The 72,089-nt window shown below is 34.6% G+C and overlaps 4 protein-coding genes across 15 annotated transcripts; all 4 read right to left on the reverse strand.

Annotated features, from left to right (window-relative positions):
* Window positions 1-14,570: 14,570 nt before the first annotated feature.
* Window positions 14,571-25,415, reverse strand: LOC141711923 (serine/threonine-protein phosphatase 7 long form homolog). 10 transcript variants are annotated; one of them, XM_074514645.1, is made up of 9 exons: window positions 25,261-25,415; window positions 24,614-24,887; window positions 24,465-24,539; window positions 17,267-17,334; window positions 16,785-17,200; window positions 16,055-16,699; window positions 15,675-15,851; window positions 15,234-15,605; window positions 14,571-15,155 (listed from the first exon to the last, which is right to left on the reverse strand). In XM_074514645.1, the coding sequence occupies exons 2-9, from the start codon at window positions 24,709-24,711 to the stop codon at window positions 14,988-14,990; spliced, it is 2,019 nt and encodes a 672-aa protein (XP_074370746.1). In that variant the 5' UTR covers window positions 24,712-24,887; window positions 25,261-25,415; the 3' UTR covers window positions 14,571-14,987. The 10 variants fall into 10 exon arrangements, with proteins under 10 accessions (XP_074370746.1, XP_074370745.1, XP_074370744.1 ...); XM_074514644.1 differs by having other exon boundaries at window positions 14,571-14,952; window positions 15,048-15,155; window positions 15,252-15,851; XM_074514643.1 differs by having other exon boundaries at window positions 14,571-14,952; window positions 15,048-15,155; window positions 15,234-15,851.
* Window positions 25,416-26,858: 1,443 nt separating this feature from the next.
* Window positions 26,859-28,842, reverse strand: LOC141711924 (strigolactones hydrolase CXE15). Its single transcript, XM_074514649.1, has 2 exons — window positions 28,143-28,842; window positions 26,859-27,350 (listed from the first exon to the last, which is right to left on the reverse strand). The coding sequence occupies exons 1-2, from the start codon at window positions 28,808-28,810 to the stop codon at window positions 27,050-27,052; spliced, it is 969 nt and encodes a 322-aa protein (XP_074370750.1). The 5' UTR covers window positions 28,811-28,842; the 3' UTR covers window positions 26,859-27,049.
* An 8,795-nt stretch (window positions 28,843-37,637) lies between these two features.
* On the reverse strand, window positions 37,638-39,020 carry LOC141713964 (protein FAR1-RELATED SEQUENCE 5-like). The gene has a single exon (XM_074517518.1). It carries the CDS (start codon window positions 39,018-39,020, stop codon window positions 37,638-37,640), a length of 1,383 nt encoding a protein of 460 aa, XP_074373619.1.
* A 2,277-nt stretch (window positions 39,021-41,297) lies between these two features.
* Window positions 41,298-52,589, reverse strand: LOC141711925 (D-lactate dehydrogenase [cytochrome], mitochondrial). Of its 3 annotated transcripts, XM_074514650.1 has the most exons (18): window positions 52,157-52,583; window positions 51,922-52,024; window positions 51,733-51,833; window positions 51,216-51,264; window positions 50,936-51,028; window positions 50,302-50,416; window positions 49,536-49,596; window positions 48,840-48,876; window positions 48,690-48,751; window positions 48,278-48,374; window positions 46,744-46,818; window positions 46,228-46,336; window positions 45,167-45,276; window positions 44,896-44,958; window positions 43,148-43,227; window positions 42,833-42,963; window positions 42,279-42,322; window positions 41,298-41,715 (listed from the first exon to the last, which is right to left on the reverse strand). In XM_074514650.1, the coding sequence occupies exons 1-18, from the start codon at window positions 52,408-52,410 to the stop codon at window positions 41,596-41,598; spliced, it is 1,704 nt and encodes a 567-aa protein (XP_074370751.1). In that variant the 5' UTR covers window positions 52,411-52,583; the 3' UTR covers window positions 41,298-41,595. The 3 variants fall into 3 exon arrangements, 2 of the variants coding, with proteins under 2 accessions (XP_074370751.1, XP_074370752.1); XM_074514651.1 differs by lacking the exon at window positions 42,833-42,963 and having other exon boundaries at window positions 41,578-41,715; window positions 52,157-52,588; XR_012571483.1 differs by lacking the exons at window positions 41,298-41,715; window positions 42,279-42,322 and adding an exon at window positions 44,237-44,336 and having other exon boundaries at window positions 42,933-42,963; window positions 52,157-52,589.
* Between the last annotated feature and the right edge of the window lie 19,500 nt (window positions 52,590-72,089).

The raw sequence follows: 72,089 nt of genomic DNA on the forward strand, positions 1-72,089 counted from the left end.
ATATGCATAAAATAAGCACAAAATAGTTGAGGTGCACTCATGCATGAACTCATTCTATAGTAGACTTCAGACTAATGATATATTTTGAGCAAAGTTCTTAGTTATGCCTTATTTCTAAGATGTACTGGAGTGAATCAAACTTTACTCTTTGTCTGATATTTAGCTTAAAGCATACACTTACACTCCATATGAATGATGAAAATAACTGTGGTGATCAATGTTGTTGTAGATGAACATTTTAAGTGTTAGTTGCATAAATTCTGAGGACAAGTTCTGATGGAAGTTCTGATGATTAAGTTCTGAGGAAACTATATCAGTATTTGTGTGAAGAATTACAGAGATAAACATTCACTTTTTGAGTTTAGATTCCATATTCTGATGACATTTAAATTCCGATAATTATCAAGTTCTGACGCTTACGTGGCAGTATTTATTTACTTGATTTATTTTTGGTCAATACTTGAACGGTTCTACTTTATCGGAATATTGGTTTAAGTGAGATAAAGACAGTCATAATTTCTTGTTTAGTGGGAACAGTTTTTTTTTTTGAAAAACTGCATGTGCATAGTAATCATTACTTATTTCTCGTGCCCATTAACTAGTTGTCTTAATCACTGCATGGCTGACAGGTTTAAAAACTGTTCAACTTCGTAATAACTGCTGTCAAGCGGAGTGTATAAGTAAAAGAGATAAAAGATTTTAAAATCTTTTATTTACATTTCTTTCTATTCTCTCTCTCTTTTCTCTTAATCTCTCTATATTCTCTGACGATTTTCTATACAGACATTTTATCAAACACCTTTCAGGCACTCTTATTTCTCACTTCTTTTTCAATGGCACCCACGGATTTAATCTTTAATGGAGCTAAGTTTGTACCAAACAACTACGCTGCCATTCTTACTAAGAGTGAAGCTCCTTCAGAACTTCATTTTATTTAGGATTTCTTATTTCATAGTGAAATTGGGTTCGCTTTGACACAGCCAACAACTTTTTCTGGAACTCAAGTTCTAACGTTCTGGCGAACTGGCTTGTATGATGATGGTGGTAAAGCTGGGTCACCAAGCATTGTGTTTACAACAGGGGAGGTTGAGTACGTTGTTACTCCATCAATAGTTCAAAAAGCGTTACATCTACCTGAAAAATGCGAGTTTAGTTCTGTTGTTGAAGAGCCCCTGCTACAGCAAATGATGGCTAATCTAGGGTATGAAAAGAGTTTGACTAAGATGGGTCAACTCAAACGCTCATATATTCGAAGGGAATGGAGCTTCTTCTTCGATTGCATCACGAAGACGTTTGCCAACAAGTGCTCAAATTTTGATGCCATTCATATTCTGACACAACAAATTGGGTATGCACTCCTAAACCAGTCTCATTTTGATTATGCAAAGACTGTGTTATGTTTTATAGGAGATAGGATGAAAGAGGACAGGAATGTAGTTTACTTTGCTAGGTTCTGTCAGTTAATTTACAGTTATTGTACATCAGATGAACCACAACTAGCAAGTGACCATATAGAACCATTTAGATTAGCTAAGAGTGCTTTTACTGATCTCTTAACTACTGACAACAAGAAGGAAGTTCTGAGACCCCTTAGAATTCCTTTATCAGTAAAGCAAGCTCTGGTAAATGCTGATTCTGATACCTATTCATTGTTATATCCTGATGTCCAACCCACCAACACACAACAACCATCAGAATCTACCACTACACAAACACAGCAACCACAACCATCAGCACATACCAATCAACCATCTGCACCTACTGTGAAGCCTTCTTCTTCTAGAGCAAAGAGGACAAAGACTGTACCTCAGACATAACAAAAGAGAAGGAAGATGATTTTGAGAGATGAATCAGAAGATGAAGCTCAGGTTCAACAATCAGAACCTGTTGCTCAAGCAGCTGAGGAAGTCTCTCCTCGGAAATCAAAGGAAATTGGGAGTTCTAGGCCCCTCAAAAGGCTTAGAAAGATAAATTCTGATGACAAAGCTCCCAAAGTCTCTCCACCAGCAAAGAGACTAAAGAAGCAAAGAGCAAGGAGGGCTGTAGAAGAGTCTATCTTTGAAGGAGTGGAAGTAGAAGCTGAGGAAGGGGGTCAGGAATCTCTGATCCGAAAAGAACCAGTTGTGATTGAATCTCTTCCCAGTGCTGAACCATAATTTACTGAAGCTCCACAATCTCCAATTCAAGAGCCAGAGACTGCTACATCACCAATGCCTACACCTCCTGTGTCTCATATTCACTCTCCAGTACATGTTGACAACCCAGGCACAAGTGCTGAAATTGATATCAACAACTTGGTTGTGCCTATGGTTTTATATCTGGAAGCTCCACCTACTTCACAAGTTCCTCACCAAACTCCACCAACAACTCCACTGCTTGATGTTGATGACCATACAGATGAATCTTCTATTGCTTCACATACAATCATTCTATCCAAAGATACTGATGCTGGAGACTCTGCAAGTTCTGTTGAAGCAAATGCTGAAAATACTGGTGAAGCTGCTACAAATATAAATGTTGATGCAGCTGGTCCTTCAGGACATGCATCTCCACAAACAGTTGCTAAAGCTGATTTGATTAAGAAGTTTGTGAGAGAGGATGCACCAGTACCTTGGGAGGAAACTCTAAGAGGAGAGGAGTGGACCAAGAAGTGGAATGACTCAGAATTCACATCAAATTCCTACATTCTTTCTGAGCACATTTCAAAGGTTGGTGAGTTACTAACAAGTGCTGATTTCAAAACTCAACTCCGAGTTACAACACTCAGTACAAGGAACCTTCAAGGTCACCATTCACATACTCAAGCCAAAGTTGACAAGCTTCAAGACTTAATTACTCAACAGGATATGAACTTTAAACTGGATAAGAAATGATTTTTCAAGCCTGCCTTTAACAGGGTTGAGGCTATTGAGAAAGTTCAAGAGAAACAACAAGCTCAGATTTCTGAAGTTCTAAAGAATCAAGCTTCTCAACAAGTTCAACTAAATGAAATCCAATCTTCAGTGGAACTACTTCTCTCTCTCCTACTACCTGATGATGCCAAAAAGGGGGAGAAGGTGGTTAAGTCCAAATGCTCTACTGATTTAGCACTGAAGAAAAAGGATGATGGAAATGATGACCAGGAAAACTCTGAAAAGGGTAGAGGTCATGGTCAAGGCAAAGACTCTTCATCTAGGAAAGCAAGAACTTCTACACAGAGATCAAGCTCTGATGCTGATAAAAGAATAAGTTCTGATAAACAAGTTTTGACTAAGCATGATGTTCTAATATAAGGTGAAAGTCAAGAATCACAGAAGTTTATGCAGACACTGAAGCTCAAGGGGAAGGAAACAACAGTCTACTATTAAGACCCCAAGATACAGAAGCTGGATGAAGAAATTTCAAAAAGACTATTTCTCAAAGACAATCCAGGAATGGACTTTGAAAGTCTGAAGGAAGAAGAAGCCAGACTTAAAGCAGAAAATGTCAAATCCAAGTCTAAAGCTTCTATTACTGCAAAGAAACCTCCAAAGCCTAAGGGCATTGTGATTAAAGAGAAGACAAACTCTGAGGCAACTAAATCCACATCCAAAGCCAAACCACAAGTGGAGATAAATCCAAGGTTCAAGGGCAAAGCTAAAGTTGATGATTCTGTAAAAATCTATCTGCCAATCATGGATGAACAAGTAAATGCTGATGAAGATACTAGTCTGATTTTGAAGAAGAAGAAGAATATTCAAACAACCTCTGACAGAGCTCATGTTGTTCAAGATCAGGACTTAGTAAATTCTGATATTACAATGAAGCAAGCAACCTCTGACAGAGCTCAAGTTGTCTTGATATCAGAAGATAAAGAAGAATTAACCTTTGACATTGCTCATGTTAAACCATCAACAGTTCTGCTACCTGGGTTCACTAAAGCTCAACAATCTACTCAACCTTTGAAGACTACATCAAGTGGTTTTGAAGCAAGAGTTATTCTAGGAAAGGAAGCTAAAGACAAATCAGGATTGGGTAGTTCTGATAAAAGAAGAATACACAACACTACCAATGATCCAACTTCCTTAAGTGCACCAGGAGTATGAACAACTCTTGAAAGATTGAATCAATTGGAGTCTGTACAAATGGTCTACCACTCTGTGCTAAATTAAGATATCATACTATACTTCATGACATATGGGGGGTATTCCAGATAAGAAAGGATGCTATTCATTTGAAGTACTTTGAAGAATTGCAACAAGTGTTTTTTCTACTTCAAGTGAAGAATAGATCAACAGATGGTGCTGTCAGATACATAAGGTCTGATATTGAAAGTCAGAAGAAATTATACTCTGTAAAGTCTGACATGCCATACTATACTAAGAACAGAGCTCACAATGGAGAACTAGTTGAGATGAAGCCCAATACCGCCAAAATCACTACATTTTTGCGTATTAAGGGTGTTAAATTTAATCTGGAGTCTGACAAAGCTTATTTGATCAGATTAGATCAACAGATAAGGAAAGCAAAGATTAATGATCTCAGGGCTGCTATCTTTCAGACAAGAGAAGATACAGCTGAGCTTAAGGAAGCAAAAAAGAGGATGCAGAATGAACTTGAATATGCTGAGATGAGTTTGTTAAAGAACTATTTCAGAACAACTCCTGATATTCGAGAGATCACACACTGAAGCCAATTCAAGGACTACAACTGTTAAATATTGAAAGATATACAGGCTAAAACTGATATCAGACTTTAAGGATGGTAAAGGTACAAGGACTGTGAGTTGTAGTTATCTATTCAAATTCTCATATGCATTTGTACTTAATGTTTTTGACATCATCAAATATCTATTGAACTTGTATATTATGCTAATTTACAAGTTGGGGGAGATTGTTCGATATATTTGTGATGTCATGTCTAATAATGATTTGTGTTTAGTTTTCAGATCTTGACTAACAGGAAAAATCAGGACTTAACTGGAAATCAGTACTTATACTGAAGTCAGAACTTAAGTTATCAGAACTTAAGTTATCAGAAGATATTTATCTGAAGATAATATCAGGACTTAAGAAGAAATTCAGATTAGGAAGGCGGCTGATTGAAAGGAAAGAAGATCAAGACTAAAACAAGAAGAGATATGCATGGAAAAGAATTCTATGAAGAATAGAAGACTTTGAGGAAAAGATAACTAATTGATATATTTTAGGATACAAAATTATATTCGATATCAATTAGAGATTATCTTGTAACTGTTTACTATATAAACACAGATATAGGGTTTACACTAGAGGTGTTATCATTATCGAAAATATTATTCATTGTAACCCTAGCAGCTCTTAGTGATATTGTTCATCACTGAGAGAGAACAGTTCCATTGCAATATTGTTTTATTAATAAGATTATTCTTTATTTCATACTTGTGTTCTTAATTCGATTTGATTGTATTATACACTGTATTCAACCCCCTTCTACAGTGTGTGTGACCTAACATTCTACACAGAAGAATACAAGTTCTGAAGTTGTGAATGCTCAAACTCTGATAGCAAGTTCTGATAATCAAACTCTGATATCAAGTTCTGATATTCTGATTCAGTCTGGAAGTCAAGACTCTCAGAAGTTTTTACAAACTCTGAAGCTTAAGGGAAGGGAGACTATTGTCTACTATAAGGATCCCAAGATTCAGACTCTTGATGAAGAAATTGCTAAAAGATTGTTTCTCAAGGATAATCCTGGAATGGATTTGGAGACTCTAAAGGAGGAAGAAGCTAGATTTGCAGCTGAGAAGACAAATCCTAAGTCTAAAACTTCTAATGCAAAGAAACCTCCAAGGCCTAAGGAAAAAGGCATTGTGATCAAGGAAAGGTCAACTTCTGAGGCTTCAAAGCCCAAGACAAGATCACAAGTTGAAATTGATCCAAAAGCAAAAGGGAAAGAAAAGATTGATGAATCAACAAAGAAGCATAAAATGATTATTCCTCAAATACTGATGGATCCTGTGTATAAAATGGTTCAGGTTTTTGATGATGCTGCTCCTGAAGATGAAGCTGTTGAAATTCTGAAGAGAAGAAAGGTGACAGAAGAATCTAAGACAACCTCTGACATAGCTCAAGTTGTTCAGAGTGAAGATAGTTCAAAACAGCAAGCTACAGAAGAATCTACAAATCCTGAACAAGTCATCAAGACATCAACCTCTGACAGAGCTCAAGTTGATTTGAGCAAGATGACAGTTACTGATAAGAAGAAACTCCTATAGAAAAATGTTAAACCATCAGATCCTAAGAAAAGTCAACTGCTATCTGATTTCTTGACCGTTGGATTGAATGCCAGAGAAGCAAGAGACAGATCTGGGTTAGGATCAAGTGAAGCCAAGCTGAAAACAGGAGTTGAAGTAACTATCAAAGATCCTTTATTATTAATGTGTTAAGTATCACTTTGGTCACTGAAGTGAGTGGCATGTATCAAAAGGTTCACTATAGTAATCGGGGTATCAGTTGTACCACTATAGTGGATAGTAATGACAGTCCGTCATAGTTGACCTGTTGACTTGACGGAAATAGTGGCATGGGCCTCTTACGTGTATTGTAACGGATAGTTGTAGGTTACGTGGCATTCATAACGGCTATATAGTATTGTAATTACAGACTTACAGTCTCTCTATATATATATTAGGGTTTTTCCCCCAAATTGAGAAAAGAGTTTGTAGAATTCAATTATTTATACATATAGCATCTCAACATGGCGACAATTGAAAGTCCCATAGCCAAAAGTAGTGGTAGTTCTTCTTGCGATTCTGTTAAAAATTGGGAGCACAGAAGTTGTCATTGTGGGATAAGAGCTCGAATTTATACCTCTTGGTCTTTGAATAATCCTGGGAGGCGTTTTTTTACGTGTTCCAAATCGAAGGTAAAATTTGTGTTCAATTTATTTTCATTTAGCTATGTATGGGTTGATTTTCATTAAGGAAATATTCAAAAAAATGAACTAATATTCTTCAATATAGGCGTCCGGAGGTTGTGAAATTTTCAAATGGTATGATGCAGACTTTACTGGAAGAGCCAAATCTGTGATTACGGAGTTGAATCATAGAAGAATATTTTTGAAGGAGAAGATGAGACTTGTTGAAGAAGATCTTGGTAAAAAGACAGAGGAAAAGAGTGGTTTGCAATTTGAGAATAATGATTTGCTTGAGTTAACTGTTGTTGGTCAAGATCAAATGAAGAAGATGTCAAAAAAGTTGAAGATATTAATGTTTGTGATTGTTGTATTGTTGGCTTTGTTCTTCTGTGAGACTGCTTGAATGTAATGAATGTAGTGGATGTTATGTAAGGTTTATGGTTGTTAGATTTAATGAATGTAACTGAGTGTTTTTAACTTGTAATGATAAAGTCTCCTCAGCTGAATTTTACCAAAAAAAAGACAGACAAAAGTTGATGATTTAGAACATTAAACAAAAGTCTAACAAAAGTACCAAAAGTTTCAACAACCATAACAAATGTTTCAACCACCGGAACTTAACAAAAGTACTACAATGATCCACATAGCAAAAGCAAATTAGTTAGAACATAACACAAAAGTCTAAAACATAGAAAGTATAAACATAGTAGCTTCTAATCCTCCCCTAAAAAGACATGTTCATCTTCAGAATTTTTGAAGTTGAATTTTCCTTTCATCAGCATCCTTGCACTCCTCCTTGGTGGTGCTTCAGATGGTGCAGAAGACTTTGAAGTCTGAGAAGAGGTTGCTGGTGCTTGAGATGTGATTACAGCACTTGCAAAAGTTCTTGACCCAACTGGCATGAAAGGAGTGTGAGGGGGTATTGGTTCAAAGATAGCAACATTACCCAGTGGACCTCTAACAGCATCTTCAAGGCCTCTTGACTGATTTCCCCTCAAGCACATATCCTTACCATCTTCACTGTTGTCTAAAACCAAAGGTAGTTTCTTTCTTGGCACTCTGAATGCTAGCTTGTCAACATGTTTCGTAAGTGCTTTTTTACAAGTCTAGGCCTCCTAAACATCAACTTCTGTCTCCTTAATTATTTTCCCCTCTTTTGAGATTCCCCAATAATAATACTAGGCTTCCTTGACACTGAAGTTGATTGTTATTGTGTTTCTTCAATGACAGGGGTGCCTCCTTTCTTATAGCTTCATCTCTAACAGGTGGTCCCATGACAGGTTCTTCCCTCAAAGGGGGTTCCATGACTGGCTCTTCAAAAATTTGGTCTGTTTCTTCCCTCAAAGTTGGTTCCACAACAGGTGGTTGAGATTTACTGGGACATTTGTTCTTTCTATGCCCTTCACTACCACATACACTACATTGCATTACCCTCATGTTACTAAATCTTTGGATGCCCCTTACATTTTCACTTGCTTGACTTCTGGAACCCCCTTCCCAAGCTTCTCTCCTCCTCATTTTTTTAGGACTCCCTCTGAGCTTCTTGGGAATGTCTGGAGGAAGTACCTCCTCACATGATTGCATTGTCCAGAATTCCTCCCCTTTCATTGCTTGTATGGAGAAATTGTAACTAGAAAGGTATGTTTCCCTTTTGTAATAATCAGAGACATAATCAATAGGATTATGTCTTCTATCATGTATGCTAGCAATTGCATGTGCACAAGGAATACCTGTGAGGTCATATACTCTGAAATCACAACACCTATTGTCCAAATCCACAGTCACTGCCCTGGTCCCCTGTTTGACTTGGTATTTCTTATCTTCATCCCATGCTGCTGTCCACCCTCTTGACTCAGTGACTAGTTTATCCGGTTTTCTTTTAATAACTGGGCACACCTGGACATCACTATTTCTCATATCATCCCTCTTAACTCTAAGTTTTGTCATTAGCTTGAAATGCAATTCTTGCAGCATAGTAAGAACTGGTTGATACCTGGATAGCATAGTATGACAGTAATGTGTTATAATGGATGATAGAAAGTGCATACAAAAATATGAAATTTCTGATAAAGTGTACCTCTCATTAATGATCCAAGCATTAAAGCATTCACTCGTATTATTGTCAACATTATCAGCTTGTGAATGTGTAGAGAAGAAAGCCTTTGTCCAGACTTTTGGATCCAATTTGCTTAGAAATTCATGAGCAGATTTTGAAAGTCTCTCAATAGACTTCATTGCCCTCATATGTGCCACAGGGTGGGTAGCACATGCTGCAGTCCAGAATAGCCTCTTCAACATATCAGTACTGTGCCTACACAAGTAAGATTGTACATTAGTGATTCACCAAATACACAGACATACATACATATACTATTAGAAAAGAAATAGAGAGAAATTTACCTCTTTCTGAAATTACTGTAAAGATGGCGAACACAAAATCTATGTTCCACTCTTGGCAAAAGCAATTTCAGTGCATTTTCCAAACCCTTCTGTTGGTCACTAATGCTTGTGATTCCATAGCCATTTCCAAGATCAAGGTCATCCTTTAACAATTCTGTGAACCATGTCCAGCTCTCTGTGTTTTCACTTTCCACTATGGCATATGCAATTGGGAATATTTGATTGTTCCCATCACGACCAACAGCTGATAAAAGTTGGCCTCCACAGACTGTTTTGAGGAAACAGCCATCTAGCCCTATGACTGGTCTGCATCCTGATTTTCATCCTTCCTTGAGTGCATGGTAGCATACATAAAGCCTTCTGAATTTAGGTGGATCTGTTTCATTTAACCTGGTGGTTGAGATCTTCACTGTATTTCTAGGATTAATTTGAAACAATTCATGTCCAAAGTCCCTTAACCTAGAATATTGTGCTTTCAAAGCATCATGAACTCCTTCTAATGCCATTCTCCTCACTCTGATTATTTTAATTCCGGAAACATCTATTTCCAAATCCTTTTTTATGGTCTCAACCATCTCTTTTATCCTCCACCGTGGGTTCTGCCTCACTCTGTCTCCATATATCTCACAGAGCTTCTTAACTGAAGCTAATTTGTTAGTGTAGGGTTTAGTACAGAGGTGTTAGGGATTAAGGGTCTTCAAGGTGCAATTTTTAGAATCTTTGTCCTTACTACACCACATGTAAAAAGGACATTCATCCTGACACGACACTTGACACCTGAGTTTTCATCCTCATTACTAGAAGATTCAGACCTAAGAGAATCAGAATTAAAATCTGATTCATCATTGTTAATCATTAGAAGTTTAACCAGATTATTCAAGTTCTTCTTAAAGTCCTTCTTCTTAACCCTCATACTTTTCAGTTCTTCATCTTCATCACTATCAAGATATAAACTACCATTATCCGACTCATCGCTATCAGATTCACTTTCAGTTTCAGCATCATATTCAGGATCATCCTCACTAGATCCATTACCCTCATTTTCCAAATTACTCTCAGGTTGTTTGTTATTAAGTTCTGTAGGGGTTGTAGGCATGTCAACCAGATTATCAAGCTCAAAATGGTCTACAAACAATGAGATTTTACCATATGGTTTGTGCAATTATACCATTTCCCTCATAGTATCATCAGCATATAATAGACTAACACCATTCCTAAAACTAGACCCATCAGACTTAAAATAAACTAATGCAGAAGGATCATAATCGTATTTCACGGCAAAATCATCCAAATCACGGAACGAAAACACATCAGTATCAACATTATGGAGGATTTCTACTTTTCCCCCTATATAGCTAACATTAGGAGGAGAGGTCAAATCCCCATGGTGATGCAGATAAATAGTCACGAAAGAAGACATACTGAAACACAAATCACAACAAAACAAGTATTCCAAATTCAATCAAATAATACACAAAACATTCATGTTGAATCAAAATGAAATTAAAGTTCAATTAAACTTATTCATGTACAATATCATCGAAATGAAATTAGGGTTTCATACCTCACAGTCGTGCTTCGTTTACATCAGTCGACCTTGGATTAAAATTCACCTCTTCAAGAAATTAGGATTTTTCGCCCCTTCCCCAATTCGCTACCCACCCGTGTTAAAATGAGGGATTTGACCCGATATTTTCATATATATCAGTATAAATCTATTAAACAAATATAATTTCCCTATTTTTTCAACAAATACAACTTCTGTGTGTCCACATATGTCCACGTGTGTCCACGTATGCTTCCATGACGCAACCGTTACATTTTTCGTCAAGTCAACAGGTCAACTATGACGGACTGTCATTACTATCCACTATAGTGGTACAACCGATACCCCGATTATTATAGTGAACCTTTTGATACATGCCACTCACTTCAGTGACCAAAGTGATACTTAACCCTATTATTAACTGACAAACCACTTGAGGAAGTTACACAAAAACATCTTGACAAGGTTATATTTGTTCAAGTGGTACTGGATACTCATGATAAGAGTAATGGCAAAGACAAGCTGATTCTATTTCTTAAAGATGGAAGAACATACAGAATGTCAGAATCAGATGTGCTGAACAAATCTCTGAAAGAACTTCAATTCTTTCATTATCTTTTGGAGATAAAGTCTGAGATTACCAGAAGATGGTCAAATTTCATAATGAAGACCATAAGGGATAAAGCCAAAATCTCTGGATCAAGGGTTACAGAATTTATTCCAAAGATAGTTGAAGATGATGGAAGTGAAATTCCAATGAAGACGAATTCTGTTAAACTTGAAGTTGTTTTGAAAGAGATATGTCTATGCTACAATGAAGACTCCTCTTACCCAAGGGTAATCAGACTTGGTGATGGATTAGAAAGAAATCACATTTCAGTACTTAGGACTTCAATCTACCAGATTGGAAGTCAAGATGAAGAAATGAAGCAAGTCAAGGCTACATTATCTCAAGTCCTGAGAATTGCAGAAGATAAGCTGATATCAAACTTTGTCAAGAATCACTTTGGATTTAGATTGATTCAGTAAAGAATGGTAAAAGCTGCAAGTACTGTAAGTTGTAGTTAGTTGTCTAAATAAACTCTCATTGCATTTATACTTAAATGTTTTTGACATCATCAAATCTATTAACTTGTATATTTTTCATAATTTACAAGTTGAGGGAGATTGTTAGATATATTTGTGATGTCATGACTAATCTGATGTGTTTAGTTTCAGAACTTAATATCAGGGACTTACTGGAAATCAGAACTTACTGAAGTCAGAACTTAATATCAGGACTTAAGGCCGTCGTCAGAATTTATATCAGGACTTAAGTGCGGGTACTTTAGATAAGGAATGCAACTGATTTCTAGGAGAGGATCTGGACTAAAACAAAGGAAGATATGCTTTAAGGAGTTGGATGACTAGAAGACTTGTAAAAAGATAATATATGATTGATATATTTAAGGAGACGGAATTATATTCTATATCAATTAGAAGATATCTTGTAACTGTGTACTATATAAACACAGCTTAGGGTTTACACTATATGTGTTATCATTCACGAGAAAGATTATTCATTGTAACATAGCAGCTCTTAGTGATATTGTTCATTACTGAGAGAGTAGTTTCACCCACTTTGTGACAGAGCTTAATATATTGAATAAACTTGATTACATTTACATACTTTGTGTTCTAAATCGATTTGATTGTATAAACACTATATTCAAGATTCAACCCTCTTCTATAGTGTTGTATGACCTAACATGACAGATAAATTGTGACTGAGGGGTAATTTTAAAGTCATTAATATTAATTAATTTAAAAATTAATTTAGTTATTATTTTAATATTTTTTGTTCATTAATTTAAATTTTTTATTAAATAATTACATTTTCTCTCATGCTCACCTCCCTTACAACTCATATCTTGGAGATACATGAATGGGTTTGGAGAAATAAAATCTTAAACCAAATTTAAATGAATGAAACTTGTATCTATATCAAAACCTGATGAACTCATACCAGATATCAAAAACTCATAATAAAGAATCTCTCGTCTCGAATTAAACGACCCCATAATGAGCTAGTTAATGACTATGACCTAATTCATGGTTCAGTTCCGGAATTAATAATTGGATATTTGTTAACTATTTCTTTGATTTTAGTTTAATTTTTAAAATTTTAACTTAAAATATTTAACTTATAATTTTATTAATTTACAATTATTTCTTCAACTAAATAATTGAGTTTCTTATAATATTTTAAAAATCATATCAATTTAAAAATGTATTTAATTTATTAATCAATTTATTTAATAAAATGACTAATTTAAACTTTACATCCCAACATTTTGGCTGAATCTCAATTCAGATTTAATATTTTAAATTTAAACGGTTTGCGCCCCAAAATTTGAAAACGCTGTCAATCAGCATCTCATCGATGTTTTTATCGTTAAGTCAGACGTTAAATTTAAGTGTCAATAGGTATTTTTGGTAATATATCTTTTTAAAAATTATATACACGATAAATTATAATTTGCATCCCAAAATTTATCTCAAATTTTATTTTAAACTCTATAATTTTAATATGTAACAGTTTGCATCTCACCATTATTTTGTGTATAATAAATGAATTTATCTAAAATAATTCAATTCATTTTTACCAACTTTGGATAACTTGAAATCAAGTCTAATAAGTCTAATATTATGTTAAGATAAAGATTAAATAATTATTAGCTAAATAAATAAGTGTAATATGGATAAATAAGGATAGTCAGATTATGTTTGAAAATAGATTTAAACGAGCTTATATAATAATATGTAATATTTACCTATACAATACTTAAAATATAGAAATGATCTTATACTTTTGTGATTTGTAGATTTTTTTTATGGAGTAAAATCTTATTATAAAATATTTCATCATTTTCTCTCTCAATTTTCTTTCTGATTCTCGTTAAATTATAAATTGTGAAATCATCACGGAAATAATTAATTATTTTGTAAGGTTCGTGTGAACCATAAATTTTATTAATTAAACTTTTAGAATTTAAGATACAACCAAAATAGTAAAGATTACTCGTGAAAAATTTATATACACTAAACCAAATTAGCTAATAGTCCGGTTTTTGAATTCTAACGTGAACATAAAAAATAATTGAACTCTATTACTTTTTGATATTGAAAATAGCAATTTTTTTAAAAATATATGAAATACAAAATTATAGGATACGAAGTGAGATTTGAGCAAGATCTAGGATATAAACTGAAATATAGATATGTTACCAGATATAACCTTTTGACAATTAACGTTAACGTCTAACTTAACGTTAAAATTGTCAAAAGAATGCAAAAAAAATCACTGTTTTTTAAATTTAGGGTACAAAATATTAAGATTAAAAATAATTAGACTAAAATAAAATTCAGCCAAAATTTTGAAATACTACATATCAGTCTACCTAAATTTGTAACCTTTTTATAAAGATTACATAAATTCATGCAAAATATACAGCTTCGAATAACAAGGATTCTGTTTTGTGATTTATAATCCTCAGTGGTCTGACTTTTTATTGAAGTTAGTAGAAAGTAATAAGGGAGGAAAATGGAATAGTAATTTAAAGTTAAGGGGGTTGTATTTTGTGTTTAGTTTTTCAACTATTATTATTTAAGATATATAATGTATAAAAGAACAGATATAAAAAGTTGATCCTAAAAATAAAAAATTCTAAAAATTTCTTCGAACGTGTCGATTTTCGTAGGAGCTCTGCTGACTAATAAACAAGAAAAGAAGGAAAAGGGACAACTGGTACAAAACATTGACATATATCTTGATAATTGTTACTAGCTATGAATGCTACATAACTGCTAAAACTACAAAACAAAGTAAAATGTAAATGAATCCTACTTATGTTTGAGGAACTATTGATTCTGATGCATAAGCCTATGTTTCACTAGTGAAGCTATTCACTGAATTCAGCCATCTTCCGGCCCCTCTTAACAAATCAAGACTGGAGGTCTGGAATGCTTAAAGGAGAAAGAGAAGACTTGAATGGACCAAATGGTTCCAAGGCCTTCGCCACCTTTCAGCAAATCAAAGATTTCCTCTCTTTAGCGCCAGTTCTAACCATGCCTGACCCCGAAGAGGCTCAGAATCCTCCTCTAGCTCGAGACTGGAATGTAACACAAAAAAAATAGCCATCCTATTCTAGGAGAAATAATTATCACAAAATAGGAAAGTAAATGCAAAGAATGATTGAAATCTAACCAACTCATGTCGAAGCTTTGCCAACTTCTCTTCAGCAGCATCACGATCCTCTTTCAATTTCTTATATTCAGATTGATTGATAAGGATCAAGTCCGGTCGGTGCTTTGCCTAGAAAAACAAGATAATAGGCTGAGAAAAATCATTCAAACATGACTTAAGATAACGAGTTTCTATATTAGAACCCACTCTCCAGTCGTCCAAGACCTTTCTCGCAGTGTCAAGTCCACCAAGATATGGGTTCACATTAAGAATTCTCCCAACTGAAGCAGTTGTAAACCACGAGGCGTATTCCATTCTCTCATTGACGAGATTTTCAGCAGATGTCCCATTCCATACATATTTATTCTTAACACGATCTTCCCACGTTCCGTACATCATCTGTGGAGGATCAAGGGGAACTCGACAGGGGAAACCTAACTGCCGTAGACACCTCTCCCCGAGATAGTACTCCCAAGTGTCGATGCTCTGAAATGCAATCCTTTTCTTCGCAAGGTTGATTGTGGACTTCATAGAACGGGAGCTATATTCTGCACTGGCCAAGTAAGGTTGCCAGGTCACCTGAAAATAGAAAGTAAATATAGAGAAGCAAAACTGAAAATACAAGTGAAACACCAGATGATCACCAACTTGGGACTCTTCAACACATGCCAATTGACAGCGGGAAGCAATAAAGTTTGGACTAAATAACTGTGAAGAGTCGTTGTCGCTAGGACGTTTTAAACAAATCCAGCGATTTGCCCTCGGAAAGACATTATTTGCAGGGTCCTTCGGGCGATTTATATCCAGGTACTCAAAAGCCCAGAACTGAAACAAGAAAAGACAATGAAATTGACATCAAACATTAAAGACAACCAAACCTTCCAAACATCCCAAAACAAAGGAGATAAGAAAACTATTACGCTCTTCTTTCCATAGATATTCTCAACGTTTTTTATAAAAGTGGACAATATCTTATCTTTGAACAGGGAGAAATAAACAAAAAACTACAGGGCAAAGACAACATGTACCGGAAGAAACTGCCAGAATGCTGTTAATGCCCCTATCTCTGCAGTAACCTTTCTTCTCATTCCAGCGAGGAAAGCTGCAAATGTCATTGCCCCCCAATCATAATTTCTCACTTTATCTATTCTTTCCAGACACTCCACGAGCTTATGACTAATTACGGAACGGTTGTTGTTAAAGAAACAACTACCGATAACATAAAGGAACAATCGGCGAAAAACTTTTTCCTTCACTTCACCAGTAGCTGGTTCATCCTCCAACTCTTTTTCTGAAGGAATAATTTTACTCAAGCCAATCTTATTGTCCACAATAGCTTCTTTGCCAAATCCAAGAAGTTCTAGAGCCCTATCCATACTGATGGGCTTGACTCCTATGCTTCGACCTCCAAAAGGCACACCAGTCACCATTGTCCAGTCAACAGGAGTTGGACCAATCTCACAGCTTGATAAGTGAAGGGTATTTGTCTTACCGAACCATCTCTCCAACAAGGCCAAACTGTATGCTACTGGAACCTCCACTGGTTCGATCTGAAGAAAATCCCCAAAACCAGCGGTTATAAAAAGTTCTTTGTATTGATCATTTGCCTTGCGATACAATTTTACTGCATTACACCAAGCACCTCGACAGTAAAGATTTTGTGTAGGGGGGCCCTGCACGTTGCAACAAAATTAATTATGTTTCTACTTCAGAAAGGCAAAGTAGTTCCAAGAAGGAACATATAGCGATATGCCTTACCCGTCCCACTCTAGCATAGGCCGAGAGGTGATACCCTAAATCACTGAGAAGTGGTGTGTCAGGGATGGCTCTCTCTGCGGGTGTCAGGTCTAATTCAAAAACCTTTTTTCTCCTTTGCCCCTTGGGCATAGCATTCTCCGCAGCTGTGCCATGCTCCCCATCAGCTGTAGCAAGTCTCCTCCGATTTCCACGCCTAGTATTTCCCCGTCTTGTATCAGGTTGTACAGTAGGGAGTGTCAACTGCTTTCTACCCCTGGCATTTCCCTCAGTAGTATTCTGTTCTACAACTGCTGCAGGGACTGTCCTCCTTTGCTTGGTAGGCCTATTATCACCTGCACCGGTATCTACATGGGATGTAGGCGAGCTAATTTTAATACGCGGCTGTCTTTGAGTCCCTCGTGGTCTTCCTGTAGTTTCTATAGGTTTGGTATTACTTAAAATTAAGGAAAAAAAGTTGGCAAAAAAAGGAAAACAAGAAGTACCAGTAGAAGTTTGCTGAACACAATTACCACGCTCGCAGTCATTTAAAATGGTTGCAGAAGACATGATTCTATGACAGTAGAGAAGTTCAAGATCAATTAAACATAATCCAAGAGAAATCACAGCACCCCAATTATTGATCTAACTGAAAATACATTTATACCTACATAACTATATATACATAGGGTCTTATTCCACTTAAAACAAAATTAAACTAGAAACTGGAATCAAAATTCTGTTCACTATTTTATACCGCAGACATCACTCATTTATACAATGTCGATCACTAGTTACTACTAAAAATCATCAAAATTTGTTTTCATTAGGAAATTTGCCTATGGTAACTATTGATGGTTGATTGTTGATGGTCAATGGTGGTGGCTGCAAGTGATGGGAGGAGGGCGGTGATGGTGACAAGTGGTTGATAATAGCGCCAATGGTGGCCATGATGGTAGCAGGAGGTTCATCATTGCAATAAGGGCAGATGATGACATTAAACAAGTTTTCGATTTCTATACGGAATTTCCCACTCATTATGTAATGAAAACCTTTTTTTATGAAAGCAATAAATAAGGCTTAAAAAGTAGATCAATTGGGACATAGTTTAGCTATTTATTCTATATTAACGTACTCTATGGAAATAAGAGTTCTACTTTTTCTAGTGGCCTTTGGCACGGCGCCATCGCCCTTTCGCTTTATGGGGGGCCAAGGAACGAAACATGCCTGGGTCTCAATCATCACAAATATAACTCTACTTCAATTGTTATTAACTTCTTGTCACAAACAAGAATATTGCATCTTCACTCACTTAGACATAACTTTATTGGATATTAAATCTCAGTAAAAGGGGTTTTACATAAATCATAGCATATCTTATTGTCAGAAAGGGTTTTTCAAAACAATTATGTCAAAACGACAGTATTGAGAAAAGATATAAGTACACACAGATCTAGATCTAGGGTTCTGGATTATTGAATAGATATTTAATTTCTACTAAAAGCAGATTGTAACAAGGAACAAATTCAATGCTACATTGATCTTGAACAAAGATTTGACAAAATAATCACCATATAGACATAAAATTCACATAAGGTATAGTTTTAAAGCTAGATCTGATGCAAAAGATGCAGAGGAAGTGAAAATTACCTTTGAAGTTCTAAAACAAACAATGGTAATAGGATTTTTCGAATTCACTGCCGGCTCGGTTCAAGTTGCGGCTTCCGCTTTACTGCAATCCTTGTTGTCCTCAGCCTGATAGGTTCCTCCGACAATCTATAAAAGACTTATGAAAACCCTCTCAATATATCTTAGACACGGTGTTTATAGAATGACATAATGTTACCCCCGGTCCTACACTACTCTACTAAAAAAAGAGCAAAAAATTAGTATCACAACACTCCTTTTTGGTTAATACGAAAGAATAAAAATGAAATTAATTCCTAAATTCTTAAGCTCAATAAGCTAACCATTGTAAACCGGGTATAATTTGATTTTTTGCAATACATGCCTTAGATACCGTTGTGTATGTGTACTTTCTTGTGATACAAAATAAAAGTAAATACATAACTGAAAAATATAGGAAAAATTTTATATTTATGTATTTTTTACAAGTATATATTGAACATACATACATACATATATAGAGTGAGTGCTATTCCACTAGAATTATTCTTATAATGAAAACTAAAAATTAAAATAATTTTTCTAAATCATGTCGAAATATAGCACATATGGTATGCAAATTGATCGTTGGGAGATGGAGAAAAATACAGTGAAGTCAGATTTTAAAAAATAATTACCACTTGATGGGAAAAATCAGATTAAAAACGGAGGGGAAAAGTTGAGATTGTGTGTGGGAGGGTGTAAATTAATTCTGTGTGGTGCCCATAGGGGAGCCATTAGATTAGATTGATCTAGTGGCTTAGATTAGTTTCAAGTTTTCATTTTAAGGTTTATCTCTATTTGAACAAATGCCTATATATATATTATAGATATAATCTGGTGAGAACTTTTTAAAATGAGAACCGTGAGAATCGGCGATTTCTATAGTTGAAATTGGTGAATTTTTTAAAAGTTCAAATTTTGAATTCGATAAATTGGTTATTTTGTGCAAACCAAAAATTTTAAATTTTAAAAAAAATCACCAATTTTAACCTTGAAAATCACAAGTTCTCGCAATTCTCATTTTACGAAGTTCTCAGTTGAGCAAAAACCTATATATATATGCAACTGATCAAATAAAAACTAAACTTACAATAAAAATTAGAATATAATCTAAGTCATTAGATCAATCTAATCTAAAGGCCCCCCTAAAAGCACCACACCCAACTAATCTGCACTCTCCACACACAATTTCAGCTTTTTCCCTTTGTTTTTAATTTAATTTTTCTCGTCAAACGACAAGTTTTTTAATCCGACTTCACTGTATTTTTCTCCATCTCTCAGCGATCAATTTGCATACCATATGTGTTATATTTCGAAGTAATTTAAAAAAAAATTGGTTTCTAATTTCTATTCTAAAATTGGTTCCTATAAGAGTAGCCCCCTATATATATTTATCATTTTGGAAAAAATATTATCATTAGAAAATAATAATTTATTTCGTGCACTGTCATGTCATGTACCCAAAGAGTAAACTCAAACACAAACACTAAATGAAATCTGAGTTAGAAATAACATTAGTAATTATTTATAGAAAAAAAAGGAATCTAAAGTTGCCTTTAGATAATTTCCCTAAAGTTAAGTATGTAGTTCATATACCAGCAGCGTTCTTAACTTCAGAGGATGTTAAGGAAAGCTGGAATAGACCAGTGGGGGAAAAAGTTAAAATAAACGTTGATGCAACCTTGTTAACAGATCCAGATAGGTATGCATTTGCTTGTGTCGCAAGAGATGCAGAAGGTGCGGTTTTGGAGGTGATTTCTTGTTGTCGACCAGAGAATGTTGCTCCAGAGATGGCTGAAGGGACGGGGGGTGAGGGAGACCTTGAGCTGGGTGAAGAAGAAATTATGGAAAAAGGTGGTTGTGGAATCTGATAGTCTTACAATGGTGTGCAATCCATTCGAAGTTCCTTTTCTATGCTATCATACTTCGGTAGCATTATAAATGAATGTAAGATTATATTGGAAGACATGCATGATGCTTCGGTATTGTTTATTAAACAGTATGCTAATAGGGGTGCTCATTTCCTTATGAGAGCATCCTATTTTGTCGCTGATCGTGTTATTAGGAAGGAGGATATCTCCTCTGAAATTCTTGATGTAATATTGAATGATTGTCGTTAATAAAAGTTTTGGAGTTTCAAAAAAAAGTATATTAAACAGTGTCTTTTGATCTTTTAATAAATCATCCAGACTTATATATTACATTCGTGTAATCATTTATCATGTTTAAGGTTAACTTTTATCTTGAAGTTTTTAAGGTGCCATGCACATGGTACATACAGTACAGGGGTAGATTTGTGAGGTTTGAATTTAAATGCTAACCGAAAGCAAAATAGCAGAGTATAACGTAGTTAACTTTAGAATATTACCTAAAGATAACTTTAGGTTCCTTTTACCCTTTTTAATAATATTAAGCTTAATTTTATGATTATCAATTTGTTTAGCAATTACATGTGCATTTTCAAAATTTGATTAATGTGCATTTTAACATGGATTTAAAATTTAAATTATGTGTTTAGTTAATTTTCACTATATATTATATAATAATAGAAAATTCCTAATCATTATCGCATTTAAGCGCAAGGTTATATGGTTAGGCACCAACAAGTAAGTTGGCTATGTATATAACAAAGGTTGATACTTAAATTAAATAAATAATCGCTACGTTAAATAAGAAAAAGAAAAGAAAAGGATGAGACATTCCCTGAATAATAGCCAAACATTCATTTCAATACTAAACTAATTATTAAGAGATACTTACATGTATTTTTAGATTTAAATATCTATAAAAATATAGGAAAAAGAAACTATATGTACTAATATTCAGGGGGAGACTTTAGCTTGTCCTATATTTATCTAGATTGGCCAACATACAAAGTAGTATTAAAATATTCAACTATGAAACTGGAAATTACGTGTATATCGGTAAGGTGCTGTTAAAATTGGGAGGAAAATTTAGTAAACACATTTTTTTGCAAAAAGTACAAATGGTAAAGTAAATTTTTTGAGAAGTACAGACCTCGTTACAAAGTTTTACCAGCCATATCTTTATATATTCTTTTTAGTGGATATAGCTTGTCATGGATTTAAAATATATAATATTTTCGTTACATTAAAATCAATAAGTGGGAGAAATAATATGTATTAGATAATTTCATACTTTTGTAACTAAACTCTTGGATGGGTGATGTCCTTATATCGTAGTTGGTATATTTGGCACAAATAAGATGTATATCATAATGAATATAAAAGTTCATTTTCAAGCTATACATGTTATAAGATATTTGATTAAGGAGTGTGATTCGGTATTTTGATGTAAAGATTTTAGTTGTTGAGTTTACCGTTAATAGCTTATACTTGTAGGAAAATTTTTGAATTTCGGTTGCCCTCCTAGCTAGAAATTTGAACCCAAGTAATCATCAGGCACAAACCTGGGCAATCAAAATTCATTTTTCAAACCCAGAATTTTGAGTCCATGTAATCACATCACTGGGCCCAAACCCAGGAGGCAACCTTTATTTATACTTGAAACCAAAAATTTGTGTCCAGATAATCGCCGAGCCCGGGAGCAACCATAATTCAAAAATTCCAAACCCAGGAATTAAGCTCATGTAATCACTAGTCCCAGAATGTAATCACTAGTCCCAGACATGGGGCAACCAAAATTCAAATTTCAAACCTAAAAATTTGAGTCTATGTTATTAGTGGACCAAACCCAAAGGCAACCAAAATTCAACCAATCAGACCAGATATAAAGAACTCTGTCAGAGACTACTCCTGCATCCCCCTTAGAGATAATGAAGGAGTTGAGGGCAACTGATAGTATAAATACTAAGTTGGACCCGATATAACTAGGCCCAATATAAACCCAATACAGATAAAGGCCTAGGAATAAATAAGAGTCCAAATGTTGACGGGTGGCGGCACATCATGGGATGTATCATTCACTAAAATCCAACCCCGTACTAACGATTAAGCAACAATTTCGCCGACATGCTCCCTAACAACTCCTCCAGGCGAGCGAGAAGCCGACATAAGGCAAATACCACCCCCTCCAAAATCTAATTCTTGGTCAATGTATATGACGAGGAAAGGGGGAAAGAGGATCAGAAAATTTGTACACACACTAACACTTAGAAACTGTATGTATAATTTTGATGTTACAGTAGTTTACGCAATAGTGATGATAATCCGACGCATCATTCTATTTTTTTAATTAAATAATAGTTTATATTATTATATTATATCTTTTTGAGTAACTTAAAGTTGATCTCTCAAATATCTTTTAAATAAAAAATATTATTGTTGCAATTTGAAAGCACTAGACATAAAAAATTTAACAATTTTCTTTACTAATAAATTAATAAAAAAATAACGTGTACTATTGAATTTTTAACATGAGTGTGTGTTACTTTTTTTTATAATAAATATATGAAAAATCATAGTTTTAAATTAAAGTTGATCTTAATTATTTAAAAAAATAAAGCAATTTTCTATAAAAAAAAATGAATACAATTTATTTTATATAATTCTATCAATAAAAATCTTTGTTCATTTTTTTTTCAAATTTAACAAAAAAAATTAGATCCAAAAGATTTTATTATACCAACTTTAACTCACACAAAAAACTAAAAAATAAAATTAAACAATAATATAAATAAATAATCAAAATAAAATAATCATATAAAATAATCATATAAATAAATAAACAAACAAAATAAAAAAATACTAAAATAAGTAAAATGTTGAGTCACGTGATCAGCACAAACCAGCCTTAATCCTAAGTACTGAGAAAAATTTCCGCGATATGTACACGTGCCATGGAAACTTTCTTTGGTACGCACTTAATTTTGTTCTAACCCTAGCCCTCCATCCAACAGTTCGGAGTCATATTTTGCATAAGAAGTCCCTCACAAATGATTGTCGGGGACCTAACCCCTTAAGTTATATAGATCATTATTATTTTGTGTTATAAGAGCAAATGCAAGTAGAAGTTTGATTGAGCTGAAGCAAAGCTTTGCCTAGATGAAGTAAATATACATACTTTTAACCTTATGGGAAGGCCCAATTATATTACGAATACACGTAATATAACAAGGTCATATTTTGTTATGTTGAAATATCTATTGGACCAAGAAGTGGATACACAGTATACGTATGCAACTATTCGCAGATTTACAAGGATTATAATATATTTAGCACGTGATAAGGAAAGTTTTGAATTTTGTGATTTATACATGTTAGTTTATTACAAGTAAGAAAGATAATTCTTGTTTCATTGGTAGTATAGAGAGTGGGAGCTACAAAATTCAAATTCTTGTACCCAAAATGTAACACGAACATTAAATTCGTGTCATGTACGAAATTACCAGGTCAAATACATAAATACAAGAACGAACACACACCTTTCTATGAATCTAGCCTAGAAATGAACCATGGTTCCTTGAAAGGTCTCATCAATTATTAATCAGATGCTCACAAAGGGGCTTCCTATCGGTATAATAGCACATGAACTTTCTTATGAACATGTTTGTAACTTGAAAAGCTGAGTGCTTTTATTGGACAAATTTTAGCTTATTTATAGAAGCAAATAGTGTTTACTGTCTTATACTATTCCTAAATTTTGTCTTCCTAGGGTACCAGATTACTAAGATGATCGATCATATTCGAAATATTTTGTTTAAATTTTGTTTCATTCACATGGTCTACTATTGATATTTAACTTAGGAAGTTAACACTGCTATAAATTATACGAAGCAGCCTGTGTAAATACCACAGTTTTTAACTAACATAAAACAAAAGCAATGCTAAGTAGTATCCCCGTATTGTTCGACAAAATTATTGTAACTTTCAACTTTGACATACTCAATAATATCTTAATGTTACAAGGGTACAAAGATGAAGTACCAAATGTTACCAATCCTAAACTTCAGTTTCTTGGAATAAGTCCAAATCAAGAAGCAAGCATCTGACTACTAATTAAATTTTATTATTCCCGAAGAAATACTAACATGTAAGCAACACCATGGTCACTTACCCCAACAATGACATTGCCAGGCCCTCTGGCGTTGTGTCCCAAGCCTTCCAAGTTATCATTCTCTGTGGGTCGGACCTGCAGAAAGAATACGATTTTACAGAGAGCACTCGAGCAAATCCGAAATCAGCAGATGAATTAAAAAAACATACCACAGCAAATCTATAATGACTAGAGCTCCAGCATCCATGGTAATGAGCCCTTCCAGTTTCTCTATCTGTTCACTGGATATAATGACCTCACTATACATCCGTGCAAACAGATAGTCTTCTTATTAATAAGGGGCTCAAGTGGAAGATAGTTAAAAATCTGTTTAAACGGCTCCCATCCACAAATTCAGTCATTTTCGCGCTGAAAGTCCATTTCATAGCAGTAATAAGTAATGTAGCTGATCCTTGGGCCATCACCAAATGACAGCATATTTAACTTCAGAAAAAAATAACCGAATAAAATAGTTATATAAATTATAATTAGAATAGTTTGACAAAGCTACAAATAATTTCTTACTACTATAAATGAGACACGAATATGACTGCCTATAACCCCGAGTTTTCGGAAAATAACCTAATACTTGTTGCAAGAAATAAAAGGGAAAGAGTGTAGGCTAGTAGCACTAAGTTGTAAATTGAACTACACAACAGTCCACACATCCAGATAATATGTGTTATTATCATCAAAACACCAATCATAGTAGGCATACAATTTCTACACATATTTGAAATATAATTTTAAAAGGGGGGTTATTATAGTGAGGAACAGGATATATATACATGAACAAGTAGAGAATCAATACACATACCCTGAAGAGAAAGCTCTCCCAATCTTGTTCTATGAACAACAAATGATGCGACTACATCTATGAAATACATACATGCGGATTGATATTATATAATATCGCCTGTTTATTCAGTTGTAGAAGTGCGCAAAACGAGTTGGGTACTCTGAAACCTGGACTTAAGAGGGAACAATTAACAGATTAGGTAGTTTTCAAAAAAATAATTAACAGATTAGGTAATTTATGTCGAGGATTTATAATTTATTAAATTTAATCACTATATCCTAAAATGGATTAGTTATTGATAGAGTTATTTCCTTTGAATTCATATATGCTTTATAAGTAATATATAGCTTAAAATATTGTAAAATATATTATTTTTAGACAAATATTACTATTTTATTGAAAATGTTGTAGATTGCGTATATTTTATAAGCAGGACATTGCAAAATATATTATTTTACAAAATAAATTTAGTTTGCTAAAACATAAATGTTTATGTTGCAGAACATACATATTGTATATGTAAATATATGAGATTTGCATAATTTTGTTGAAATAATGATGATATTTGTGAAATATATTTTGTAAGATAACACATTTTACAAGTTATTTTATTTGTGATGAACTCTAAGAACTCAAATAAAAAAAGGTGAATTTCATAGAAATTTACTCTATTTATTGAATTATAAATGGCTGTAAAATTAAGAGGGTATCTGGTTCATGGTTAATGAATCCGGTTAACGGAAATCGAAACCTCAATCCCTTATATTAGTATTTGGATTAATAAGTCGCTCATTGAGAATGGAAATTTCATCCACATTAAATGGGTAAATCTTTCCCTACTTATCACTTGGGATCATATGTCATTTCCTTTGTCATTAACTCTCATTTTCTTAGTTCTCATTCTTATTCCTGATTTCAACTAACCATCCAAACCCCGTAAAAACTCCTAAATCATACGAGATTATTTGATTATTTATAAAATTATTTATAAAGCAGTGGTGCCTATACGGAATCCCAAAAAAAAAATAACTATTATGACAATTGTCATATTTTAATTTGGAAAGCATATATATGAATTGAGATGTATCATTTTATTATAATAGAAGTTATCAATTTTCAGGTTACACATTATTATTTGAAATAAAATAACTTCATGAATTCAAGATACTTAACATTTTTCTTATTTAAACAAGAGTTTGAAAATCCTAAAATTAACTTAAGATAATTATTTAAAGTTTAGTGAGCTTGGAATACAAAATTAAGGTGTTATCTTTGTAAATATTTGGCCTCAATTCTTACAAAAATGTCATTTAATTTTTAAATGCAAAATTTTAAATTCTAATAATTTTAAAATTAACTTTAGGAAACTTTTTTTAAAAAATATAAAAATACACGAAACATAACGTCAAACAATAAATTTAGTTATATTTAAGATTTTATACTATACCAAAATTGTATAAAACAATAAATTTAGTTATATTTAAGATTTTATATCAAAATATATTAAAAAAATTAAGTAATAATGTGATGATCTTTGACATCTAAATATTTATTTTTTTGTTGTGGGTATTAAAGTGCTATAATGATATATGTATAATATTTTGTATAACTAGCTTTCTTGACGGAAAAAAAGAAAGTTCACTAGCTTCAAACGCTATATCACTCTCCATAATCGACTAAAACATACATGCAGTGCATCACAGCATAAACTTATAAAAACATATAAAAATTCAACTTGATCGAAGACACAAAAACCATCAAGCACACTAAAACTAAACAAAAGGGCTACTTGGTTTTAAATTAAGGACTAATTGTCATGCATAAACTTGGTAATGAGTTGCAGAAATTGATTAGAGACGTCCGAGTAGGGGTCATTAGTGAAGAAGCCGTGTTGCTTTCCAGCAAACTCTACATAATCAACATTCTTTCCCAGCCCCTTTAATCTCATTGCATAATCCTTAATTCTGTCTTTCATCAGTTCCTTGCCTCCAGCCATTACTAGTATTGGATCAAGCTTCACTGTTTCCAGATTCGGGCTCGCAGGCCCGAATGGATTTGCAAATGGATGGTCTGCTTTTTTCCCCGCTGGCAATGATAGCCTCCAGAACCTGATCATCAAATATATATCAAGTATTAGTACTAATCTCAATTTATGTTTATATCTCTATCAGGAAAAAGATATGCATGCATGTCCACCTTTTCGAAAACTTGAAAAGGGGAATGATATAAGAGGATGCAAAAGTTTAGGCAGTAAGATGTGGTTTATAAGGAGTTTGAAGATATTAATGATCGGTAGGGATCATGAAGGGTCGGTACTCAGTAGCTGTACCAAAATTAATGTTGAACCACCAGAAAATCCAAGTTCTGAACATGATGGTTTGTTTGTTTCTAAGCCTCTGCTGTCGATGTCTGGTTCGATAGCTGCCTCTTTTGAACTATACCCCTCCAACTTTACAATTATCACATCAGCACATGCATTAGTTCAGTGCATGCGTGTGGTCGAAAATCATACCAGATGCCTTGCCCCTTCTTCCGTTCCATGACCAAATAGTTTCGGATCCCAGATTTTTATTTATTTGTCGAGTTCAAAAAATACATTATCTCTCCTATATTGGGACCGGGAAGAATATACCAATTTATCAAAGTTATGTTAGAACTCTTTTATGATCAGAAAACGGAATATTAATTTATTTTTTTGTTAATTAATTACACGTGCACATACCAGGAGTCGAACTCTTGACCTTCCGCAAGGGGGACAAGAGCTCGACCACTGCACCAACCTTTTGTTGGTGAGTTTGATTGGATCATGTAACCTGGGAGTGATCCTCAAATCATTCCAGGTTTCCAATCAAAATGTGAAGAATGCAGTGGCATGATTTTCGTGGATAGTAAATTGTTACCTATCAAGAGTCTCTAAGGTCAAGACTGGCTCTGGCTCGCCCTCTGCCTCCGACTTTGTCCTCTCAGTCCCTCCGAAAAATGGAGCCAACAGAACATACCCGCGCACACGAACAGGACTCAACTCAATCGAACCAGGTCCAAACTGAACTGCTAAATGATGTGCCATGTTGCCCCCAGAGGAGTCACCGAGGACAAAAACCCGATTAAAGTCAGCGCAGTCAAGGAAGGATTTATCGAGACTCTTACACTGAGCTTGATCCCTGAGCCACTCCAGGCCCGTCACAGAATCATCAATTGCAGCTGGAAGCCTGTATTCAGGAGCCAGCCGGTAGTCAGGTGCTACAACCACTGCCTGAAGAGCTGCAGAGAGGCGTAGGCAGCCGTTATGGCAGTTATTCCACGTGCGAGACCCTAAACAAAAACCACCACCATGGAGGTAGTATACAATAGGAAGTTTGGATGTGGCTGTGGCAGACACGGGCTTATAGAGGCGAAGAGACAGCCCGTGTGTTTTGTCGAACACGGAGTCTTGCCAGATGACAGAGCCATCATCTTGGACAGCAATGTTGAGGTTTATAAGGCTATCATCTAACCGGAAAATGAAACCATCGCTATAGACTTGGATAAAACCGTGACAATCTTCTACTACACGAGGAAGAGAGCCCATTTTCTTTGTTTTTTAAGTTGTACGTAAAACTACGAGTTGCCTCCTCTATTTATACACAAAAGAGTTCATACCTACTCTTCTTTTACCGTTTAGCGTTTACTTTACATATATTTACTACTGACTCATTAACAGTTGTTTCCAAAAATAATATTTATAAATAAGAGAAGAGAACAGAAATTTGTGATGAAAAAAAACCACCGAGCGTTATAACAACTCCATAACGACTTGAATATTCGTGAGGGGAAAACCCCTATTAACAAAGTTTTAGTTTATGATTTAAGAATACGGATTATATTCTCAAACTGTTTAAAAATTGAATTTATCTTAGTTCGAAGTGATTAGTTATTCACATAATTATCGTTGTTTTCTGAATTTTTTAACTCAACTTCCCAGGTTACTAAATTAGATGGAATTATTGGGAACTAGTCTCGAACTGTTTGTATTCAATTGTGGATCCATTTAGGCTGCGAGAACTATAGAGCTAGTTATCCCTTTCTACGGACTCAGTGGTTTAACTTAGTTAGCATAAAGTTGAAAGATAAGTCCGTCAATTTCATCAAAAAGGGGAATCGACAGGACTTTGGTACACACAAAGATTTACATAGCTCATAGCTGCAATCTGAAAATAGGAGTTTGTAGTTTTTGGAGGCAGAATATCTATCATTGTTGAGGACTGCAGCAGCAGAGAACGTACAACTTTTTACAATGTTGCTTCGTAATATTACACCTTCAAACACCCCTTATAATAGATACTGGCTGGCCCCTGAGCAAGCAAAGTGACAAAATAAGATAGAAAAAATTGACAGAATTTTGGTGAATACATAGACGTGAACCCAAAGTACAAGGATAACTCTTATCGACAAATTCGGATAGGACAAATACATTATAACTTTAACCTACAACTGTTCACCTTTCTGCTTAGCCCACTATCTATGTGTCTTAATCGTTATCTTTACATCCAAAAGTAAGATTCATTGTTTTATATTGACTCCCACCATATCATAAAGGGGTCCTTCCCATTTCATGTCAGCCCCCATCATTTATTTTCTCGGTCAGGACGGAACATCAAATTTCCGAGTATCATTGAAACTTGAAAATACTTGGGATAAAACTAAACGGTTTATCCAAGGAAGCAGAAGCAATATCAGTGGAAGTACACGCCGAGAAATCGAGGCTGCCTTTCGCCATTGCATACTGTGAATACTCCCTCTCATCCATTTACCCCTGCAATCTTGTTCATATCTTCACAATTTGTTGCACCGATAATATACTATTAAACTTGCGTATTATATAGAATAATAATATAATTTTGAGGAGGTGGAGAATGTGGATATTTTAGATGTTTCCATTAGTCCGCATTGCAACAGCCCGCATACACAACAGTAGGATTCTTATCTCAACATTATCCTATTCAATTCCACGAGTCTAACTCATGCATAAACATTGCGACAAGTGTTCAAAACATCACCCCCCCTTTTTTTAAACATAATTCTTATCCAGACCTCCATACATTAAGCGGATGAGAATAGTTCTCACCACCTTCCTCACAAATAGTCCAACACATAATCCCTCACCCTAGTGTTTTTTAACCCCTTTACTCCTGACTTCTAAAAATGATCAAATAAGATAAATAAAATAGTTTCACTTTTATTCATAATCATATTCCCGAGTTTTTAAAAGGAACAAAAATAAATGATTATAAATGTAAATTTTACATACTTTACCTCTAAAATGTGATGAAAGTATTTTACCTACCGATCACTTACTTTATTTCCTAATAAAAACTCGGAAGCAAGACGTAAGAGTCCGTGTGTCCCTAATATGTCCACTCTTTTCTTATTAGTCGGTTGTTTAATAACCACATTTCATGTCAGTTTTAAAATTAAATAAATGTAAAAAATTGATCACTAGAAAAAGAGAGGATATATTAAGGAATGGGACATTGGATCCGGACTCGTTTTTTAATATTATTTTATTATCTAGAAATAAAACTTTAAAGCAAAAAATGGAATACACATAGAAGCACTAATCAAGTTAATTACCGCCTAAGTGCCTGTCAATTATTGATGATACGATACTAATTAAAAAACAGAGCAAGGATGTTACAGTACTGCTAATTTAAAAAACAGAGCAGCCTCTGCCTCCCCTATCAGCGCTCAATTAGATGATAATGATGACTTTAATTAAAGATTAGAGATTATTTTTACATTGATTTGAGGAGCTGAAAAGTAAAAAACGCTACAAAAGTCGTATTAAGTTTGCTTAATGGAGTTGTTTAATTACAAATGTTACTGTCTGACTGTCATGGTCACAACCCCATGTGAAACCTAATGCAAGTTTTATACAAGTTGAGGATGCCATGCCAATGCCATGCTTATCTAGTGTATATTGACCATTACAAATATGTTCCAATCAGAATCATAGAGCACGTTTAAATCGGTGTTTCTTTAAAATTTAGTCATGGACGAGAAGGATGTATATCCACTACAAATAAGCCTTTTCACATATATAATTGCATAACCATATGTTACATGTAAACCACACTTAAACCTCAGAACCCTTCTAGGACCGACCCTTACTATACATAGTAAGGGGTAACCGTTAAATCGGGAATTGGAGGATTGAGATCACACGTGGACCGCTCCACCGCGGAAATTTCCAGCGGTCCAGTGTAATTACAAAAATACCCCTAGCTCATGGACGGCGGAAAATTTCCGCGATTGGTATCCTTTTTTTTACCTATTCCCTGTCAAACACAGACTCATAACAAGACATAAACATAAACAGCAGCATATAAACACAACACAAACATAACAGCCACATAAAACCACGGCAGAGCAGAAGCAAGAACCCAACAATCCAAAAGCTTAAATCATTCTCCTTTTATGTCATTAAGGTATATATATTCGATTCTTTTTTATTATTTATAGTTTTATTGATATAAATTTATGTATTTATATTGTTCTAGATTTGATTTTGTGTATGTAATTCAAATTTTTAGGGTTAATTAATGTATGAATCCTTGTAATAAATTAACATATGAATCTTAGTATAATTAAATTCGAATTTTTAGAATTTCTAGGGTTCATAATTTGGAATTGATTTAATTCGATTACTAGGATAAATTAGTGTTAATTTAGAATTAATTTAGTGTATGTATAATCGAATTAAGGTACTAATATTTTTAATTTTAATTCGAATTTTTAATAATTTTTAATTCGAATTAAGGTAATAATATTAAATTAGTTTTTTATGGTAAATTTCCAATTGTAATGTAATGAAAAATATGGATGAATTTTTTAGGATAAATTTTGTTAAATTTAGTGATAATTCGGATTTTTAGGATAAATTAGTGTTAATTTAGAATTAATTTACTATATATAAAATCGAAATAACGTAATAATATATTTTTTTTAATTCGAATTTTTAATAATTGTGTATTAAATTATATTTTTTTATTGTAAATTTTGAATTATAATGTAATTAAAAATATGGATGAATTTTTTAGGATAAATTTTGTTAAATTTAGTGATAATTCGGATTTTTAGGATAAATTTTAGGATTATTCATGATAATTTAGTGTTAAATAGTAAATTCGAAATTTAGGATAATTCGAATTATTAACCCTTAATTTATTTATAATTCAAATTTTAGAATTACAATTTTAGGATAATTCGTCATATTTCGTCAAAATTGGAATTTGTAATGATAAATTTAGTGTTAAATTCTAGTCATGTTAGTGTAAAATTCAAAGTTTTAATGATAAAGTTGTATGATAAAATTCGAATTTGTAATGATAGATAAATTTAGTGTAAAATTCAAAAATTTAATGATAAAATTTGTGTTAAATTCGAATTATATTATTGTAAAATGTATGGATGTAATTAACATATGATTTTGGTGATGTTTTTGTTGTGTACGTGGTGGTTTTTTTTATTGTGGTGATTGATGAATTATGTTGACAATATTTTCAGGTATGAATAATTTTGGTGATTTCAGAAATATGTTGTCGGGTCCGAACGCGCATAATGTTATTTGGGATAATCGGTATCATATTAGTGACAATGTTTGGGATGGTGCAGGGAGAGATGAGTTGCAGAGTTATTCGGGGAACAAGTCATTGCACTTGTGGAAGTTAAGGAGACCACAGCATGAATTGCTACACATGCTTGGGTTTGGGATTTTTGCAGACCTTGTTGTTGTCTTGGCTACTGACACTCGGTTGATATCTTCTTTGGTAGAGCGTTGGAGACCTGAGACCAACACTTTCTTCACGAGGCAGGGGGAGATGACTGTTACACTGGAGGATGTAGGGTTTATCTAGGGTTGCCAGTTCAGGGGGATGCACTGACTTGTGGGGTGATAGAGAACAAGGCTGCGTATTTTGCTAATAACTGGTTTGAGCCTTTGACCGAGGAGGAGGTAAATGAGGCTTTGTATCGGAATAACATCAAGTTAGGGTGGTTGTTTGAGAGATATGGTGCACAGAAGCCCGAGAAGAACAATATGAGGGCCACAGTTGTACATACTAAGGCGTATCTGCTATTCCTTATGGGTTGTATCCTCTTCCCCAGCATCAACCGGTCTTTGTTCATGTTCGGTATATGCAACCATTGATTAATATGCGGCAGATTCCTTATTATGCTTGGGGTGCAGCTGTGTTAGCTCATATATACCGGGGTTTGGAGATTGCTGCAAGGAAGGGCAGCAAGAGCATTGCTTGTTGTGTCTGGGTGTTACAGGTTTGGTCTTACGAGAGATTTCCTCGTATTGGCGTGCCTTTACGATCTCCCGGTCAGGAGGATTATCCGGTTGCTGAGGGATGGGCCTATTCTAGTGATACTCATGTCGGGGTTTCGAAGAAGCGTAGGATGTCAAGTCCTCACCACATCTTACCGTTCTGTAGGGGTGAGTTTGATGGTGTTGCTGGTGATGAGGTGGTCTGGAGGCCGTATGCTAGGTTCGAGGATGTTATGGACAGTGAGATGATACAGGCACAGTTAGCTGGGTGCGGTCGAGTTCCCCTTGTATGTTATGACGTGGTCGAGTGGCAGTATCCGGACAGGGTGTCGAGACAGTTTGGTTCTAGTCCCCAGATTCCACGGGCACCGGTGAACATGGTTGGTTACAGGGGGGCTAAGGATGCCACGTTTGCTGGGGAGGATTGGCTGGTGTGGTGGTTTATTGATATTGGCAAATGGGCAAGGTTCTGTTCAGACTTAGATGGACTTGTTGATGACTCGGTAAACATAGCTTCGGAGGCTGATTACATGGCGTGGTATGCTGATATATCTCGTATGCGCATAGGGAAGCCCGATCCACAGCCTCAGCAGCAGTACAAGACGAGGGAGTTGTATAATAGCCTTGATGGATATGAAGTTGTAAGTGTTTTACAAATATGCATATTTCACATTACACCACCACACACTACAAATTTGCATTCACACGTATTTCATCTTGATGATATGATATCCTTGTGGAATTAATGAAAAAATGTTTGCTTGTTTTTGTTTGTAGATGGTTGTCGGGCTTAATATGTTGAAGCAGCTAGATGTTAGGGTTCCTCCTGAGTTTGTGGAGGAGTTTGGGAGGATTTCTGGTACCTTCCTCACACCATTGTCTCGGTTGATGAAGAAGATCAAAGGACCCGCCTACACACCTCCCACATTTCAGAACATAAAACCAGATTTCATTGCACCTTTGGCTGACAACTTTAACATTCCAGTCATTCCTGCCCAGGATGTCGTTGACATGACACAGCCATCCCAGCATGTGTCTTAGCCACCCCAGGCTATTGCCTCATCTAGTAGGCCTGCGAAGCTTGCATCCCGCAGGATGAAAGAGGAGAAGTAGAGTATCACTAAGAGTCTCAGCATGACAAAGAAGAATGCTATATATTCAGATTGGGGATGGGGCTTTGGGATGGTGCCGAGGATTCCCGGTGGTCTTAGTGTTCAGGACTATCACGTCCATGCATCAGCTATGCAGAGTCTGGCTCCAGGAACATGGGTTGATGACGGGATCATATACACTTATATGGTATTGTTCGTTACTCGTTGCTAATACATTTTAGTTGTCTAATACATTTTAGTTGTTGCATTTATTTTAGTTGTTGCATTCATTTTACTTGTTGCATTCATTTTACTTGTTGCATTTATTTTACTTGTTGCATTCATATATATTTTCAGGAATTGCTAAGGAGTCAAGAGGAGGAGATTCACACTGGAGGCATATGGGAGAGGAAACCCATCTATTATTTCATGGATCCCTACTTCATGATTCTTGGGAAAGGACATGTGAAGAAAATTAGAAAAACATCGAGGGTCGGTGGAGATACATTGCAGAGGGCATGGAATAAAGCATTACGTAGTTTTACTGGTTTTTCCAGTGCTACTGTTGGTCCTTCTGTTCTCGAGGCGGACTACATATTCATCTTATGTTTTGTCGGAGATGTGCATTGGGTTTTGTTCATGTTCGGTACTAGACGATTTGAAGGTCTTATCATAGATTCAATGAATGACGAGCCGGATTATCGTGAGGATATACGAGTGGTGGTATGTTCCTCTACTATTACTGTATTCTATATAGTCCTTACCAATTGTATATTATATTCATTCTCGGATCATAATTTCATTGCAGTCATGGTTGTTGCCGAGGCTATTACATATGATACACCCAGTCGACGGGCGTGACCCTACTTCAGCCGAGGTCCTAGCTCTACCGTCCAGGCCAAAGCAGCGAAACTCTAATGACTGCGGTGTTTATGTGATGAAGTACATGGACTACTTCACACAAGGATATGACTTAGCCGAGGTACCGAATTGGTCGCAGGAGGAGGTGGATACCTTTAGGTATCGGATAACCAGGGAGATTCAGCTAGGGAAGGCAAGGGGGGTTCCAGAGATTCGTATGCGTAGACGTCACGAAGTTTCGTAGTTGAATTTCATCTGATTTTAGGTATTATGTAGTTGGATTTCATTTCATTTTAGGTTGTCGGATTATGTAGTTGAATTTCATTTGATTTTAGGTTGTTGAATTATGTAGTTGGATTTCATTTCATTTTATGTTGTCGGGTTTTATTTGGTGTATTTGGTTTGTTTGGTTTGACGTAGTTTAATTTTGTTGGATTTTTATTGTTTTTTAGCATTTTGTATTGTTGTGGATTTTGGTGGTTTTTTGTGGAATTCGGTGGATTTTGGTGGATTGTTGTAGGTGTTGGGATTGTGGAATTTGGTTGTAGGTGTTGCTGAATTTTGGTTGTGAATTTTGGGATGGTGCTGCTCTGTTTTCAATCTGCAAAAAAAATTCACAAGCCCCAACCGCGGAAAATTTCCGCGGTCCCTCTCTAGTTCAACCGCGGAAAATTTCCGCGGTCCATGAGTTTAGTTTTCTGCCTCTAAAAACAGAGCAGAACACAGGGGAAAACAGAGTATGCTAAATAAGCTTCTGTTGAAATTTTTTAATTTTTGGAAGTTGGTCCTAAACTAACTTCCAAACTTCCAAACTTCCAAACCACTCTCAAAAGTCTTAAAACATGGTAATGAGTGATTTTCAAAAATTTTTTTTTTTTTTCATTTTTTACATTAAATTGAAAATTCCATAAAAAATTCAATAAAAGTCAACGTTTGTCCAAATGTTAAAAAAAAACTTTTCAATACATTTCATAACAATTTCTAATGTATAGTTCGACTTGTAAATTTTAATTTTCAATCTCAAATTTTTAGGTACACTTTCAATCTCAAATTTCATAATTTAAATCATAATACCTAATTTCATATTTTCAGTGGATTATGTATTTTTAGAAAATACATAATTGCCGCTCAAATTCAATGAAAATTATAAAATACATAGGTTCGAATGAAAATTACACGATCAATACAATCCACTGAATTTTATGAAATTTGTAGATCCTAACCAAAAATACTTAATATATTAGAAAGGCCATCGGATAACCGGTGTTGAGCAAGTCCTTGCCTAGTATCAACGAAGCATGCAATATGGTAGAGAACAAGTACACAACCTTCACGGATATGCCCTTCCGTAAGTTTCCACGGGTAAGGGTTGGAGTTGTTCCAAATGGTAATGGGAATCGTATTCGACCCGTCGTAGAGACGAAATCTTGCAAAACACGTCCCGCGTTCCCTCTCCGTCCCTCCCGTTAGGTGTGAAACCCAACCCTTCACATATTCGACGTGTATTTGGTCCATATTACAACCCTCACGAGGCCTCAAGTTTACAATATCGGCAATCCGATCACATTTAACAAGCTTACCGCCATTCCATCCGGATTTTTTCCATTTTCCATCGTGCGTGTTGTTGCCCAAATTCAAGATCGGAAGGAAGTACGGATCCGGATGAGAGTTCACCAATCTCCACGGTTCAGTACCCTCCATCCAATTGCATGCCTCGATCCAATTTTTGGCCCTATAAGCCTCCTCATCGGGTGGGTACAAGTCCGTTTCATCTTCCTCCACATGGGATGGCTCGTCATTGTCCACAAGGGGCATCAACTCGGCACGTGCATCTTCCATCTCACTAAAGGTTGGTGAGACCACATCTTCCTCATCATTGTCCTCATACCACGAGTCGCTTGGTAGGGAGTCCGAGAATGTGTTGCTAACGTGGGAAACCGAATCACAACTATGATCGGAGTTGTTGTCACCACTATACTCGCTAGTCATGTTACCTATCACAATAAAACACAATTATATGACAATAATTGGCAATTATATGACAATAAAACATAACAAAAAAGAAAGCAATGTTAAACACTTAAAATTCAAATCCATTAAAAGATTACAACATTCGGTTACAAAATGCTACACTACTAATTATATTGCGATTCTTGAACATTTTTAAGATCTTCTAGTCTAGTAGCACACTTTCTTTTATCATGGTCTTCCATTTGACAATAAGTGCACCTTCTTGAAGGCTTCTCCTTTTTACCAATCGATTCTATGAGACTTTTGAAACGAACGTCCTTCTGCCTCCATTTAGTTTGGGACATAATAGGGTCAATAATTGGTTCTTCATGAGCACTTGCATTTGGAGCATGCGAATTGCTTTCGTAAGATTTAATTCCATCAACGCTCATTCTTTCGAGAATTGGTATTTCTCGATTCATCACTCCAACGGCATAATCATATCGTTCCTTGGATGCAATGCTACTTTGACAAAAACTCATGGTTAACATTGTCATGCTATTAAATCGATCGGTTGAGGTCATCTCATGACTTTGTCCAACATCCAAATTGTAAGGCAACACACCATCAACTCTATTGGCATGTATTGTCCACCTCTGGTTTATGTAATACGGGGGAATTTCCGAAACCCGTTTCTTAGTGAAGACCGCCAATAGGTGTCTACAAGGTAGCCCCGAATGTTCAAGCATTCTACACGTACACATTCCCAAAGAGCTTGCTTTCTCGAATGCCACAAAATAAACATTTCTTCTCGTAGGCTCGGACATGGGCCTATAACAACTATAGTACGTATAAACATCCCCCATTCCCTCCCCTTCTTCACTAGCTCGCCGATCTTTTTCAACAAAGTATTTTGAAGACTCAACCAATTCATCTTGAAATCTTCTAAACATTTCCTTAGTGTAGATACAAGAAGCATGATACTCCAATGTGATATGCAATTTCATGGGACGTTTTAAATTAATAGTGACATAATCTTCTTCCTTCTCCCTCATGAATTGCCTTGCCAATGCTTTTTGGGCATTTTCAATGAATTCCTTCAAACCCGTTGTCGAACTCACATACTTATCAAAGAAAGAATTCATCCCCTCACTCCTCGATGTACTATTTTGAAACGCCGAAAATTTGTTTCTAGTATATGCATGAATCCACTTGTGCTTCAACTCATATAACCTATTTAACCATTTATGATCTTGCAAGTGATACTTTTCCACAAACGACGCCCATCTAGCTTCAAAAACACATTCGGTGAGAGATTTATAAATGCAATTGTTGAAGTCCGTCTTGAATTCCGGAAAAGCCGAATAATAATGAGCTAATTTCTCGGGGAATTTTTGACTAGTGTGCCAAGAACACAATAAATGGGTAGTATTCGGGAGTACAACCGCAATAGCGCTTGCCATGGCTTGATCTTGATCCGTGATTATAGTCAATGGAGGATTATTCCCCACACCTTCAAGCCAAGTACGAAGAATCCACTCAAAAGTCGACGTGTGTTCATCCCACATCAATGCAAACCCGAAAATTACCTATTGATAATGATGATTGACTCCGGTAAATGGGACAAATGGCGTTGCATACCTATTTGTCCGATAAGTGGTATCAAAAGCCATAACATCGCCAAAATTTTGGTAAGCCATTATACATCTCGGATCAATCCATACTAGACACTTCAAGCGATTCTCTTCATCGACTTCGGTCCTAATAAAATATTTAGAACCACTTTCTTCATTCTACCTATGCAACAAGTCCAACCCCGCTTGGGCGTCACTAATCTCAAACATTTTCTTCCTCTCGTCTCTTAACACATTCCTAACATGTTGAACATTAAAACCAACTTTGTCATTACCTCCATGAATGTTACCAATCACATTCATCACTTGACAATTACGAACCCCCGAACCATAAAGCGTTTTAATCAAACTACGGGTCGCCGTGTTGACATGTCTTTCTCGTTGTACCAAATTCATCATACTAGGGGAAACAAGACCGTGGTTGTGTACCAATTCAAGGCTAGTTACCTCCCAATGACGTTTTTTCTTTTGATAATTGACATACATCATCACCTTGCACTCGCTTTTAGGAAGAACCTCTCTACGCCATTTATTTTGACTACTCTCGGCGACGACACTTTTTCCATAAAGCCTACAAACATATAAACGACCATATATCTCGTTGTTTTTATTACGATGGCTAACTTGAATTTTAATAGCAAATCCATTTCGTAAAGCATAAGCCCTAAAAAAATGACCGGCCTCATTCACACTTTGAAAATTTTGATTCAAATATGGAACTCCCCCCCTCAACATTTTCATACAAATTTGCATCCTCTACAATTATCATCTTCATCTTCATCCTCACCCTTAACATTATCACTATCATTTTCAACCTCATTTTTATTATTTTCATCTTCAACATCAACCAAATCGTCATCTAAATTAATAAATTCCTCATTTCTATCTACAAAATCATCATCTTCAACATATACAGGGTTTTAGATTCTTCACTAGTATTTAAATCATCAATATGTAAACTATGATCAATAGTCTCTCTTTTTTCATTTTGACGTTTATGACGAAACATACGAGCAAATAATTTATCCGCCATGAAAATGTGAAATTTAAGGGAAGAAATATACCTTGAATTGACAAAACTACTTGAATTTCTTGATGAAAATGCCCCAAAATGCCTAATTTGGTCACTTGGAGAGAGTAGAATTTTTCTTGGAAATTTTGGTGTTTTTGTGGTGAAATGAGCTGCTGTTGGGATGCTGGGGATAAGGGGACAATACCCAACCGCAGAAATTTTCCGCGGTCCGTCCAGACCAACCGCTGAAAATTTCCGCGGTCCGAATGCCATCTCACCCATTAATCCCCATCCAACGGCTGCTAAACTGTTTGTCAACAAATTTTAAACAACAAACAGTTGTTAAAGACCTGTCCCCTACATAGTATAGTATAAATGTATTTCGATTTATAATATTATATAATAATATACGATAATACAAAGTGTATAATATTGTAGTATGTAATTCATGATAATACAAGTGGTCTAAATTTTAAAATTTAAGTGGTGCGAATAAAAATTATATTTTGTATATATTCTAAACACACTCACCTCACCCTATGACCGTTTCTAGATTATGAAATTTATTAGAGTTTCACAGTGTAGTTAAGGTCTAAAACGGTGGTTTCTATTATATTTACAAATATAAGAATTTCCTTGCAAAATCCTACGGGAGGCAGAGGGTAAGTATTGGATTTATCGGAGAAGACAAAAAAGTAGCAAAGACTTTGACCCGAAACAACAGCCAGGCTTGCCGATGGAAGAATGTGACCAACATATCATTCGTTACCGGTCTAATTGTATATCTTGCTGTAGTTAAACTTACGCTCTCTTTAGTCAACTGTTGCATCTCACAGATTCTACATGTGAATCAGTAATAAAAAGGATAATATGGTTTTACTTTTATGGTATGGTACAACTACATGTATTGCAAGTTCTTCCGCAGTGTATTAGAAATTCAGCCGATACACCAGAATATCTATAATGGTGGGGGGAAACCGGAGCAATAACTTGAGATCCAAAAGCATCCTTTTATAATTCAAAAGTAACCAAGAGGCAACATAAAGCTGGTTTCAGCTGGAGCTCTGTTATGTACATAACTAGAGACATAAGTTATAACTCGCGCCCAAGATATAATTAAACACATGCCTAAAACCCTATTTCTTAATTTCTCGTCATCATTATGTAGTTCAAACAATAATATCCGTCCAACCAATGAATTAGTTGGAAGCTAGTACAGTCATTTGTATTGTAAGGAAACCAGGCACAATTTTACAGATATTAAGGAAACCAAAACCTTGAGTCTTAATCAAACACATTTTACATAAGACTAGTCTACGGGATATGGGAGCAGAGGCATTAAAGGCTACAGATGAACATTTGGAAGTCAACTGACTTACTTGTAGTGGATGATTACACTTACACTCCCCTTTAAACTGTTACAACAGTTCAATATGCCCACATAAATGCATATATGTGTGGATGTATGCCGATGTAGACAGAGGTGATGTATAGTCACTAGAAACAAACATGAGGAGGAATGACCTTTCCTGGATTCATGATGTTATTGGGATCTAGTGCATCTTTAATTCTCTTCATTGTTCTTAAAGCCTCTATTCCAAGTTCTTTCTCAAGGTACTGTAAATAAGATAATGCATCAGTGAAATTGCAATAGCAGAGAAGAACAAACAATAACTCAAATACCAAATCATACCAATTTCCTATCAACTAATAAAGTTAAGCTCTTTACTGAAAAAGGTAATTTGAACTTAAATAGAAATAAGAACCTAATATTGTTATTCACATCAGCTTGATTTTTTGGTTTTTTCACAAGAAATATAGATATTGACACATCTACCTCTGGCTACTAAGGTGAGGGGTATCGACTAGGCTGCATTTGCAATTCAGGTATCTATGCAGCAATTTCTCAGGTCAAATGTGTCTTGTTTGTTTTTATTCCCTCTAATTTCTTAAATTTTTACTATCCCCAAAGGTTTGGTTTCAAAACATCAATTATAATCATCTCAGGGTGGGAGGGTGATCTCTACTGATCAACATGGAGCAATTTATTGTTTCTATGGCAATGTCAAACTAAACTATCAGTATAAACGATCTGGGTGCAGGGATTATATCTCTGTCAAAGCATTACGTAGGTACTGACTTCTTCATTATATTTTGTAATTATTATGAGAATACAATACCTTCATTTTCCCAGTACCCACACCATGTTCTCCTGTGCAAGTTCCTGATAATCACATAACAAAAAGTGAATCTATGTTGTTACTGTAATTTCCGGTTAGTACATGTAGGACATCAGCAGCTAACATAAAGTAGAAAAAAGGACATGACAACAGGGTGAAAGGCATAGAAAGGAAAGGAAGCCAATTTTGGTAGTGCTTGTTGGCCTGAAAAGGAAGTCTAAAGAAAAGGATTTACATATTTACAAGAGACATTCCTCACTGAAAGTAGAGAGGTGCACTTCCTACTCCCTATTCAGTTTTAGCCCCATTCTCAGGATGATATACTGGTCATCCATAATATGAAGCAGTTTGCTTTGCTTATCCCCCTCCTTCCGATGTTTGTATATCCCTGTCCATCCTCGACACTTTACCCAACAATGTACCACTCTTCCTTTATTGGACCCTTTACTTACCGATATATCACTCTTTCTTTTATTGAAAGTGCGTGTATTTCTCGTAAATAGGCAACCAAGAGCACATTTTTAAACCAACGCACATCCATTCAAGATTATTACCTTCCATTGACAAAGCAGTATGAACCATAAAATGATTCAGTCTTTCAGCTTCCCTTCGTTGTTCCTCTTGGATGGGGTCAAACATAATTATAGTGTGAAAGTTCCCATCACCGGCATGAGCAACAACCATACTATTTTCAAAGATCAATTGAACAGTAGACATGATTAGCATGTGACCAAGGGTTTAAATGTGAAACATACATACCAAGCAGTCATCTAGCATCTTAAATGGTGTCATGCAAAAGCATCAATGCACAATAAACCTATTAGAAATTTTTAAGTTCTAAATATATGCACCACTGCCAAAGAACATACCACATCAGTGCGGAAGCGTCCATCTCCTCTTTAGATTTTGATATTAATTCTGCTAGGTTTGACAAGGGAACACATACATCCTGTATAAAACAATACATTTGAAGTTCCGGTCATACCGCTGCCATTAATAATAATAGTAAGATAAACAATCACAATAGGTTACTCCCGAAAGAGAAATTCCATTTTTAACAAAATGGCAAGATTTAAAAAACACTTGGTCTCAAGTTTTTTCATCTTAAAGACTATTAAACAACTATAAATATATACATGGAGTCCTACTCTACTAGATATCAACTTATAATAAAAACTAGGTGAGCCTCTGGGGTGAGAAACCTAGCCCTTTTAGATTGCTTACTCTATAAGAACTACGTACGGCTTGATTTCGTAGGCACATTTTACAAAATTGAAAACCAAGAGCTCTTGCAAGTAGCCACCCATTACCATACGATCTCAGCTATCCATCAAAATCTACCACTACTCGGGCGACTTTTTGGACGAAAAACCGCCATCACGGATCTAGATTCTGGCACGAACCTCAACTTTGTTGTTACCAACTTCCTCCATCAACACTAACATATTTTTCCTATTTTTTATATTAAAAAAAAGGTAGAAGAAACCCTAGCTAGAGCTCATACTAAGAGATGATTTTTTTTCCTTTTTTGTACGTAATCATATACAAGAGGATCAAAGAGAAATAGATAAACAAATGGTTGGATGGAAAACCTCCCCCACTGATGCACAGGTCATAAAGATTAGGAGAAACTTTTAAAAAAACAGAATCCAAAAACGCTCAACTCATAAAGTATGTTATAATAATACATAATTAGTAAACTAAATACTGAACTAGATTACGAGTTAACAAATTTCTTGGAGTTATTTGTTATGAATTCTAGGTTAATGGCTTAACCCTAACAAATGTGAAAGGCCTGATTTCATACTTTTTTTGAGAAAAAAGTACTTATTTTATGAGAAAAGATTAACCAAACACGCGTATTATAGCAATACATATGCAGTCTATCCAACTAAGTGCTGTGCTTAATTTGCATAAACAAAAATCCAGGATATTACAATATAACATAAACGTTTTACTTCGTTATTCTCATTAATAAGGACCAAGATCGTAGGAAGAGCTTTAGGATAGACTTCAACTCCGTAGTAAGAATCTGAATGATATGCGATAAGCCGATAACTGAAACAAAGCAAGGTTACGATGAGTCCTCTCGTCTCTGGCCATTGAGAAGGTGACATCTATCTATACTATCTATACTATAATATAATAACCGAAATGGGGTATATTTTGGTTCAACAGTTATCCCCCTTATTTTGGTTATTAAAAATAAAATAAATAGTGTTATACACATTCTAAACTACTACATTGCTAAATTACTAGATATAGTCTCCTTATTCCGCTAAATTACGACCAAAACTTGTTCTACTAAACTGCGATCACAGCACCTTCCTACTTTCTTTATTGTTTTTAATATAAATATATAATTATTATATATTTATATAAATAGATTAAAATTAATACTAGTATATGATTAGATAAAAAATTAAAATTTTATTTTAATAATAACGGAACCCGTGCATCGCACTGGATTGAAGCTAGTATAAGTAAAAGTCCAACTATGGCTAGTGGTTACGGTTAAATAGTTAATATAGCCAGTCTAGCTTATAGTCCTGAGAATAATTTATAATACAAGAACTAGCTAAATTAAACGGATTAATGTACATCAGATAGAACTTACTGAAATCATTGCTTCACAATTAGGAGCCATTGCAAAGCAGGCCCAAAGTGCCTCTTTCCTTATCTGCGTGTGTGAAAGCGAGCACGGTAAGAAATTGGTGATGAAGAAATAAAATAGCAGCATAAAGTAGCTAATAAGCATGATATAACTATTTCGCATAAAATATCAAAGGATATGGTTTTATGTCATATACGGATCATAACAAACTGACACAAAGGTTCATGTTCAGCATTTGTGTGAGAGTAACAAAATTATAATTTGTTTAACTTACCTTCCAAAGTTCTTTTTTCGTTTCAGAATCTTCAGCAAACACAAAATCAGACCCATTGTGCTCAGATACTAATTTCTGAACTATCAAAGCCTGCTCCCGTGCATATGCTTCTGTTAACATATATATATATATATAATCAAGTAAAGCGAGGAATATATCAGCATTTAAACACACTATCTAAAGCTTGTCCGTATTATAAATTATTAATGAAGGAACAAAATCACACTATATCTACCAAAAGCATCTCCTAGATGTACTACTCACATGTGATATTTTAAAATTAATAGATTTCATTTTTTTAATTTAGAAGAAACTATGTGATGAGTATAAAACATCCTCTATATTCTGGTATATCATTTAGATGCTGTGAAGAGTAGATTTCTGATGACAAATTGAAAGAGACTACTCATGAAGATGGCTCCTAAGTTATAAACCTGATATTCAGTTATTGAAACATAAATCAGATAGTGAAAAAATCACAGAACTGGTTGGTTAGGTGGAAAAATTAAGTACACAGTTTATCTTTTAGTAATGGAGCTTGCTAACAGGTAGCCAGTTAGTTTACTGTAAATTCCTGCCAGTCGTGAATACTCATGATATTATTTCATACACAGAATTTCACTCTCACATTCAAATTTAGAGATATCAACGGCATTCCTTGTCCTCTAGACATGCAATGTATTTAAACTTTAGTCTTCTTTTGCTCCAGATCATATTTTACATAACAAGTAGGCAACAGCAATCAGTAGTTTCAGCTGACTATGTTAGTTAACTTTACTATGTTGGGCAACTTTTTTTGTCATTTAAATTGCATTAGTTCCTAATTATCTGCAACTGTTACATAAAAACGTCATTCGATCAATAACCCACTCAAAATTCACACCTAAACAATTAAAAAACAGGGGAAGAACTCATTGGAGTCAGTCTGCGGCATATCTAGAGAAAGAGTGAAAAACACACTGACTTATCTTATGATATTATGCAAGGACATAACGTTAAAAATTATGTTTAGTATTAGGGATAAACAATAATGGTGATGATGGAAGATAAATCACTCCCACCTGTGCCTACAAATTCAAACATCAAGGTCGGTACTTCGGGCAAGTTCTTGCTGTTAGCAAAATTAATAGCTTTCACCTGAACCTCATCTAACAGCTCTACCCTTGAGACCTGATGAAAAGATGAAAGAAAATGAAAAACGGGTTGGGAGACAACTTATAACTTTGCATTCCAAAGAATGGAAGTATTGGTCCCACACAGAATAAAACCAAAAAATCCTATGTTACTCGGACTCTTCATTTTACCTTCGAGTACCCGTGTCGGACACTCGACACTTGGACATGGACACCCGGACTCGGACACTTATTTTAGGCCAAAAACATGTAGATTTTTCAAAAAGTTGCCGAATCCGATACTTGGACACGTGTCCATGTCGGACACTTCTAGCCGAGTCCGAGTAACATTGAAAAAATCCATTCGAGAATAATTTACAAGTGACCTGCAACTCAAAATGTAAAAATATAGCAAAGAATCTGTACACCATATTATAATCAACAAGTAAAAATCAGATAACAGACCTGTATGCCAGACATCATAGTCGCAATAGCAACATCTGATGCATCCTTAATCGTAGGAAAGTTACACATTGCAACCTGTATGACATATTCCACAAATGTATACATGGTAAACAGAACATTATTGGGAGCAAGAAGTGCTTGACATATTTTACCAATCAAAAAAGATATTCAGCATACTGAATAATGAATACAGATAAAAGAGTTGACAATTGCAAATATTTAGATGAAGCAGTGTATCTATCTAGTGCAAGCTGTTAGACTGTTAAGATGAAGTATGGATGGCATCAGCTTCAGCTCAGCAGTGCTGTAGAAAGCTTAGGGGCCAAGTTCTTTGCTCTATTCAAATGCTGCTGCCTCATCTTGTAATAACACAGCAGACACATATATACACAATATTTAAGACACAGATTATGTCCTTCTCCATGTCATGTCACTCATTTCTCACTTCCTAAATGCAATATAGATATATACACACAGACACTATATAATTTAAGCCAAAACATTGAAAGTTTTAGTTTTTGGTCATTCTATTTAATAATATAATAATTACTAATAATTAATCAATTACCTTTTTCAACTAAAGCACCTAACCTTATTTTTCCCAATTAAAACACTTCCTTTTTTCAAAAATATCACGGGATGATTTCAATTTAGTAAAATAAAATAATAATATTATAATTACTACTAATAACTAATAACTAACCAATTACCTTTTTCAACTAAAACACATTATCTTTTCTATTTTCTCTAACAAAACCCCTCCTTTTCCAAAAATAACACGAGCAATTATATTTAATAAAATAAAATAATAATACTATACTATAAGACTAGTGCTAGAGGTACAAACATAACTCCCAATATACACATTGCATGTTTTAATTAATGAGACTCATATTAACACATGTGGGGTCCATTACATTGATTAGCAATTAACCAATCACAAACCAACACCTCACTTTTTGAGAAACTTTTGGGAATTTTTTTTGGAACCTCTAGAATTACTCATACTATAATTACTAATAATGACCCAATTACCTTTTTCAGCTAAAATACATTATCTTTTTTACATATTCTAACAAAAATACATCCTTTCCCAAAAACATCACACACACATATATATGGTGAGATGGTATTGGACCTACCATCTAAGATGACCAACTGTCCCAAAACACTAAAGTATTGCACCAAGCCAGTTAATAGATCTTATATCTCTAACAGAAAGTGACATGTGTATAAGCATAAATGATTTCAACAAATATGCAATTTTATAGCTGTACCCATCCTGGACAACCAAAATAAAGTCGGCAAAAAAAAAACTTGTATCAAGGAAGTAGCTGCCTAAGTGTGTCTCTATTACTTATACCAAAGCATTAGGGACATATTCCTCAGACCAAAAAAACTTCTTCAAACTCATTTCTTGGAAAGCTTCCCATATCCTATATCATCATACACTTAGTGAACTACTGAACTATACAGTTTGACTCTGTACATGGAATTGAACTAAATGCAACAAACAATATACCTAATTACGTACCACAGAATATTGTGGAATTTTTTGCAGACGCAGAGTAACTTCAGTTATCACCCCTAAAGTACCTTCACTTCCGATCATCAGTCGTGTCAGATCGTACCTGGGATTTGTGAAATAAAGTCAAAAGAATAAGGTTAGCTAATACTAATGCTAGAACAATTTAGTACATAGTTAAGCAGATATTAAAAATAAATGTGCAAACTACTAATGACATGCATTTCGTTGTAGGAAAAAAGGCTAAGAAGAGCCAATAAGCATCCTTCTAAAATTAGAGTTGAAAGTTGGAACTGCTATAATTTATCTTTTAAAAATCAATCTACTTTTAAATGTATGATGTCACTGCCCAAATAATTTGAGATAGCTCGAACATGTGTATATAGCTGATAAGCATATATTATTCAAGTCAGGAACCCACCCAGCAGCACTTTTCCTCGCTCGAGATCCTGTTTTGGTAATATCTCCATCTGCTAGAACAACCTGCAAATAAAGAAAGTAACACGTTAAGCACAAGATTCATTCGATAACTTTCGATAACTCTCTAGTATCATATACAGAAGTAACCAACCTTAAGATTGATGACATTATCACGCATAGTACCATACCTGCATGGTAAAAACAGTATCACAATTCACAGTACCAGAAATTTGAGTTCTATTCATATTATAACTAGTGGTTCCTAAGAAAGTTTGCATCCCTACAAAGTTGTGCAAAGAGACTATTATTAAGCTCATAAGAGCTTACAACAGAAGTTATGTCTTATAATTAAATCCACACTCTAGTTATTTTACAACTAAACCCTAGGTGAACTCATTCGAATACTTATTCAGATTAGCATTTTGGACAATTAACTTTTTTACAGTTGTTTGTGTTTGCACCTAAGTATCATGTATGTGCTAAAGACTTCGGCTTAGGAATTACCAGATATAAAGTACAAATTTTTCATTATTTTACAAGTCATTGTGATACATTATATATAGAACAAATTTGTCAAACATTTTTTACACACAAAGTACAAGGTAAATATTAGGAACTTATTCCAAGTATTTATCACTTGTATGATGAAAAGAAACCTCTTATTGCAGTAATCATGCTAAAGTATAATTATGTAAAGATGAAAAGGCCTTTACATCAGTCTGGAAAAGAGAACTGAACATAAACTAAAGCCACGTTGATATCTTCCTCTCCTACAAAAGCCTCACATTTCTGATTACTACAGGCATGTAAGAACGCTTAAACTCATCGATATAAAAACATAAACTACCTCACTGCTAAAGAACCAGAGCAACGAGTAGCACACATTCCGCCAATGGTCGCCCCAGGCCCTGTCATGCGATAATTTTCATGAAACACAAAAGCTCAGCTATAATTCGTTTAATGCGTAGGTTCAATACTTCTATACATACTTTAGCAGGTCCATTTACAGGAATTATGTATTGGGGTCCATACATATGTATGTGTATATTAGGGGACAATTTGACTAAAATCAAGTTCTTCGAATACGTGGATGCGACTATATAATGTTTATACTTGTTTATTTTTGCCAGGTTATAATGTTTATATTAAGTAAACAACCATGCAACATAAATTATGCATGTGGGAAAATCTTTAGCCATAACAGAGTACTAACTTATTTTCCTCACTCCGTCATTCTTAGATTAGTCTCAGAACGTGTCTGACCGGGATGTTCACACCTAACATTAGTATTCCAGGTGCTGGGTATCAGCAGTGTGATACAAGTATATGACCCAATTAGTCTGTAAAACATTGTACTCTAACAAATTAGTAGCTCAGGATTTCTTGAGTTACACGAAACTATTTTATGCTTATCTTGTTTACAAAGTCATCTCTGCTTCACTTAATCTGTAACCAGCATAACAAAGTAACAAACACATAGGTCCCAAAATGAAGTATACTGCAGGGATCTATAACCGCATTTGATGACTCAGGTAAACATAATCCCAGTATTAATACAAAAAAACATTACAAACATCAACATGATAGGACCAGCTAAACCGATAAAAACTAACCAGGATCAAGAGGAAAGAATAGGCCATGTGGTTCAAGATATTCATTCAGCTCCATCCATCCAATCCCAGGCTCAACAACGACATCCATATCCTCAACATGTAATGCTTTGACATGCTACAATTTCAAATTATTGCTGCAAAACAAGTAAGAAAAGGCGACGGTTTCCAAATATAGCAATGAAAATGATACAACAATTGCAAGCTGTTTTTATAACCTTGTCAGAAACACATGTGATTGCTTCGTACAATAATTAAATGAATGCATGGTATTGAAGAAAAAATGATATGATTATCCTCTAGTCATTGAGAGCAGAAGTCAGGAATCTTAAATTCTAGCCTTCTACATACACACACACTTAACACCCAAAAGGGTCGAAAGAAAAAAAGAAGGAAAGGGACTCGATCACCTCAGCACTTTATACAACATGAGAACTGTGAAGAGAAATACTATCAATGCGGAAATTTAAGAGGGAAATTTGCGGTTAAAAGAACTCGACAACCAATAATCAGAGAAGGTTGACAGGTTGAGGTGCTAGACTTGCCAGTGACTTCATTTTTCAGGCCACAAACACAATAAAATATCCAGAGTCAATCTAGTTTCGTGTTCAAGTATAAAAGGAAAGATGGCTCATACGTTCATTAATGTCATGTCGATGCAAACACCTCCATTAGGGGATAGCGTATGGCCCTCTATTGATGTAGCTCCGCCATATGGTATAATAGGTACCTGCTCAAAAACATTAAAAGGGAATACACAAGCAAGCTTAATAATTTGTCGCACAGTTTGGCACCAAGCTATGCTGGCCCAAATTGGTAAGACGAAGAATATGCTTTAGTTGGCTCCAATCAAATTGATTCTTAAATCCCAATGAAATTAGTCAAGAAATTAAAGGAATGACTGATGGCTATCATACCTTATACTTGTTACAAGATTTGACTATTTTGGAGACTTCCTCTTCTGACCTACAGACACAGATAAAATTTTGACATTTTAAAAAGATAGTACAGGAGATGCCATATCATGGGATTCCCAACAGGAAACCAACGAGAAGTAAATCCAATAGGATGAAGGATCGGAGGTATAGTTTAGAATGGAGTATTAAGACACTTATATGTTGCATTTAGAAACTCTTTCCCCTGGCTAATATATATACGAGACCACAGAAGCATGTCATGCATTGGATGGTATACTGTACTGATACTAATCAGTTGGCACCTTTAAATGCTAGTTTGTTATTTAGCAAGTAAAAAAAACCAGTGTGTTTTTAAACGAAATGATAATAAAACAACAGAGATGTTGGCTAATCGTATATATGAAAAGTACAATCAAAGTACAAAGCCGCAACAGATGCCACTGCCATACACTTAACTAACACATACAAGGTAAAGTTAAACAACTAGTATCAAAATGACATAGTGGGTGAATGTAACCTTGGATAAACAACCACATCAGGGATATTAACAGCTTTGTGAAAGCTGTTTTGAGGTTTTCCATGGAAGTCTCTTTCGTTATAATCCAATGACATATTATCCTGAAAAACACAGCAACACCAAAAAAAACTTCAAAATGAGTACAGAATAAAAACCGATAACATCGATTAGTTGGCAGCAGAAAAGTACTTGACAAATATCCTTCAATTCGAGAATAAGCTGTTGCGGCACATTCCTGTGGTGACCTTTCACCACATAATCCGTGCTGCCTTTTCCCCCATAGTTAACACCGCTACGAAACGTAATGCACAATTGCACATAAATAAATAAATAAATCATCAGGGGCAATGTCAATTACAGCAAGGAAACTAAATTTATATTAATATCAGGAAATATTTTGGATTGGTAGTTTATAATTGAATACCTTTGGGGATGTTGAGAAGAGGCATCGCATAAGGCAGGATTGTCTAGGGTTTGGAAGGCGAATGATCCAGCTGAGATAGCAATTGCTACAGGTACCAGGGAGCTTAGCCATGAAATGTCGGGCTTATGTTCGTTATATGAGCTGCTTAAACGGTTTGTTATGTGAAATTGGGGGTTTTGGCTGTGAAATAACGAGTTTCTGAGGCTAGCTTTGTTCAGTGATTTCAATGAAGAATACAAACGAGAGAAGGCCATTTCTCAATTCTTTTCGTTTTAAGATGAGAATATGTCTGTAAAGATTAATACAATAGGGAGTAACACTAACACTCGTGGCCGGGGAGGGGCGGAATTTTCAAGGAGCGTCTCGGGATTCGGGTTCATGATCCTTCAAAATTTTAAACTTCCCCTCAGATAAGCCCCCGGTAACATTTCAGCCTTATATATTTCAAATTAATTTTTTAGGTAAAATTTATGATTTTTTATTTGAAATATTAGAACAACTCCGATAAATGCGTCAAGAGCTTACCGTCTTTGATATGGAGCAACATTTTTGGTTGTCTTCCTGTTAGAACTACAGACAGGGGTGTTTATAGGTAAGACGTTTTTACGGTCCAACCCAATTATGTCGCTTTGAAATTTTTTAGCCTAACCCGTAAAATATGATATTGTAACCCAATCTTACTCATCGTGTGTCGGTTTGGATAGGTCAGACGTTTTTACGGCCCAACCCAATTATATCGTTTTGAAATTTTTTAGCCTAACCTGTGAAATATGATATTGTAACCCAACCTTACTCATTGTGTGTCGATTTGGATCGGGTTGGGTCGATTTAAACGAATTGATTCATTTTATGAAAAAAATTTTAAGAATATGTATCATCGCTCATTTTATAAATTTAAATAAACGGTAATAAGTATTACTTACGATTGTAGTACAATTATCTAAATTTGATTAACTTTGAAATTTTGTTAATGCACATTATGTCGTAAATCGTATGCACACGCACAAAATAATGTATAATTGCATATAGTATTTATATTATATTTAAAATATCGAATAAGATACTTAAGTGAAATCGGGTGGGGTGGGGTGGGGTTGGGTTGGGTTGGTCGAAAAAATCTAAATACCGTACCCAACCCATTTAATTTGGTTTGTAATTTTTTTAACTCAACTAAGTATCGGGTTTCTTTTAACCAATTCAAACGACCTAAAAGAGGATTGGGTTGGGTCAGTTTAATCAGGTTGACCGCCAAGGGGTGCCAAGATAAGTTGCCAACTTTTGGCACTTTTCTGGCACTTCCGCTAAATGAAAAAAAAAATCTTATATTTACATTAAAAATATAAATTGTTCATACCCATTATATTACATAGAGTTTCTTAAATTATTCGTTTGGGAACCATCTAGGCACCTCAAATGGGGTGTCAACTATTGAACTTGAAGCGTGTTAAATGTGATATAAATGAAGAAATAAATAAAAAAAAATATTATTTATGATTTAGAGAAAAGTGCCCCTAAGTACGTTACATGAGTACGTAACATGAGTACGTATTGTTATTTTAATCATTGTATTAATAAATTTTTAATAAAGTTGTTTAATTATCTCGTACATTAACATTAACAAACCTTTGTACTCACCTAGCTATTTATGAGTATCAAACTCATCTTACTACTATATCTTACTACTATGTTAGAAATAATAAAATAAAATACAAACTTTGTTGGAATCGGATTTCTGCAAAATGGCTAGAAGAAGTGAGTTTCTATCAAAGAAAGTCATTGTCATAATGATTTGTATGTCGTATACTTTATTCATTTGTTAGCACCGTCTAGTTTTTCCATATCTATTCATTTATTTATTTATTTTCAAATGCATATTCAAATATGGAAGAAAACACACTAAAATGGTGTAACCAACGGAATGTTATCACTTGTCCATGAGATCGTTACGATGTTCCGTAAGATAAAGGTGTTTGTAAAGAAGCGACAATGAAACAGCGATTCCCCTTTTTCATTGAAATATGGAGGTCCATTTTCCTCACCTTTCGGACCTATTATTGATAGGGATTTTATCGATATTGAATGTTGATTGCTTGCCGAGTCACCCAACTTGTCGCTAGAAAGAAGCTAAAAGCTGTTCACGACTGACTTTGAAAGCGGAACACGAACTTATTTCTATTATCCATGATTGTTATTGAGCATTTCAAAGTCATATGATAAAGTCATTGAAGTTTCTATGGTGTTCGTTCTATATTTATATAATCTTAATCAATAGTTGAAAGCTCCGTACATGAGCTTTGTTAAACTCATTCCAAGCTCAAAACGAGTTCCCTTAGGATACCACAATCCCAAGTTTGGTGTTCCATTCAAATATATGAAAATCATATTAATAGCCATTAGATGTGATTTTTTGGATTTGTTTGAAATCTTACACACAGACATGTAGCAAACTTGATGTCTGGTCTACTTGCAGTCAAGTAAAGTAAAAATCCAATCATTCCCATGTAACTTGATATGTCTACACTTTTTCCTTTTTTATCTTCAACCAATTTGGTAGTTGTAGACTTAGGAGGAGAAGCAGGTGAGCTATAAATCATTCCAAATTTCTTCAGAAGATCTTTGACATGCTTAGTTTGACTGATGAAATTTTCATCAATTCTTTGGCTAACTTGAAGGCCAAGAAGTTAACTTAGTTCTCTCATCATACTCATCTCGTATTCACTTTGCATGAGTTTTGAGAATTTTTGACCCATCTTCTCATTAGTAGAACCAAAGATGATATTATACACATAGATTTGAACCAGAATAATGTCATCACCATGTTGCTTGTAGAATAAAGCTTTATCAATTGTGCCTCTAGTGAATCCATTCTTTATTAGAAATTCTGATAAAATGTCATATTATACTCTTGGTGCTTACTTCAATCCATAGAGAGCCTTCAAAAGTCTGTAAATAAAATCCAGAAAATTTGGATCTTCAAAGTTAGAAGGTTGTTGCACATAAACTTCTTCAAGTTCGCCATTAAGGAATGCACTTTTCACATCCATTTGACACACCTTGAAATTTGAGTGTGCGGCAAATGCAAGGACAATCCTTATTTCTTCAAGTCTTGCAACTGGAGCAAAGGTTTTATCATAGTCAATCTGTAACATCCGGGATATCGCGTGTAATTAATTTTATCAGTAAATAATTTTTATATGATTATTATGTGATTTTTGGTGAATTATCTGATGATTGGTGTGAATATGTGAATGCTTATATATGATAGAGTATAAGTTTGCTAATTTTATTATGACCAGAATAAAATATAGATAATTATGGTATTTTTCTGGTAATTTTTGGGCTGTTAAATGATTTTATATTGATTTATGAATTTAATAATTATTTTCTGAATAATTACAAAATTATTTTATAAAGTCGGGAATCGTCCGACTTCAACCGTTCTTACGTTTTTACAACGAAAAACTCTTCCGAAAACTCCTTTCTAACATAATCTGGTAATTCCGAACATTTTCCGTGTTTTGACTTTTTCGATCCGGATTACGGTTTGACCCGTGCGCGGCCCGACGCAAGATTTTCGATACGATAATCATTTCGGTAAACCAACAAAACCCGTATTTTCGAAAAATGAGATATTATTACATTATTTTCGTATAGAGTGTTTTATGAAAAGCCCGGTTGGGATAATTATCCAAAACTGATATCAAATCGGATCGTTTTTACAGTTACTTAGCGACTAAGCAACTAATTTAACGATCCAAGACGATCCAGAACGAGCCAATATTCCAAAAATATATATAGCCCTTTTATTATTTCATTTTATTCGTATAATTACAATCAGTCAGTAAAACCCCGTAAAATACAGAGAAAATGTTAAATTAAAACCGCGTTCTTTAAAATCAAACGCACGAACGAAGGCGTTATCGAACTCCGATTTGGGCGTGCAACATATCAAAACGAAGCTCTCGAAATCTTCTTTCTGAATCAACCATTTGTTTTTGCCCAGAAATCAAGGTATTTTTCTGATTTAATTATTTAAATTCGAATTAATTATGGATTAAAATATGAATTTTTGTTCTTGATATTTTTGATATGATTTGATGACATAATCGTGTAGATTATTTCTTCCTGGTCATTTTGATATATTACATGACTAATTTGGAGTTCAATAACATACAGAAAATTGAGTTTGATTCTCGAAATTGAAAATTAGGGTTTATGTGTTTGAATGTTCTTAATTAGAATTTAGGCGTTTTTGATTTAGGAGTTATTGGTTAGAATTGTTTACACCATCTTGTAGATCGTAAACAGACGAATCGAATGGTGTATATGAAATTAATAGACGATAGCCGGAAGGGCTTTGTCGGAAAATGGTGCCAGGCGACGGCGAAATTTCCCGATCATTATTCCGTGCAATTCGTTCAGTGTTCGACTGTTCTGCTATTGCAGAGTTGTTCCTGGAATCACAGAGAACGTACGCTGATGTTTTGGAGTAATTCTGGGTTGATTCCCAGGTCACCGGAAAAGCTCATGGCCGGCAACCATGGCTTCCCCGCGACGAAGGGGGGATGACTATAAATTTACAGTTTGACCCCCGAACTTTTGCATAGTTCACATATTTGGTATTTCAGTTATAAAAACTTTCAAAAACCGGATTGCTGTTTAGTATATTTTAAAAATGATATTTTTTTATTATTCTAAAAATCAGAAAATAGTTATTTAATTAATTCAGAAAATTATTTTAAATATTTATTTATTCAAAAATAAATCAAAATTATTTTATTAATTAATTTTAATTAGTTTTTAATTATTTTAATTAATTGATTGATTTATAATTAATTGATTAATTAATTTAATTAATTTTAATTAATTTTAATTAATTTAATAATTAGATTTAATTATTTAAAATTGATTTAAAAATTCTGAAAAATAGTATCGAGCTTTAAAATATTATTTTAAACTATTTTCAAGGCACAATAATTATTATAAAATTATTTTAAAGTCAGATTCGGGTGTTCAAACCCTATTATTTAATTATAAATTGACTCAGAGTCCAATTTTAATTCCGAAAAATGTTCAAAAATTCATAATAAATACTTGGAAAATCATTTTGACCCCGAATCTTCTTTGAAAAATTATTTTGATCGAATACCCTACGTGTTATGTGCTACGTGTTCACTGATTGATGCGTTATATGCTTATGTGGTTATGGTTTGACTGTTTTAGTCATAACTTTTAATCCGTAAATCGGATTTGGGTGAAACGAAGGGTAGATAAAAGCTTATGACGTCTATATGATGATTAGAATAATACGAGTATGAATAATTGATAGATACTTGTGATGCCTAGCAGAGTCAGCGAGGCATAGAAAAGGGAACTTGTGATCTATAAATAGAATCAAAGCGTAGAAAGAGAAGGAAAGTGATTGATAAATAGAAGTAAGGCATAGAAAGAGAAGAAAAGTGGTTGATGAGTAAAACTGTTAGATGAGTACAAGTAAAGTGGAAATCGTCGGTGATAAGGCAAGTACTTCTGAACCTTTCTTTAAAGATATATTGCAAATATTTTTGAATTGTTTCATAACATGTCGCTATTATTCAAAATAACTCATGTTTTATATTCTAAGTGCTTTAAACTATTTAACCTTGAACCCTGATTCTTCTTGATCTTAAGCCATAAGCCTTGTTCTTCACAAATCATTGATTGTTGAATTCCTGGATATGATCCAAACACATACGATACTACTCCACAAATACATATCTACCACATACTGATTCTGATATTGAGTTCTTAACATACCAACCCTTATTCCTTGTTTAACAGAAGACCAATTCTTGGAACTCTTGAACCCTTAGTCTTCTACTTTCTGATTCTTTCCTTGATTGAAAGTCAATCTTTTTGAATCCCTTGTGATACCTACTTGGTATTATGAATCACCATATGCTTCAAGATAAATGTTATTTATGATTCAGCTTATTGATTTACATTGGTTATCATATTGAATTATTTTAGAATTGGATAGTTTTATAAATGTGGACCAGATTCGTGGTCATAATAGGCCAATGCGTGCCTTGGATCAAGTATATAGAGCAAAGCCGGGAGCCTTGCTCGGGGTTAGTGCGTGACTGATCAGCAGCCTAACCTTGATTTTAAAATGAAAAGTGAATATCTAATTCTAATCATTGCTTATTCAGAATCTTGGTTCTTCTGAATCATTTCAATTGGTAATTGTTTAACCTCAATTGCTTCTATGATTACTTGTTGAGAAAGTAAGCTCACTCTTGCAAAAAAATTTATATTTTCAACAGTTGAAGAAGAAAGTGTTGGTAACGAGGATTCCCTGTCCAGTGTGCGAGCTAGGATTTCCGTTTAAGTTGGATCGAGCTAGCAGGAGCTTTATATTATTGATGAGTGGTGTAAGATTATAAGTACGATATCATTAACAATTATAAGTTGAACTAGTTGGGTTTTGGTACGATGTAATAAAGGGTAAGGTTGTAGCTTGTTTTCATACTTTAACCTGTTGCGATCCGTGGTTGTGTACTGAAGGGGCTTTGTATATAATACTTTATATACAGGTTTAAATATTGTGGTGCGTGTTGTGAGCCCCAAACTTCTGACCCGGATTTGGAGGGCGTCACACAATCCCTTCTTCTTGTGAGTAGCTTTTGGCAATTAGTTTTGCTTTGTTTCTAGTTACTACACCATTTTCATCTATTTTGATCATGTACACCCATTTTTTTCCAATAATGCTTCTGTTTCTTGGTGCAGGAACCAATTTCCAAACTTTATTTTTTTCAAATTGATTTAGCACTTCTTGCATAATAGTTATCCAATTAGGATCAAGTAAAGCTTCTTCGGGTTTTTTGGTTCAATTTGAGACAGAAAGCATGCATGCATGCAATCATTTGCAGTGGCACTTATAGTCCTCACTACAACATTATGATCACCAATTATAGTGTCTCTTGTGTGACTTATATCCCATTTTCAGATGTGATGATTTTGATGACTAGGATTGTCCTCAATTTCTTCATTATTTGCATGACTTGCAGAACTATCATCTCTTTCTCCCCCCGAGTTTGTGTCATCAAAATTCAGGCGAGCTTCTTTCTTGAGATGAATTCTCATTATCAGAATTCATGAGTTTACTTGTTTCTTCTTCCACTCTATTGTCTGTATTATTTTCAACTTCATTTTCAGAATCAATATCAAGGTTGAGATTATCAAATTTTAAAGTTTCAGCTTCATTTTCATCAAGGCATTCCAATTCTGGATACTTGTCATCATCAAATGTCACATCCGTACTTTTCATTATATTCTTTCACTCTAGCACATAAACACCATAGGCGGTCATTTCTAATGAATATCCAAGACATATAGTTTCAAATGCTTTGAAGTCAAATTTCCCAACATACTAAGAGTTGTCTTTTAACACAAAGCATTTGTTTATGAACACATGATGATGTTTAACAGTAGGCTTCCTCTTTGACATGATTCAACAAGGTGACTTGCCAATATTTTCGTTCACCAAATATCTGTCTTGAGTGTAACATGCTGTGTTAACAACTTCTTCCCAAAAACTAGTTGGCAACTTGGTATCCTGCAACATTGTCCTTACAGCTTCAACTAGAGTTCTAAATTCCTTTCAACCATACCATTTTGTTGAGGTGTTCTTGTAGAAGAAAACTCTTAAGCAATGCCTTTATATTTACAAGATTCACTTAATATTGCATTTATGAATTATGTACCATTGTCATTTCTCAATTTTTTGACATAATTTTGATCTTGAGCATACTTATTAACCTTCTTTATATGTTCAATGATAATGTGTGGAGTTTCATATTTTGAATGCATAAATTACATCCAAGTGTACCTTGAGTAGCCGTCCACCATCACCTATACATAAATCTTTCTAGATATGGACATGACATTTACAGGGCCAAACAAATCCATATGGGTAAGTTATGGTGAAGTTCAAATCTTTGCTTTTGTGACTAGACCTCTTCCTTTTACTTTTCTGACAAGATTTACAAACTTCATTTTGAACAAATTCCAAGGATGGCATATCTATCACCAAATCTTTTTTCACATGAGTATATTGCTTTGTAGTTTAAGTGAGAGAGCTTCTTGTGCAATAGCTTTCTTTGCTCACTTGATGCCTTGGTGTAGAAGTAACATATCATATCCTTATCTGTTGAGTTCATGTCTCAACAAATAAGCTTCCTTTTTTCACTCCTTTTAGAGCAACTTCACCAGTCTTCTTGCTTGTGATTGAGCAATCTTCTTTGTCAAAAAAGACCTTGAAACCTTTGTCTGTAAATTGACTGACACTTAGAAGATTCACTTCAAGACCTGACACCGGCGCTACATCCTCAATGACAACATTTTCATGAATCAAACTGCCATATCCCATTATGAATCATTTGTTGTTATCTCCAAAGGTCACCAATGGGCCAGCCATCTCCTCAAACGGTGATAGCAGAGCTTTATCACTTGTCATGTGCCTGAAGCATCCACTATCAATGATCCACATGACTTTATTCTTCTTGCCCTGCACACCATGAGGTTTAAGTATGTTTAGCTACCCAAGTAGTGTTGAGGACTTTCTTCTTCTCGATAGAGCTAGCAGAAGTAGAACTTGAACAACAAAAAAAACAGTTTTCTTAACTTGATTAACATTTTATTCTTTGATTACAAATCTAAAATTAACTTCTTTTAGATATTTTATCGACTTATGATAGCTAGTCATAACTTTCATATTGCATGAAATGCAATCAAACTTGTCACAGAAAAAGTATGGATCATCATCTTGAGCTTCATTATACTTGCATGCTTCTAACTTTGGCTCACTAACAGTCTTTTTACAGAGATGAGTTAGGTGATTTGTTGAACCACATCTTTGACATTGCTTCCTAGAAGCATCTGCAACATGGGCATAGTTGTTGCTTTTGTTGACACTTATTTTTTCATTTCTGTTCTTTTTCTTCTCTCCAATGCTTTCATTCTTGATCTCAGTTATTGGTATCTTGATGAATGGGCTAACTTCAGACTTTTTCTCACATTCAGTGTTATAAGCAGGTTTGACATTTTTCTTCTCTTCATCTTCACCTGCAATTTCTTGGTTGATGATTAGCTCCTCTTCACTGAAGTTCACCTTACAGACTTTGAACAAGGGTGCGTTCACCTTTTTAAGCACATCAGAAACTTCTTCATTCAAACTTTCCTTTTCCTTGTCAGTTTGACTTTTCTTTTGAGATGCACCGGCCTCATAGTCAAATATGTTAGATATGTTAGCACGAGATTTATTCTTTTCATGATATTAACTAGGGCTGCACATGGGTTGGCGAAACCAATCAAACCGACCCTACTTTCGGCCGATTAACTCAAACCATTATAACCCGATACTAATTTGGGTTCAAAAAATGTTAACCCGACTTTAGGGGTCGTTTGGTTCAAGATGTGTTATCGGGTTGGAATCAAGAATCGGGTTAGAGTGGTATGAGGATCAGGTATCATATCCGATATCATGTGTTTGGTTGAGTGTTGTAATAAAATTTTTTAATTTAAAATATATTAAGTCAATAATTTTAATTTAATTAAATATATTAATTTTATTATTATCTAATAAATATATTAAGTCAATTAATTTTAATTTTAATTATCCAAAATGTGGTGAACCAAAGGGGTCGTTTGGTTCGTCACATTCTGGATAATTAAAATTAAAGTTATTTGACTTAATATATTTATCAGATAATAATAAAATTAATATATTTAATTAAATTAAAATTACTGACTTAATATATTTTAAATTAAAAAAAATCATTACAACACTCAACCAAACACATGATATCAGATATGATACATGATCCTCATACCACTCTAACCCAATTCTTGATTCCAACACGATACCACATCTTGAATCAAATGACCTGATCTTATTGCATGGGTTTTAACTTTTTACATTATTGACTTAATATATTTTAAATTAAAAATATTTATTACAACACTCAACCAAACACATGATATCAGATATGATACCTGATCCCCATACCACTCTAACCCGATTCCTGATTCCAACCCGATACCATATCTTGAACCAAATGACCCGATCTTGTTGCATGGGTTTTAACTTTTTTTACCCGGTCTTTTTAAAATAGCGGTGGAAATTTTCTACATGATGTACACTTTCATTCTATACTTATTGCATATTTTACCTTATTATTCATCCTAAAACTAAATTCATTGCATCACATTTATAGTTAATAATAACATTTATAGTCAATTAAGGTGAGATCCTTAAAACTAAACTTAGTTTCTACTGTATTTAAACTCTTTTAACAATATAATTTTAAGAGTTCAATACAAAAATTGAAAAATCACTTGATTAGCCTGAAAAATATAAATGAACAAACTTTGATTTTCCTGGAAAATATAAAATAAAAATACATGTACTAGCAGTAAACGGGATACATATAACCGATCTTTGGGGGTTTTATATACTTTTAAGATACAAACACCATGGCAACTTTGACAACAGACACCAGATAATGTAAAATAACCTCGGACAAAGTAAAGAAACAACTTCAAGGTCTTATAACATATTCCGAAATAGAGCTGCTAAGCCATGGTTAACTCTAGTAATTTAAGTACAACATAATTTAAGTTTACTTCAATTACAACTAATATTTTAATTAGCTAAGTACACAATAAACATATACTTAATATTTTTTTTTAATCTTTAATATTTATTAACAACCCGTTCAACCCAATCCAAACTGAACCAAACCGACGTACGATAAATAGGGTTAGGTTGGAAATTTATACTTTATAGGTCGGGTTAAAAAATTTTAAACCGATTAAATTAGGTTGTGTTACTAAAATGACTTGAACCGCGCCAAACCGACCCGTGTGCATCCCTAGTTATGATTAACCAATTGAGATGAAATTTTAAATGACTTAAGCTTAAGATCATTTTCACAATTTTATCTCTAAACACGACTTCTACTTCCCCTGCACACTTCAGCTTATTTTTTAGATACTCATTTTCTTGTCTAATTGCTTCTAAACTAACAAGCTGCAACTCTAGATGATGTTTCTCAATTTCAAGTTTTTCATTCACTTTTAAAAGCTTATTTACTTTGTTAGATATATTTGTGATGTCATGTCTATTGATGATTTGTGTTTAGTTTTCAGATCTTAACTAACAGGATAAATCAGGACTTAACTGGAAATCAGTACTTATACTGAAGTCATGACTTATGATATCAGAACTTAAGTTATCAGAAGATATTTATCAGGAGATAATATCATGACTTAAGGAGACTTTCAGATAAGGAAGACGGCTGATTGAAAGGAAAGAAGATCAAGACTAAAATAAGAAGAGATATGCATGAAGAAGAATTCTATGAAGAATAGATTACTTGGAAGAAAAGATAACCAGTTGATATATTTTAGGATGCAGAATCATATTCGATATCAATTAGAAGATTATCTTGTAATTGTGTGTCTATATAAACATATAATAGGGTTTACACTATATGTGTTATCTTAATTGAGAATATTATTCATTGTAACCCTAGCAGCTCTCGTGATATTTGTTCATCACTGAGAGAGGACGGTTTTATTGTAATACTGTTTTATTAATAAGATTATTTTGTGTTTCATACTTGTGTTCTTAATTTGATTTGATTGTTCTAGACACTGTATTCAACCCCCTTCTACAGTGTGTGTGACCTAACAAGTGGTATCAGAGCAATCTGTTAACATACATACAGTAAAGATCCAAAAACAATCATGTCTGAAGAAATACAAACTCCAACTAAGGCCACCAAAACTGAAGAAACTCCAAAGACTCAAATCCATAATCGATATGAGACTATTAGGGTTCCCATACTGAAACCTTCTGAGTATCCCATATGGAAGGTGAGGATGTCTATGTTTCTGGAAGCTACAGATCCATAATACCTTGAAAGAATTAATGAAGGATCACATAAGCAAACCAAGCTCTCTGTTGTAGTTGCAGATCAGCCTGCACAGGCTGTACCAAAGGAGAAAAGTGAATATACAGCTGAAGATATCTCATCTATTACAAAGGATACAAAGGTAAGACATTTGCTGCACAGTGCAATTGATAATGTCATGTCAAACAGGGTAATTAACTACAAGACTGCAAAGGAGATATGGGATGCCTTGGAGACAAGATGTCAGGGAACTGATTTAATTAAGAAGAACAGGAGGACAATACTCACTCAAGAGTATGGGCACTTTAACTCAAAACCTGATGAGTCATTAACTGGTTTATATGACAGATTTGTTAAACTCTTGAATGATCTGTCACTGGTGGATAAGGAATATGATCTTGAAGATACTAATCTTAAATTCCTTTTAGCTCTTCCTGAAAGTTGGGATTTGAAGGCAACTACTATAAGAGACAACTATGCTCTTGATGAAACTACTCTTGATGAAATTTATGGCATGCTCAAAACTCATGAACTTGAGATGGATCAAAGAAGCAAGAGGCATGGGAGAAAGTCAAGAACAATTGCTCTTAAGGCTGAGGAGGAATCCCCTAAAGTGGTTGTCTTAAAGAAAGGCAAAGGAAAGGCTCTCATCAGAAAGTCTGATACTGAGTCATCAAGTCCTGATAGTGATGAGGATTCAGAAACTGAAAGTCTATCTGAGATGGACCCTGATGAAGAGATGATGAAATTGTGTGCTCTAATATTGAAGGGTATCACAAAGATAGCTTACAGGAAATTCAGAAGGGGAAAGAAGTTTTCCAGGAAAAGTGGAAGTTCTGATAAGAAGGGATTCAGAAAATCTGAAGGAAAAGCTAGAAAGTCTGACATAGGAGATTACTCAAATGTTAAATGCTACAATTGTGGTGAGAAATGCCACATATCTCCTGACTGCAAGAAAGGAAAAGGTGACAAAGGCAAGTCACTTATCACAAAGAAGAAAAGCTGGACAGACACTTCAGATTCTGAAAGTGAGGTGGACTATGCTTTGATGGCAAATGCTGATAGCAGTTCTGAAGCTGCTGAGTTAAAGGTACCTCAAACAACTTATGCTTTTCATACTGATGACAATACTGAGTTGAGAAGATATCATAAAACCATGTTCATTAGTTATAGAGATCAAACTTTAACATGTGAAAGATTAACTTATGAAAATCTTGCTTATAAAAAGAGGAATGATTATTTAGAAAAAAAGTTAGTTATGTTCCATCAAACTCAGAAAGATAGATTCTATGTTAGAGATGAAGTGCTTAAAATGAATGAATCTCTAAAAATTGAGTTAGAAAAGGAAAGAGAGATTATCAGGACTTTGACTAACTCTGGCAGAATAACTCAGAATTTGTTAAGTAGTGGAAATTGAAAAGAGGGCTTATGTTATGGAGATGATAAGAATAATAAAGAAACTGTAGAAATTGAGCCTATAGTTGTTAAACAAAAGCCAAAGGTAAATCATGTTAAGTTTGTAGTTGTAGAGTCTGATATTGATAAATCAGAATTTAAAGAGAAATTAACTTCTGACAACCCAAAACAGGATAAGCCAACTGAAGTTAACATAGGCTTAATGACAAACAAGCAGCTTAAGCATAAACTGAAAGATGTTAAGAATTTAAACAAGGTAAAGCCACCTAGAAAAAATAGGAATGGAAAGGAAGGTGTGAATAAAAGCAATGATTATAAGCCTGTTCCTAATGCTCCTAGAAAGAAATGTTATAACTGTGGAAATTCTAACCATCTGGCTTCTTTTTGCAGGAAGAATAAGAACATAAACTCCTTACCTTCAAAATCAGGAGTTAAGAGTCAGTCTGTTAGATATAGGCCACAAAATCCTTGTTTTTATTGTGGTAGTTTATGGCATTCCATTTATACTTGTAAGGAATATCATAGTTTGTAGTATGATTATTATCAAATAAAACCTTCTTTAAAGAAAGTTAACATTATTCCTTCTAGTGTAAGTTCTGATGCAAAGTCTGATTAGAAAAATGTTAACATAAACTCTGATGTTAAATCCGCTGCAAATGTTAACAAACTTAATAAGGCCAAAGGATCCAAACAAGTCTGGGTCCTTAAAACTAATCATTAGTGGTCTTTGTGATTGCAGGGCAACAAGAAAAACATCCTAGTTCTGGACAGTGGATGTTCAGGACATATGACTGGAAATAAAGCCCTGTTATCAGACTTTGTGGAGAAAGCTGGCCCAGGTGTTTCTTATGGAGATGGCAATATGGGAAAAACTCTGCGATATGGCAATATCAATCTTGGGAATGTCATCATTGAAAAAGTAGCTCTAGTCTCAGGACTTAAACACAATTTGCTGAGTGTTAGTCAAATCTGTGACAGAGGTTATCATGTGGATTTCTTTGAAGAACACTGTGAAGTTGTAAGCAAATCTACAGGCAAAGTTGCTCTAAAGGGATACAGGAATGGTAACATTTATGAAGCTAAGCTTTCAACAAGTTCTGATGGTTCTGCAATCTGTCTGTTAAGTAGAGCATCAATTGAAGAAAGCTGGGATTGGCACAAGAAACTCTCTCATTTAAATTTCAGCAAAATAAATGAACTAGTCAAGAAAGATCTTGTGAGAGGACTGCCAAAATTAGTATTTGCTCCTGATGGCCTTTGTGATTCATGTCAAAAGGCAAAACAAAGAAAATCTTCATTCAAGAGCAAGACTGAATCTTCAATTCTTGAGCCTTATCACCTACTACATGTTGATCTATTTGGTCCAATGAATGTCATGTCTATTACAAAGAAAAAATATGTTATGGTCATAGTAGATGAGTTTACTTGATACACATGGGTGTATTTCTTGCACACAAAAAGTGAAACTGCATCTATCTTGATTGATCATGTCAAACAACTGGATAAATTGGTTAAAGACTCTGTGAAAATCATAAGAAGTGATAATGGCACTGAGTTCAAAAATTTGATAATGGAAGAGTTCTGCAAAGACCATGGAATCAAGCAGGAATTTTCTGCTCCGGGAACTCCACAACAAAATGGAGTTGTTGAAAGAAAGAATAGAACTCTTATTGAAGATGCACGAACTATGCTTGATGAAGCAAAGTTACCAACCTATTTTTGGGCCGAAGCTGTGCAGACTGCTTGTTTTACTCAGAATGCAACACTTATCAACAAGCATGGAAAGACACCATATGAGATGGTGAAGAAAAAGAAGCCAAATCTGAAGTATTTTCATGTATTTGGATGCTTGTTTTTGTTCTTAAGACTCATCCTGAACAACTATCCAAATTTGATCTAAAAGCTGATGAAGGAATTTTTATTGGATATCCACTTTCCACAAAAGCCTTCAGAGTCTACAATTTAAGAACAAGGGTTGTCATGGATTCTATCAATGTCTCTTTTGATGATAAGAAGATTACGGGACTTGAAGATTTCAATGATCATGATCAGCTGAGATTTGAGAATGAAATTTTAAATTCTGATTCTGTAAATCTTGACAGTCTTAATTCTGACAATCTAAATCCTGACAGTCTAAATCCTGATACTGCAAACTCAGATGGGTTAAACTCTGATGTTATTGAAACTGTGGTGACTATGCCAAAGGAAAATGCACATGTGCAGGGGGAGCATATTGAAGATCCAACCACATCTCAAGAAGCATCAGAACCAAGAACAGACTCTTCAAGTTCTGATTCATCAAGTTCTGATGGGGCAAGTTCTGATAATTCTGAAAACTCAAATTCTGATTCATCAAGTTCTGATGGGCCAAATTATGAAAATTCTAGAAACTCAAATTCTTAAGGATCCAACTCAGAGAGCATAATTTCAGGGGGAGCATCAGAGAATGTTGATGGAGACATCATGGATCATGGGGGAGCATCCAGTTCATGAGATAATCTTCCATCTACAAGGAAGTGGACTAAAGCACATACACCTGACTTGATTATTGGAGATCCTGAAGCAGGTATAAGAACTAGGACAGAAACATCAAATGAATGTCTCTATCACTCTTTTCTTTCTCAGGCTGAACCAAAAAAAGTGGAAGAAGCTCTTCAAGATGCTGATTGGGTGCAAGCAATGCAGGAAGAGTTAAATGAATTTGAAAGAAGTAAAGTCTGGAACCTAGTGCCAAGACCAAAGAACAGATCTGTTGTTGGTACAAAGTGGGTGTTCAAAAACAAAACTGATAGTGATGGCATAATTACAAGGAACAAAGCAAGGCTGGTTGCAAAAGGATACTCTCAACAGGAGGGAATTGATTATGATGAAATATTTGCACCAGTTGCTAGATTGGAAGCCATAAGGATATTTTTGGCTTATACTGCTCACAAAAAGTTTACAGTCTTTTAAATGGATGTAAAAAGTGCCTTTCTTAATGGAGAATTGGAAGAAGAAGTATATATTGAACAACCTCCAGGTTTTGTAGATTCAAAATTTCCTAATTATGTCTACAGACTTGATAAAGCACTTTATGGCCTTAAGCAAGCTCCAAGAGCATGGTATGAGACATTAGCTCAGTTTCTTCTGGAAAGTGGATTTAACATAGGGATAATTGACAAAACTTTATTCTATCTCAACCATGGAAATGACTTACTTTTGGTGCATATATATGTTGATGATATCATTTTTGGTTCTATAAATGACAGAATGTGTAAAAGGTTTGCCAAGCTAATACAGTCAAGATATCAAATGAGTATTATGGGAGAACTTAGCTATTTTCTGGGCCTTCAAGTCAAGCAGAATGAAGAAGGAACTTTTATTTGTTAATCTAAATACACCAGAAATTTGTTGAAGAAATTTGGAATGCAATACTGTTCAAATGCATCCACTCTTATGGCCACTGCAACAAAATTGGATAAGGATACTGGTATATCAGTAGATATTACTGATTACAGAGGTATGATTGGCTCATTACTCTATCTAACTGCAAGTAGACCTAATATCATGTAAGCTATATATCTTTGTGCAAGATTTCAAGCAGATCCAAGAGAACCTCACTAAACAGCCGTGAAAAGAATTTTCAAGTACCTTAAGGGTACAGCTGATCTGGGATTGTGGTATCCTAGAGAATCAGACTTTAAGCTAATAGGTTACTCAGATATATATTTTGCAGGATGCAAAATTGACAGGAAAAGCACAAGTGGAAGCTGCCAATTTCTTGGAGGCAGATTGGTTTCTTGGTTTAGCAAGAAACAAAAGTCAATTTCCACATCAACTGCAGAAGCAGAATACATTGCTGCAGGAAGCTGTTGTGCACATATTCTTTAGATGAAGAATCAGTTACTGGATTATGGGTTAACATATTCTAAAATCCCTATTTACTGTGACAATCAAAGTACTATTGCTATGACATGTAATCCAGTTCAACACTCAATGACAAAGCACATCAGCATTAGGTACCACTTCATAAGGGAACATGTGATGGAGGGAACATTGGAATTGCACTTTGTTCCAACAGATCAACAACCAACAGATATCTTCACAAAACCACTGTGTGAAGCTACTTTTACAAGATTGGTAAATGAACTTGGAATGGTTTCAGGTTCTTTCTCTAAATCTGTTTAGTTTATGTTATGATACATCAGACTTTATGATCAGTATTTACAGATATTACTATTTTTGTGTATTCTGTGCTTAAATTGAAATTTTCTAAGTGTCGATTGTTGTCTGATGTGAATTTCTAAACTCTGATAGTGATATGAATGTTTTTGTGACTATTTAATCCATTGAGGATAATTGTGCTAGATGCTAACCTATTAGTCTTTAATATACAAAAGATCCCATGTTTGAAGTAATTGTTTATGTGAAAATCTTTTAACACAAGCAAATTCTGATACTGAGCTTGGTTAGGTTTACTTTGTGTATCTTATTACTAAGTCAAAAACTAGAATAGTGCTTCTTATCTATTAAGTTCTAATGTTAGTAAATCTTATGGATGTACTAAGTGCTGATAAACCTCACTTATCAAAAGAAAAAGAAAAGAAATAAAAATCAGGTACTCCTTTGAGATCTAGAGAAAAATACATGTGGAAGGGAAGACCCAAGTGCATTGCTGGTATTAAGTAATATGCATTAGAAAAGCAAAATAATTTTTCTTGGTGACTTTTCACATTCTCTGATTACTGGAGAAATACTCTGATAATAGCATAAATTCTGATAAGCAGTCGTGACTCACTTACACTGAGAAGCCACTGTAAAAAGGAATTTCAAAAGATGCATAAAATGAGCATAAAACAGTTGAGGTGGACTCATGCATGAACTCATTCTATAGTAGACTTCAGAATAATGACAGATTTTGAGCAAAGTTCTTAGTTATGCCTTATTTCTAAGATGTACTGAAGTAAATCAGACTTTACTCTTTATCTGATATTTAGCTTATTGCACACACATACACTCCATATGAATGATGAAAATTACTGTGGTGATAAATGCTGTTTTAGATGAACATTTTAAGTGTCAGTTGCATAAATTATGAGGACAGGTTCTGATGGAAGTTTTGATGATCAAGTTCTGTTGTAACCATATCAGTATTTGTATGAAGAATTACAGAAATAAACCTTCACCTTTTGAGTTAAGGAGCCATATTCTGATGACTTTTAAATTCTGATAATAATCAAGTTCTGATGGTGACGTGACAGTATTTATTTACTTGATTTATTTTTGGTCATTACTTGAACGGTCATATTTTTAACAGAATATCGGTTTATGTGAGATAAAGCAGTAATAATCATTTGTTTAGTGGGGATAGTTTTTTTTAAAAACTGAACGTGCAATGTAATCATTACTTATTTACCATGCCCATTAACTTTTGCCTTAACTGCTACATGGCTGGAAGGTGTAAAGGTATGTTACACTTCTCAATAACCGTTGTCACGTGGGTTGTCTAAGTAAAAGAGATAAAAGATTTTCAAATCTTTTATTCACATATTTATTCTATTCACTCTCTCTCTTTTTCTTATTCTCTCATATTTTCTGACGGTTTTCTATACAGACATTTCATCAAACACCTTTCAGGCAAACTAATTTCTCACTTATTTCTAATGGCGCCCAAGGATTTATTTATTGATGGAGCCAAGTTTGTACCAAATAAATATGTTGCAATCCTGAACAAGGCTGAAGCTTCATCAGATCTGCACTTTGTGCAAGATTTCTTAGCTAATAGTGAGATTGGGTACGCTTTGACCCAACCTCAATCTATTTCAAGCAAACAGGTGTTGACATTTTGGCGAACTGTGCTTTTTGATAATGGTGGTGTTGCTGGTTCACCAAGCATAATTTTCACATCAGGAGATGTCGAGCATGTGGTAACTCCAGGAGCAGTTCGTAAAGCTCTCCACTTACTTGAAGGTTGTACATTCTCAACAGTGGAGGGTCCTGTTTTACAGCAGCTTATGGCCAGTATGGGCTATGAGAAAAGTTTGGGAAAGCCGGGTCAACTGAAAAGATCAAATATCAGAAAGGAATGGAGGTTTTTCTTTGATTGTATCACTAAGGCATTCGCCAATAAATGCTTCAACTTTGATGTTATTCCCATCATAAGTCCGCAAATCGGGTATGCCCTTATCCATCAAACTCATTTTGATTTTGCAAATGATGTGTTAGGTTTCATAGGGGATAGGATGACAGAGGATATGAATGTAGTATACTTTGCTAGATTCTGTCAGCTTATATATACTTTTTGTTGTGCTGATGAGCCCCCACTAGCCAATGATTTAAGTCCACCCTTTAAGCTTGCAAAAAGGGTTTTTAATGATTTGTTAAATGCTGACAATAAGAAACAAGTGCTGAGACCCTTACAGATTCCCCAGTTAGTAAAACAGATCTTGGTAAATGGTGATCCACAAGCATATACATCTGTCTATCCTGATGTCCAACCCACCAACTCATCAAAACCAACCCAATCTCCATCCGCACCTACCACAACTACACAAACACCTCAAACTTCTCAACCTCAACCA

This window comes from Apium graveolens, chromosome 3 (assembly GCF_009905375.1).
Source record: "Apium graveolens cultivar Ventura chromosome 3, ASM990537v1, whole genome shotgun sequence".
NCBI classification, from domain to species: Eukaryota; Viridiplantae; Streptophyta; class Magnoliopsida; order Apiales; family Apiaceae; genus Apium; species Apium graveolens.

Bases quoted from the DNA above. Each gene is read 5' to 3' on its own strand.
- LOC141711923 (XM_074514640.1), bottom strand. From the start codon at position 24,711: ATGTATAGTGAGGTCATTATATCCAGTGAACAGATAGAGAAACTGGAA. The intron at 17,201-17,266 runs GTACTTCTTGTT...CCAAACCTATAG, and splicing joins TGTTCAGCAAACTTCTACTG to AAACTACAGGAAGACCACGA. The intron at 15,852-16,054 runs GTACATGTTGTC...TTCTTGTTTCAG, and splicing joins CATTCTGGCAGTTTCTTCCG to TTCTGGGCTTTTGAGTACCT.
- LOC141711924 (XM_074514649.1), bottom strand. From the start codon at position 28,810: ATGGGCTCTCTTCCTCGTGTAGTAGAAGATTGTCACGGTTTTATCCAA. The intron at 27,351-28,142 runs GTAACAATTTAC...TTTGATGATCAG, and splicing joins ACCTTAGAGACTCTTGATAG to GTTCTGGAGGCTATCATTGC.
- LOC141713964 (XM_074517518.1), bottom strand. From the start codon at position 39,020: ATGTGGGATGAACACACGTCGACTTTTGAGTGGATTCTTCGTACTTGG.
- LOC141711925 (XM_074514650.1), bottom strand. From the start codon at position 52,410: ATGGCCTTCTCTCGTTTGTATTCTTCATTGAAATCACTGAACAAAGCT. The intron at 46,337-46,743 runs GTCTGTTATCTG...TCTTTTCATCAG, and splicing joins CTATGATGTCTGGCATACAG to GTCTCAAGGGTAGAGCTGTT. The intron at 45,277-46,227 runs GTGGGAGTGATT...ATATGTTAACAG, and splicing joins GTTTGAATTTGTAGGCACAG to AAGCATATGCACGGGAGCAG.